Source organism: Urocitellus parryii, chromosome Y, assembly GCF_045843805.1.
Source record: "Urocitellus parryii isolate mUroPar1 chromosome Y, mUroPar1.hap1, whole genome shotgun sequence".
NCBI classification, from domain to species: domain Eukaryota; kingdom Metazoa; phylum Chordata; class Mammalia; order Rodentia; family Sciuridae; genus Urocitellus; species Urocitellus parryii.
The window spans coordinates 38747771-38819859 of record NC_135548.1 but is presented as its reverse complement, the minus strand read 5'-3'; positions in this window follow the sequence as shown (position 1 = coordinate 38819859).

The window sequence follows — 72089 nt, the reverse complement described above, 5'->3', positions numbered from 1 at the left end:
ATTGTCCTACTTACTCTCATCCTCAGACATCATATACAGCAGCTCAAAGTTGTCCACATCCTCATGCTGCAACAAATTTTGGTCCAAGGCCCTGCGGATGAGTCTTGTCACCGTCTCCTGAAAGGTCACCTGGATCAGGGTGGGACAAATGTCATCAGAGAATGGCTTTTAGAAGAGCTACCCAGAAGACTGTGGTCAAACATTCAGGAGAAATCTCAGCTACATATACAAGGGCACAATCTTGTTATCCTGCTACCTGAGTGTGTCCTCCATATACCACCTGGGTTCTTGCAATGTGCTACTAGAACAATCCTGGTACAAATATCTGCCTGTACCTGCCATCTCCCCTCCCCCTGGGGAGCCACATTCCACTCATGTCAAAGGACCAAACTGCCTATGCACAGACACACTCTCATCTCACTGAGATGAGAGCAATGGGCCAGGGATCTGCGCACCAAGTGTGATCTGGGATGCAGGCTGCCTTTGTGGGTGCAAGAGGCAGATGCACTGAAAATTTGGGTCCTGACTGCCACGACACAAAACAGACTCAGATACAAGAGTGTGCACTTGAGTGCTTCATGATAGCTTTGAGAGGCCCTGGCCTCTGGAAGCTCGGTGCGGGTCTGGTTGTAATGATTTACTTGACTCAGCACTGGCAGTCACTGAACATGTCTCCTCTGCAGCTGGACACCTGCAGCATTAGCGTGTCTACTGCACATCCATAGAAATTCTGCCAAGAACCCCTTTAGCTCCGTATTTACATACATGCAAAGCCTAACATTCCGAAGCTTTGGCATGACCCCCCAGGTGATCCCGACCCCAAATTCCTACACCTAGTCATGCTAAGGAGGTTCTCTTCCCTGCCACCAGGAACACATCCCCTCCTACACATGTGACAAGTCACTGCCACCTCCTCTGCTCCAACTTCACTCATTGAGAATACCAAGTTCTAGGCACTGCAGCCTGCACCCTGGACATATCTCTGCCTTCATCTGTCCACAGCACTTCCGTCTTCACTTCTGGCCTGCAAAACCCACAATACACAGGCCCACTCACCACTGAAGCTGGGCATGCTGATGCTCTCCCTCCTCAGGTCAAGCCCTTAAGACGGACCTCTCTCTTCTTTATTTCCCACCATAGCCCTGGGGTTGGCTGTGTCTCCTGCCTTCCACTGTGTGGACACCCAGGAGGCAGCCCTGCTGTCGGGCTTACCGGGATGCGCTTTGTCTCCCTCAGGCTCTGTCCCTCTAGGAGGACGTGAACAACGCGGCTGTCTTCCACCTGCTCGCTGGAGTGAAGCAGTGAGGAGCTGCTACTCACAGCTGCTGGGGTCCTGGATGCCACTGCCACAGAAGGTTCCAAGAACTGTGGGGGATGACAACATCAGCAAAGCCCAGCAACTGCACCCCACCCAGCCTGGCAGTTGGCTCTGTGGGCATTCTACAACATCCATCCAGAACCTGAGGTTCTTGTCCCCTTGGAGGATGTGGAGTGGCACCAGGAGTAAAGACTGAAGAAGGTGGCTGTTTTGGGAACAAGAGATCCAGCACCTGCTGGGTGGGGATGAAATCCCAGGAGATTAACCCCATGTTGCTGCTGAAATGTAGGTTCCTCCCACAAATGACAGGCAGGAGCTCATTCCTAAGCTGGTCCTGCCTGTAAGGTTCAAGGCTCTGAACCCTGAAGGGCTCCTCCGTGTTCTGATCATTTTCACCCTGGGTTGGGACCAAGAATGGTGGGTTCAAAATGGAAATGGTGACAAACAGAAAAATGACTTGTGCCAATACACTAGAGTCAAAGCACAATGGGACAGTTCCCATCAGTACAAACACACACACACGCACACACACACACACACACACACACACACACACACACAGAGTCAGAATAGGAGTCCTGGGCCATTCATCAGGGATCAGACTAGAGGGCCTGCTGGGCTCACCTGCCCTGTGCTACTCACTGTTACTCTTGAGCTCCTCTGCGACAATCGCCAGAGGCTCTGGCGTCTAAGATGAAGCCTCACCCAGTGTATCCACAAAAGGGCTAGTTGGCCCCCCTGAGATTCCTGGGAGCCTGAGGCTCGGCATTGTCTGCAACCACAGGAGAACATCCTTCTCCCTCCAGTGGCTCCAACCAAGTGAGCTCGGATGGCTTGGTCAGTGAAGTGGGTGCCTGGATACCAGGGTTCCATGTTCTGTTTGATCCATTGTCAAGGCAATGATGTCATTTCCTGTGCCCATACCTGAGCCTCTTTTCACATAAGACCACTTTCAACAGCCCTATGGGCTGCCGATTTCTCCTCCATGCCTACCCATCTCAGGTGCGCAGGTGTTCACCAACAACTACCCAAACATCCCCACCAGCATCTGCCCTGCTTGGTGCCACTAGAGTTCCAGCTTGGAGCCTTCAAAAATGCATTCACAACCAGTCCTTCCCTCTCAGCAGCTTTTGGACCCTGGTCCCATCATTGTGCAACTCATGGTGTGCCCAGTCTTTTCTGGAAAGTAGGGTAGCATCTAATCTCTAGGGTTTATTGTGTCTATTGGCCCATAACACCCTCTGTTCTCTCTGAAACCAGAGATGGGACTCACAGGTGGCTAAAGCACAAATGTAGAGATGGGATAATCACAAGAAAGGGAGAGACAAAGAATGCACCCTAACTCCATCAGGCCTGTGTCCCACACAGGGACATGGCCAATGTCCGTCCCATCGTGGCTGCAGTTCCCTCTCTACACCATGGCAAGTTGGAGGGGACTGAGATGCAGAGGCTGCTCCCCTCTGCCATACAACTTCCCAAGGCTTCTCCTAAGATTTCAAAAGGGCCAAGTGTGTCTAGTGTTGGGGTCTCACAGAGACTCCGAGGTACCACAGCATCCTGCTGCCCAGAACCGGTTCACCCCTCACCTCAAGGGGGGTCAGCCTCTGGATTCATGGGAATTGAAGTGGGTACAGGTGATGGGATATCACCTCCAAGACTGAGTTATGCCAAGTCCATGACCCCTGTCTGCATCCCTGTCTCCAGCACCACTCCCCCCTCTCTCTTTCCTCCTCAGAGCAAACAAATCCATTTAGCAAGTGTGTCCTGTGATAAAGACATGACGGTCACCCATCCTCTCATTACAAAAACACTGAGGCTCAGCCAACATGGATCCTACAGGGAACACAGGCATAAACTCAGACTCCGATCCTCCCAGCCGAGCCTCAGTGGAGCCTGGACTCCCAGCCTCCTGAGTCAAGGAAACAGAGGTTCCTAGCCGAGCCACCTTGGATGCAGCCGCACACAAACTGAACTCATCAATGCCCCTTGCTCTCAGTTGTGAGTAAGAGGGGAAGTGGTGTTTCACAACCCTGGACATCAAGTGCAGTCTCCAGGCTTTGGGGTGTGCCCTGGCCTCTGTCTATCTGCCCAGGCTCTCCAACCCACACTGGCCTCTTACCCAACCTCCTCCTAGGGCCAAACTCAATCCTGCCTCTCAATTTCTGCTGCCTTCCCCAACACACTGCTCCCCAAAATGAGCAGGGCTGGCTCTCGGTTATCATGCTGGTGCCAGCAGCAATGCCACCCCACTGACATAATTCTGAGTCCCAACCTAGGCACTCCAGCTGTCTTTGCCACACCTGGCCTGTTTGGGCTCTGGCTCTTGCTCTTTTCTTTCATGTGCATGTGTTTTGAGGTTTTGAGTTTCTCCCACTGCAGAACTGCAGCTGTGGCAGGGTAGAGCTCATGAGGGTGACATTCTGAGCCACATCCAATCCCATCAGGACTGTTCACTGGGGTGACTGCTGGAACACAGTGATGAGTGAACACATGGGAGGTGGTTGGACCCACCTTGCCTCTGGGTGGCTTCCTTTCAGGACAGGAATGTAAGCATGGGAGCCCCTGGCGTGGGATGCTTTGCACAAGGCGTGACCATGGGCTCTCTTTCCTGGCAAAAATGGCTCCACTCAGCATGGAGAGCACTGTCATTCCTGGTGGCTAACAACAGCCCTGGACCCCAGAAAGGAACCCACACTCAAGATTAACGTCTGAGTGTGCGTGTCCTCGAGGAAATGAGGTCTCCTGATCCCAGGTGCAAAGGGGTAAGTCCTCTAACTCCAGGGGCCATGAAGGGACATCTGAGTTTCCCTTGTCCTTCTTTGCCTCTCTAACTAACCACAGTTAGGACCCTGGCCTCATTCCCCAGTGAGGATCATTAGGCTCCATAAAGGACAGTCTCTAAGATGCTCAGTGGACCAACACCCTCTGCACAACCCATAACCCTATTCACCCAAGAGGCAAGAGGATTTCTATTCAGGAAAACCAGGAAAGGGAGAGCCTTTCTCAAGGACACAAGGACATTAGTGAGTGAGGGAGTGATTAATGGATGGAGAACTATTTCCAACACCAACTTCCAGGAGCATATATGGCCCCCTGGAGAATTCTGCAGTGTGTTGGTGATTAAGGAGAACGTGTGAATTCAGGGGTCACTAGGTCCTCTCAGCCATAAGGAGGGAAACTGCCATAAAGGAACTAGGACAAGGGTGCGAGGAATGCTCACTGGTGGGAGATCGGAAGGAAGGAATGTGTACTCATTAGAAAAGTGTCGCCTGAAAATTCTTAGCCAGCCAAAAGTCGTGCGAACTTGTGTGGGAAAAGAGTCTTTGCACAGTGATGAAGCTAAGAGCTCACATGATGGAACACAGCATCTACTGGGACCAAATCCAATATCTGATATTCTTGTAGGAAGAGTAGAGTCTGGACCCAGATACCAGGGAGACTGGGGGATACCGGATATGTGAGGTTGGAGCCAGGGCGGGATGCCCATATGGGAACCACAGATCGTGGGCAGCAATAGGAGAGTGGGCAAGGGCTGGGAGAGTTGGGGAGACAGTCCCCTTGAAACCTGGGAGGGATTATGGCACTGGGACAGCCCAACACCTACTGTGTTGAGCCTCTGGAGCTCAACGGAAGACACTTCCTCTGTTGTCGGCCACCCAGTTAACAGAGTTTGGTTGCAGCAGCCTAGGACCCAGCTGAAGGTCTGAGCATGTTGGCCATGCAGGTTGGATCTGGACCACAGACACCCTCATCAGAGATTGTAGGGTCTCAGCCCTGAGGCAAGACAGGCACTAAGTCAGGCCAGGTGGGGAAACGGATAGGCACACACTCTGGGGGCTGGTGCCTGTGTTACTGGGAGCACTTCTGATCGCAATTCCCTGATCTGCTGCCAACACAGGCTACAGAGGAGGGTACAGAAACACAGACCACGGATCTGCCCCACTCAGTGGGCCCAGGCCAACACCACACCCAGCAGCCTCGTGCCATACCCAATGAGTCTCGAAGCGGCCCCCTCTTCCCATCCTGAGAGCTCTTCCCTTCCTCATGTGCCAATAGCTCCCTACTGTCACTGGCAATATCTACTCTGTGAGATGTCAACATCCGTGGGTACTGTTCTCTCATCCCAGGACAGTGTGGTCCCACACACCCTGGTGAAATGGGCCACCTGGAGGCTGGACCTGGAGGTTGTTGAGGCTGAATGGCAGCGGTGGTCCTCTGGCACTTAATATTATTTAAGTTAAAAAAAAAACAAAAAACGGGTCTTGGTGCTCAAAAATGTTTGATTTGCATATTCTCATCCCCTAACCCCAATATTTTCATTATTTCCTCACATATGAAATCTTACTAGCATAAAGGTAATTTCGTATTAAACAAAGTGGATTGAAATAACATTGGTAAAAATAATCAATCACCATACTTTCAATTTTTGTTCTGCTTTCCTATTAGAAACCACTTGGATACAAGAGAACAGAGGACAGACTCATGGAAATGCTTGAAATGACAAGAAGCTCCCACTCAAGCTCAGCATTCAGTCCTGGACAGGGTAAGACCAGGCCACTTTGACATCTGTGCCAAAGAGTCTACCAGACAGAATCCTCTGACTGATCCCTGACTGAGCCATAGGAACTGGCTAGAAAAGCCTTCACATCCTCAATACATTCTTCACGTCAGAATACTTGACAACCATTGATATCCATCTCTCGTTAACTTGCTCCCCAGCCAACCATTCTTCAACAAATTCAAAGGAGTAACTCATGCAAGCACACAGAAAGGGGTGTTCACTACACACATCCATGTGCGAAAAAGACAACTGGTATTTCTTGTTTGGGCTATTTCAAATGAAATCCCTTCTGCATGACCTCCACAAACCAAAGGAAAATATTTGTGAAATTCCCACGTAGAAGACAAGATACACTTGCCAAGGAGGCAGTGGCAAGAATTTTGACACTCCAAATGTAGAGTGTGTGTTTAGGAAGCAGTCACAGTTTCCATGAGAGAGTCCCATGAAATCAATTAGGAAGATCCATGCTCTAGCCCTACCATGCAAGTGATGTGACTTGAAAGAGTCACTTAGTCTTAGTAACCATCATCACTAACAAGTAAGTCAATGAATAAAGGTCCTCAGGTGCCAAGCTACAAAATGTGGGATGAGCATGGATGAGGATGGGTGGGAGAAGTCTCCAACTCTAACACAATTAGGGAAGGATGTGCTGACCTCAATTGGCTGGGGGGGCTGGGATCCTGCCACAGAGGGGGATTCCAAACCTCACATCCCCTGACCCAGGCCAGAAGACCAGGTAGAGTCCAAGGACCCTGGGGTGGCCCAATGGCAATAAAGGTCAAAAGGAACTAGGGATCTGCCTGGTCCCTCAATCCCCTACTCTGAGCAGGGCTGCATGACGAGGCCAGAGGCCATCCACAGCAATCTGCCTTTACAGGAAAACAGGGACTGCAGGCTGCCTCTGGCTCACTGAATCAGGGTGGTGTTTTCATAAAGCAAGACCACTTCCTCACATTTGACCAGCAGCTCATGTGTTGACAGCACAATGACTGACTTGACTCAGGCCCTGATGAATGAAATAGAAAATTCATAGCAAACCCATCTTTAGCTCTTCCACATCATCAGGGGCTCTGATTCAATTCCGTCCAGAAAGGTGTCTGAAATGATTTCTAAACATGCTGGGGACTCACCTCTGTGTGGAACTTTTCAGGAAAAAGGGGATCAAATCTCATGAAGCAACTCTTCTCTCTTCTAGCCCATGGGCAATGCAAGGAACCTGCATGATACCAGAGGCTCACTTCTCTCTTCTCGTGTCTTCTGGAAAGGATTCGTTAATGCTTCCTGCAAGGTGAAGCAGAAGCCTGCATCCCCAGCTGCACAGAAGTGTTTTAGGGCAGTGTCTCCCTTAAAACCCAAAAAAAAAAAAACAGGTCATTCAACAGGCACATGGATTCGAGTACATGTTCAATGATCCCTCCTCCCTGGAGCCTTCCACATGCCCATCTTCCACATTCACAGAGCAATGCTTGGCCATTCTCAAGACCAGGAGACCATGATGCTCATCACCAGGAAGTCAATAAGGAACATGAAGAGAGCAGCATGGATTGCAGAAGGTGGCACATCAAGGATCTTCAGCTCTGCTGCTAGAACACAAGAGCTTAACTTCAGTATTGACTTTTTGCCAACTACCAAGTACGATAGCAGTGTCAAGCCCAATACGCAGATATGCAAGTAGTAGGTGACACCCCGCATCCATTCACAAAAGTGGGCAACATCTGCATCAGAACAAGGAAGTATCTTACCCTTACTCATAAAAATCATCAGAAACAAAATAAAATGGATGCAAGACTTCTCATTTCACTATTAGGTAGCTGTTGGAATTCCCTATTAAATAATACCTCCTCCAAAATAAAAAGTATCTCAGACATGTGTCAACTATTCAATGGATGACATTTTAAAAACTATGGACTTTACTTAATATTTATGTATGCTATATCCCTGCCTAAGGCTCTATGAGAAAGGAGCACATAGAATTGGATCTTTGAAAATCTCACATTTGCTGATAAATATTACTGCTGATCTCAGGCATGGCGAAGTGAAAAGTGGGACTTTGGATATTCCAAGAATGCTATGTTGTGGGATTGGTGTCCCTGATTCATACATAGCATATGGTTTCTATGAAATCCAGTGAGGGAGCAGGAGTAACGAAGCTGATTGCACAGATGACCTGAGGGAATACTGACAGATAGGCCAAATGAAAAATATGCTCCAGCTAACCATTGGTATTTGGGCTTCTGATCCCAGTCCTGTTTTTAAAAAAGGTGCAGACAGGCAGTGTTCATTAAAAACTGTCTACCATGTAAAAGTGGGTAATTTAAATGGCATCTAGTTACACATCTGATAGAATGGTCTGGCAACATATGAATTTCATTCTAACAACAACAACAACAACAAAACATAGAAAATGAGACATAAAGATAAAACCTTGTCTTCACCAGGATGCCTAAAAATAGGTTTTATTTGGCTCATGCAAAGAAATATCTTTCAATAGAATTTCTGATTTCTGAATGAATCCATTCAACTTCATACTGCACAGATCACAAGGTTTTCTTTACAGAATATTCTCTTCTTCTTCTTAAAGCCTCACATAGAAAATGTCTCACAGGACATAGGAGGGGAATGACCCAAAGGATGAGAGAATGGCTGGAACCGTTCTCAAATGTGCCCATGTAGCCTAAAGTTTGAAGGCATCTAATTGTACTCTAAAACAATTATGAACCTATTCGATCCATTATTAATAAATATCACCACTTTACCACTTGAACCAAATCACAGAAAATTGGAAACAGATGATCATTGGCTTTGATACCTTTACTTCTGTTTCATTACTCAGAGTCGATCAACTCTATACTTCAAGTGACACAGATTTATTACAGAATGCCTAAGATCCTAAGGATCTACTTTAGCTCAGCCCATGGTATTGCTTCATTATTTTATTATTTTGTAAGTAATAAAATATAACTTCATGTTGGATGATATATTCAAGCCATGAATATATCATCCAACATTGTTCTTCCCAAAATATTAGCCCAATTTCTGCGCGCGCTCACTTACTGTTCAGGAATTTTACTAATTGTTTGAAGGTTCTAGAGGACCTGTTAGACTCCTAATGGACAAACCATACAACATACTCCAGAGAACGGACGAGTGCCATAAGAAGAAAATAAGGTCAGCCTACAGCAATGGGCAGCTGCCTGCCCTCGGCTGGGAGGAGCCCTGGCCGTGGCACCAGGGCTGCTGGGCAGCAGAAGCCTCCACAGCCCTGCAGGGAGCCTGGAGCACAGCTCTGCCTAACCATGCTCAGCCCTGGACAGATGCACATGAGTTCCCATCACAGGCTCGAGTGTGACAGTCCCAGGTGCATGCCTGTCATGCCAGCCACCAGGGAGGCTGAGGCAAGAGGAACGTTTGAGGTCAGCCTTGGCAACTTAGACCCCGAGGCAAAGGGGAAATACTTTTACAGGGGTCTCTGAGGGTGTAGCTCAGGTAGGTCACTTGCCTCACAGGCTCAAGGCCCTGGGTTCAATCCCCAGAACCCACGTACACACAAAAAGTGAACTTGGAATATTGTTTAAAATGATGGGTCAGGTACACACAAGGACTTCAATATGACCTCTCAGAGGAGCTCAATTTGAGATCAGACTGAACAAAAGACCACCTGGACCATTGACTCCGTGTCTGAAACCCTCTGTGAGCATGGGAAGCACTGCTGGCAAGACACCAGAGGGCCAAAGCACTTGTGCGCCCTGCAGGGGCGTCTCTTGTCTACCGCCAAAGACTGTTCCCCTCCTGGGGCAGCTGAGAGCAAGCTGGGCCTTGGAGCAAGGACTAGTGCTTTAGATATAGACTATGCAAGCAAGGGGCAATGTCTTTAATAAAACTAAAATTAAAAAGTCACATTGAAAAAATTTTAAAAAGAAGAAAATAAGGTCAAGTAGAGGAAGCCCATTTTCACAGGAAAAAATCCCCCAGTGAAAAGCATCAGAATAGATACCAAGAAAAATACCAACAAACACAGTGTGCTCCCACTATGTATCTACTCAACATGCAAAAGTTAGAAAGCTAGATAATACAATCCTGGCCACAGGTAGAGCTATGCAGAAGAGCCACCTGGCAGTGCTTAGTCAAAGAAGTAAACATGCACACTTTGACCTAGAAATTCCACCTGTGTGTAAACCAGGCGGTGCTTAAGCAGTTTCACAAGGGGACATGCACAGGGAAATGTATCCTCAGGTTCTTATAGAGTTGTCTGTGCTTACAGGGAGTTGATGGTTGTCAAGATGCCCACAGCTGCGAAAGTCAAAAGCTAAAAAAATAATAGATGCCAACCTGGATATATTAATAATCCCGTATCTATGATCACCTTCATAAGGGAGCTTCCCAACTTCTGTGTGGAAGTGTGTTTCTCCTTGGCCCTTACACTGTTGTGGAGACCACTAGGAGTTCAGCTTTGTGCAGGATCATCTGACCTGGACTTTTGGCAAGACCTGTACAGCCCTCACACATGCTCAGATGCTACAGGACTTTTCAGACCAGTCCAGACAACAGTAGGCATCCATTCATTGTCTCCACTCTACAGATTCCTAGATGCACGACATTCATTACCATCAAATGCAGAATTTTCATCAAAAACTAATATATATATATCATTCCAATCTGAATCAAGAAAATCGGAAATATCCCCAAATCCAAAGAGTGGATCCCCATTGTGATGCTACAAGTTGAAAATTCCACAGCTGACCTCATGGGATGGTTCACAGTCAAAAGACAGCTGCATGAAAAATATTACATGACCTTCCTGCTATGTGAAAAGTGGCATGTGAAGTACACATGCATGTCTTCCTCAGACATGGGTTCATTTGCAAGACACCTTGTGCAATTGAAAATACTCCAAAAGGGGAGAAATCAGAACCATGTCTCCAAAGTATTTCAGCAGAGACCAACTCCATCTGTCTATCTATCTCTCAGTGAGTGTGTGTGCTCTTGTGTGTGTTTGTGTGTCTTTGTTTGTGTTTGTACCATCACAGCTGATACTTCATTGCCCCCATTGGAAAACTGACTCAGATAATGCCATCTGCCAAACTCCTAAAAACCAAAGTTCTTGCTGATAGAATGAAACATTCCTTCCTGTTGGTTTGGATGTGTCCTTTAGGAATGACTGCTACATTTAGTATACTCAAATCATCACAGTAGATCAGGTAACAAAAACATATATATTTTAAAATAATAATAATATATTAATGGAAACAACAAATACAGGATAGAGTAACAACTGTGTTACTAAACAAGGTCAAGGACAATGGCAAACTATAGATTCAAACTTTGAAGAAAATAGTAATCAATGTAAATATTCCTGGGCTGCCTCAGCCCCGCCCAGGCACACAGCAACAGAATGGTTTTGCAAGCATCCTCAGGAGGGCAGGAGCCTTCTTTGCAGGACAAGAGGGAGGTTGAGGCTCAATCCACCCATCATTCTTTTGGGAGAGGCTCCTTTTCCTCAGCACAAAGTTGGATTTTTTGTGAGGATTCTTGGCATCAAATACGTTGGCCTCTGCTGGAATCCTCAGCTCTGGGGAGAGAGGGGTGTACAAAAAGAAGGTGGCACTCAGGAGGTGCTCAATAGGACACGCCAACATCTCAGAGCCTGTGCCAGAAAAGGCCAGAGCCACACACCTGAGAGCTCTCCAATTCAGCACCAATACCAACAAAGACAGCCTCCACAGTCCTCCCTGAGGAAGAACTAGGCAGAGCACTTCAACAGACCTAATGTCTGTTCCTACCGAAGGCTTTGGACTCCAGAATATCTCAGGTCCTCTTGCATCTGCCAAAGCACACCACTAGGGTTTGCATCTGAAATCTCCCACAAAAGGCTCCTGTGCCGAAGATTCAGTCCCCACATGAGCCATCTTCATAGGTGGGTTTGGAGGGAAGCATTGGATGGTGAGTGCTCTGATGTCAACATGAAATTCTCATTCAAGATGAATACACTACTGGGGGGTGGGAGGGACTGGAAGAAAGGTTGAGCATGGTTGGAGTAAGACCTAAACAGGGTTGTGCCCTGGGCAACAGTACCTTGTTCCTGTTGGCTCCACTGAATCCTCATTCTCCAAGGAGAGGTCCTCCCTCTCCATCTTTCTCTCTCTCCCTCTCTGCCAGCCTCGTTCTCTCTCTCCCAGTCTATGCCTTTGTGGCAAGGGCTGAGGAGCTCTCCACTGCCACACACTAGAGCTTTATGGACAGCCTCAGTGCACAACCAAAGAGAAAGCTATGAAACCCAGAGAAAAAAGGCCTAGGATTCCTCCTCTGAGTTATTTTCCTCAAGTATGGCCACAGTGAGGACAGGCTGACCAGCACGGATACCACGTTAGAGCCATGCTTCTGCGTTGGTGGAGCCCGCCTCCATGTGAACCAGGCTTCTGAGAATGGAGGCCACATTCCAAATACTGCCCTACTGAGAACAATGGTTCCAAAGACCAGCAAAGGGACTGCTTCCCTCCAACATGGTGTATGGCCCAGTGGTGCCATGACCCCGAGTGGGGGAATACAACAGCCGCTTCTCCTTCCTCTGAACATGTGTTTCCTGTCGCCCTCCTCTAACCTAGAGCCTGTTCTCCATCCCTTCTGGGTTGGATGTGGAGATCTCTGCTATGAATTTCTTAGGCTACCAAGGCCCCAGACAGACTTCCTCTTCCATAGACTCTACTAACCTAACAGTAGGTTAAGATAGGAGACAAGTGATCCTAGAACTCATAGGGATGGTGGTCTTCAGGGTACATAGGCTGGGATAATGGCTGCTGTGGTGTTTGGCTCACAAAAACCAACCAACCAACCAACCAACGAAAAAGCGCTGGCATTATTATCAGATGAGCTCTGTGGCTACGTGCTCAGGAAGCCCTCATCTGACTTTAGTTAGGGATCACAACCTGGCTATTGTGATCACTCCTTGCCTAGTGGACTCAGGTGCGTAAGACCATGGAATTTATGCAAAAACAGATGATTCAGGCTGTCTCCCAGGCTGTGTTTTCTTCCCAATTTCATCCTGTTACTGCTTGCTAGAATCCTGGCAATGCTCTGCCCAGGCAGTGGTTTTTTGGTCACACAGAAGGCTTTCAATAGTACTGCTTCAGTCCACAAAATGCCAGTTCCCTCTTTAGCCCATGCATTCCCATGTTCCTTTGAAACCACTCCTATCCCAGACCATGAAAACATACTGCTCCTGGAGAGAGGCTTTCCTCCTCACTCCTCAAAGATGTCAGCTTTGGATGCCTGTTCATGTCCAGGGGAGGGCACCTGGTGGGGAGCCGCAATATCCACCGGGGTATACCATTGGACCTCAAGACCTTCCACCAGCAGAAGTGCAGTTGGCTTTGTGCACGAACCCAACACACCTGTTGGAGTGTTCTTGGGGGTCAGAGACTACTCTTTGTTGCTAAGAGTTGACCTGAGTCCACATCCTGACCCTTGCTCTCTGCTATCTGATTGTCTCACTTACTCTGACGGCGAGAGATGATTTGGCCCAGCTCATAATCCTCTGGATTCTCCTCAGTAAGGAAGTGTATGTCGAGGGCGCTGCGGATGACGACAGGAGCCCTATCGTGGCAGGTCACCTGGAGCAGCATGGGAGACAGGCCTTCAGGAAATGGGCCTTGAAGTGACTACTCAAGGACAGTGGGCAGGGGCATTCTGGAGGCACCTCCACTCTAAATACAAGGGCAACATCCATGACCCTACTACCCGAGGCTGACCTCCTGCTCATCGTGTGGGCTCTTCCCACAGGCTACTAGCCCAATCCTTGTACATAGGACTTCCTGGGCCTGCCATTGCTCTTTGTGGAGCTGCACTCCTCTCGGAGTGAAAGGACCCCACTACCTGCATACAGATGCAATCTCATCCCACAAGTTGGGAGGAATGGGACAATAGCCTCCAAGATCCCAGGTCTGCCCGAGGATGCAGGCGGCATTGGGAATGGCCTAGGCACAAAACCTAGAGGCTTTGGTCTGGATTGCCAGGGCCAAAAACAGACCCAGGAACATGACCACACACAGGAGAGCTGAAAGATAGCCACGAGAGCTCCTGGCCTCCAGAGGCTCAGTGCTGGCTGGGATGTAGGAGGGCACCTCATCCGGCAAGGGTGGTCATTGGGTTACCTGGACATTTAGTGTGCTTGCTCCACATCCATATCGACTCTGCAGAGAGACTCTCTCAGCTCCTTGTTCAAGGAACATGGAGAACCTCACACTGCTGTCCTCCTCCATAGACGTCAGCATCCCATACAAGGGAACCTGCAACCTAGTTCCTGTCCTATTCTCATCTGTCACCCATACCTTTCCCTGCCCTTCTGGACTGCATGCTGCCACCTGACACACAGACTCCCTCAGACATGGCAGTGGACAAGCTGCTGCACTCGCTCATCTCAGCTCCAGCCCTTCACACTCACCTCTCCCTTCTTGATTCCCATCTATCCTCCTGATCATCCAGAAGCTCCAAATTCAAGAGGGCATGAGTAGTCCATGGTATTGGACCAGTGTCTGCTCCCCACCCAGGTGTAAGCACCACGGGACACCCCTGCTCCCAGGCTTACCAGAACACTCTTGGCCATCTCTGGACTTTGTGTTTCTAAGTGGACACGAATTAAGCAGGTGTCTCCCACCTGCTTGTGGGAAAGCGGCCTGTAGGACTTGCAGGTTGATTCTGAGAACTGTGGGGGATGGAACATCAGCAAACCCAGAAACAGAAAGCCACCCCAGACTGTCAGTTGCCTCTATGGGCTTCCAGCAAATATGTCCAGGTGCTGAGGCTTCTTATTTCCTCAGGTCGGAGTGGAATGGCAGCACATGCACAGCTTGAATAAGGTAGGTGTTTACCTCCTTTCCCTTGACCTGGGGGCGTTTCCTCACGATGAAATATTGTATTCCCAGATTCATGGACAGACACACGAGTGAGTGGTCAGAGACCTTGATTTCTGCAGAGCGAAGTGGAGAGAATTGTTAGGTGGCACTCAAGGATTATACCACAAAACACCCACAACCCCTGAGAGTCTCCGCCAGGCCCATCACACTTTGGTATTTTGGGGCCAAGGCCCACTTTCTCTTGGCTGTCAGTTATCCTGAGCCCACTGTGGATCATGTCTCCCCACTGTCTGATTGTCCTACTTACTCTCATCCTCAGACATCATATACAGCAGCTCAAAGTTGTCCACATCCTCATGCTGCAACAAATTTTGGTCCAAGGCCCTGCGGATGAGGCTTGTCACCGTCTCCTGAAAGGTCACCTGGGTCAGGGTGGGACAAATGTCATCAGAGAATGGCTTTTAGAAGAGCTACCCAGAAGACTGTGGTCAAACATTCAGGAGAAATCTCAGCTACATATACAAGGGCACAATCTTGTTATCCTGCTACCTGAGTGTGTCCTCCATATACCACCTGGGTTCTTGCAATGTGCTACTAGAACAATCCTGGTACAAATATCTGCCTGTACCTGCCATCTCCCCTCCCCCTGGGGAGCCACATTCCACTCATGTCAAAGGACCAAACTGCCTATGCACAGACACACTCTCATCTCACTGAGATGAGAGCAATGGGCCAGGGATCTGCGCACCAAGTGTGATCTGGGATGCAGGCTGCCTTTGTGGGTGGAAGAGGCAGATGCACTGAAAACTTGGGTCCTGACTGCCACGACACAAAACAGACTCAGATACAAGAGTGTGCACTTGAGTGCTTCATGATAGCTTTGAGAGGCCCTGGCCTCTGGAAGCTCGGTGCGGGTCTGGTTGTCATGATGTACTTGACTCAGCACTGGCAGTCACTGAACATGTCTCCTCTGCAGCTGGACACCTGCAGCATTAGCGTGTCTACTGCACATCCATAGAAATTCTGCCAAGAACCCCTTTAGCTCCGTATTTACATACATGCAAAGCCTAACATTCCGAAGCTTTGGCATGACCCCCCAGGTGATCCCGACCCCAAATTCCTACACCTAGTCATGCTAAGGAGGTTCTCTTCCCTGCCACCAGGAACACATCCCCTCCTACACATGTGACAAGTCACTGCCACCTCCTCTGCTCCAACTTCACTCATTGAGAATACCAAGTTCTAGGCACTGCAGCCTGCACCCTGGACATATCTCTGCCTTCATCTGTCCACAGCACTTCCGTCTGCACTTCTGGCCTGCAAAACCCACAATACACAGGCCCACTCACCACTGAAGCTGGGCATGCTGATGCTCTCCCTCCTCAGGTCAAGCCCTTAAGACGGACCTCTCTCTTCTTTATTTCCCACCATAGCCCTGGGGTTGGCTGTGTCTCCTGCCTTCCACTGTGTGGACACCCAGGAGGCAGCCCTGCTGTCGGGCTTACCGGGATGCGCTTTGTCTCCCTCAGGCTCTGTCCCTCTAGGAGGACGTGAACAACGCGGCTGTCTTCCACCTGCTCGCTGGAGTGAAGCAGTGAGGAGCTGCTACTCACAGCTGCTGGGGTCCTGGATGCCACTGCCACAGAAGGTTCCAAGAACTGTGGGGGATGACAACATCAGCAAAGCCCAGCAACTGCACCCCACCCAGCCTGGCAGTTGGCTCTGTGGGCATTCTACAACATCCATCCAGAACCTGAGGTTCTTGTCCCCTTGGAGGATGTGGAGTGGCACCAGGAGTAAAGACTGAAGAAGGTGGCTGTTTTGGGAACAAGAGATCCAGCACCTGCTGGGTGGGGATGAAATCCCAGGAGATTAACCCCATGTTGCTGCTGAAATGTAGGTTCCTCCCACAAATGACAGGCAGGAGCTCATTCCTAAGCTGGTCTTGCCTGTAAGGTTCAAGGCTCTGAACCCTGAAGGGCTCCTCCGTGTTCTGATCATTTTCACCCTGGGTTGGGACCAAGAATGGTGGGTTCAAAATGGAAATGGTGACAAACAGAAAAATGACTTGTGCCAATACACTAGAGTCAAAGCACAATGGGACAGTTCCCATCAGTACAAACACACACACACACACACACACACACACACACACACACACACACACACAGAGTCAGAATAGGAGTCCTGGGCCATTCATCAGGGATCAGACTAGAGGGCCTGCTGGGCTCACCTGCCCTGTGCTACTCACTGTTACTCTTGAGCTCCTCTGCGACAATCGCCAGAGGCTCTGGCGTCTAAGATGAAGCCTCACCCAGTGTATCCACAAAAGGGCTAGTTGGCCCCCCTGAGATTCCTGGGAGCCTGAGGCTCGGCATTGTCTGCAACCACAGGAGAACATCCTTCTCCCTCCAGTGGCTCCAACCAAGTGAGCTCGGATGGCTTGGTCAGTGAAGTGGGTGCCTGGATACCAGGGTTCCATGTTCTGTTTGATCCATTTTCAAGGCAATGATGTCATTTCCTGTGCCCATACCTGAGCCTCTTTTCACATAAGACCACTTTCAACAGCCCTATGGGCTGCCGATTTCTCCTCCATGCCTACCCATCTCAGGTGCGCAGGTGTTCACCAACAACTACCCAAACATCCCCACCAGTATCTGCCCTGCTTGGTGCCACTAGAGTTCCAGCTTGGAGCCTTCAAAAATGCATTCACAACCAGTCCTTCCCTCTCAGCAGCTTTTGGACCCTGGTCCCATCATTGTGCAACTCATGGTGTGCCCAGTCTTTTCTGGAAAGTAGGGTAGCATCTAATCTCTAGGGTTTATTGTGTCTATTGGCCCATAACACCCTCTGTTCTCTCTGAAACCAGAGATGGGACTCACAGGTGGCTAAAGCACAAATGTAGAGATGGGATAATCACAAGAAAGGGAGAGACAAAGAATGCACCCTAACTCAATCAGGCCTGTGTCCCACACAGGGACATGGCCAATGTCCGTCCCATCGTGGCTGCAGTTCCCTCTCTACACCATGGCAAGTTGGAGGGGACTGAGATGCAGAGGCTGCTCCCCTCTGCCATACAACTTCCCAAGGCTTCTCCTAAGATTTCAAAAGGGCCAAGTGTGTCTAGTGTTGGGGTCTCACAGAGACTCCGAGGTACCACAGCATCCTGCTGCCCAGAACCGGTTCACCCCTCACCTCAAGGGGGCTCAGCCTCTGGATTCATGGGAATTGAAGTGGGTACAGGTGATGGGATATCACCTCCAAGACTGAGTTATGCCAAGTCCATGACCCCTGTCTGCATCCCTGTCTCCAGCACCACTCCCCCCTCTCTCTTTCCTCCTCAGAGCAAACAAATCCATTTAGCAAGTGTGTCCTGTGATAAAGACATGACGGTCACCCATCCTCTCATTACAAAAACACTGAGGCTCAGCCAACATGGATCCTACAGGGAACACAGGCATAAACTCAGACTCCGATCCTCCCAGCCGAGCCTCAGTGGAGCCTGGACTCCCAGCCTCCTGAGTCAAGGAAACAGAGGTTCCTAGCCGAGCCACCTTGGATGCAGCCGCACACAAACTGAACTCATCAATGCTCTCAGTTGTGAGTAAGAGGGGAAGTGGTGTTTCACAACCCTGGACATCAAGGGCAGTCTCCAGGCTTTGGGGTGTGCCCTGGCCTCTGTCTATCTGCCCAGGCTCTCCTACCCACACTGGCCTCTTACCCAACCTCCTCCTAGGGCCAAACTCAATCCTGCCTCTCAATTTCTGCTGCCTTCCCCAACACACTGCTCCCCAAAATGAGCAGGGCTGGCTCTCGGTTATCATGCTGGTGCCAGCAGCAATGCCACCCCACTGACATAATTCTGAGTCCCAACCTAGGCACTCCAGCTGTCTTTGCCACACCTGGCCTGTTTGGGCTCTGGCTCTTGCTCTTTTCTTTCATGTGCATGTGTTTTGAGGTTTTGAGTTTCTCCCACTGCAGAACTGCAGCTGTGGCAGGGTAGAGCTCATGAGGGTGACATTCTGAGCCACATCCAATCCCATCAGGACTGTTCACTGGGGTGACTGCTGGAACACAGTGATGAGTGAACACATGGGAGGTGGTTGGACCCACCTTGCCTCTGGGTGGCTTCCTTTCAGGACAGGAATGTAGGCATGGGAGCCCCTGGCGTGGGATGCTTTGCACAAGGCGTGACCATGGGCTCTCTTTCCTGGCAAAAATGGCTCCACTCAGCATGGAGAGCACTGTCATTCCTGGTGGCTAACAACAGCCCTGGACCCCAGAAAGGAACCCACACTCAAGATTAACGTCTGAGTGTGTGTGTCCTCGAGGAAATGAGGTCTCCTGATCCCAGGTGCAAAGGGGTAAGTCCTCTAACTCCAGGGGCCATGAAGGGACATCTGAGTTTCCCTTGTCCTTCTTTGCCTCTCTAACTAACCACAGTTAGGACCCTGGCCTCATTCCCCAGTGAGGATCATTAGGCTCCATAAAGGACAGTCTCTAAGATGCTCAGTGGACCAACACCCTCTGCACAACCCATAACCCATTCACCCAAGAGGCAAGAGGATTTCTATTCAGGAAAACCAGGAAAGGGAGAGCCTTTCTCAAGGACACAAGGACATTAGTGAGTGAGGGAGTGATTAATGGATGGAGAACTATTTCCAACACCAACTTCCAGGAGCATATATGGCCCCCTGGAGAATTCTGCAGTGTGTTGGTGATTAAGGAGAACGTGTGAATTCAGGGGTCACTAGGTCCTCTCAGCCATAAGGAGGGAAACTGCCATAAAGGAACTAGGACAAGGGTGCGAGGAATGCTCACTGGTGGGAGATCAGAAGGAAGGAAAGTGTACTCATTAGAAAAGTGTCGCCTGAAAATTCTTAGCCAGCCAAAAGTCGTGCGAACTTGTGTGGGAAAAGAGTCTTTGCACAGTGATGAAGCTAAGAGCTCACATGATGGAACACAGCATCAACTGGGACCAAATCCAATATCTGATATTCTTGTAGGAAGAGGAGAGTCTGGACCCAGATACCAGGGAGACTGGGGGATACCGGATATGTGAGGTTGGAGCCAGGGCGGGATGCCCATATGGGAACCACAGATCGTGGGCAGCAATAGGAGAGTGGGCAAGGGCTGGGAGAGTTGGGGAGACAGTCCCCTTGAAACCTGGGAGGGATTATGGCACTGGGACAGCCCAACACCTACTGTGTTGAGCCTCTGGAGCTCAACGGAAGACACTTCCTCTGTTGTCGGCCACCCAGTTAACAGAGTTTGGTTGCAGCAGCCTAGGACCCAGCTGAAGGTCTGAGCATGTTGGCCATGCAGGTTGGATCTGGACCACAGACACCCTCATCAGAGATTGTAGGGTCTCAGCCCTGAGGCAAGACAGGCACTAAGTCAGGCCAGGTGGGGAAACGGATAGGCACACACTCTGGGGGCTGGTGCCTGTGTTACTGGGAGCACTTCTGATCGCAATTCCCTGATCTGCTGCCAACACAGGCTACAGAGGAGGGTACAGAAACACAGACCACGGATCTGCCCCACTCAGTGGGCCCAGGCCAACACCACACCCAGCAGCCTCGTGCCATACCCAATGAGTCTCGAAGCGGCCCCCTCTTCCCATCCTGAGAGCTCTTCCCTTCCTCATGTGCCAATAGCTCCCTACTGTCACTGGCAATATCTACTCTGTGAGATGTCAACATCCGTGGGTACTGTTCTCTCATCCCAGGACAGTGTGGTCCCACACACCCTAGTGAAATGGGCCACCTGGAGGCTGGACCTGGAGGTTGTTGAGGCTGAATGGCAGCGGTGGTCCTCTGGCACTTAATATTATTTAAGTTAAAAAAAAACAAAAACAAAAACAAAAAACGGGTCTTGGTGCTCAAAAATGTTTGATTTGCATATTCTCATCCCCTAACCCCAATATTTTCATTATTTCCTCACATATGAAATCTTACTAGCATAAAGGTAATTTCGTATTAAACAAAGTGGATTGAAATAACATTGGTAAAAATAATCAATCACCATACTTTCAATTTTTGTTCTGCTTTCCTATTAGAAACCACTTGGATACAAGAGAACAGAGGACAGACTCATGGAAATGCTTGAAATGACAAGAAGCTCCCACTCAAGCTCAGCATTCAGTCCTGGACAGGGTAAGACCAGGCCACTTTGACATCTGTGCCAAAGAGTCTACCAGACAGAATCCTCTGACTGATCCCTGACTGAGCCATAGGAACTGGCTAGAAAAGCCTTCACATCCTCAATACATTCTTCACGTCAGAATACTTGACAACCATTGATATCCATCTCTCGTTAACTTGCTCCCCAGCCAACCATTCTTCAACAAATTCAAAGGAGTAACTCATGCAAGCACACAGAAAGGGGTGTTCACTACACACATCCATGTGCGAAAAAGACAACTGGTATTTCTTGTTTGGGCTATTTCAAATGAAATCCCTTCTGCATGACCTCCACAAACCAAAGGAAAATATTTGTGAAATTCCCACGTAGAAGACAAGATACACTTGCCAAGGAGGCAGTGGCAAGAATTTTGACACTCCAAATGTAGAGTGTGTGTTTAGGAAGCAGTCACAGTTTCCATGAGAGAGTCCCATGAAATCAATTAGGAAGATCCATGCTCTAGCCCTACCATGCAAGTGATGTGACTTGAAAGAGTCACTTAGTCTTAGTAACCATCATCACTAACAACTAAGTCAATGAATAAAGGTCCTCAGGTGCCAAGCTACAAAATGTGGGATGAGCATGGATGAGGATGGGTGGGAGAAGTCTCCAACTCTAACACAATTAGGGAAGGATGTGCTGACCTCAAGTGGCTGGGGGGGCTGGGATCCTGCCACAGAGGGGGATTCCAAACCTCACATCCCCTGACCCAGGCCAGAAGACCAGGTAGAGTCCAAGGACCCTGGGGTGGCCCAATGGCAATAAAGGTCAAAAGGAACTAGGGATCTGCCTGGTCCCTCAATCCCCTACTCTGAGCAGGGCTGCATGACGAGGCCAGAGGCCATCCACAGCAATCTGCCTTTACAGGAAAACAGGGACTGCAGGCTGCCTCTGGCTCACTGAATCAGGGTGGTGTTTTCATAAAGCAAGACCACTTCCTCACATTTGACCAGCAGCTCATGTGTTGACAGCACAATGACTGACTTGACTCAGGCCCTGATGAATGAAATAGAAAATTCATAGCAAACCCATCTTTAGCTCTTCCACATCATCAGGGGCTCTGATTCAATTCCGTCCAGAAAGGTGTCTGAAATGATTTCTAAACATGCTGGGGACTCACCTCTGTGTGGAACTTTTCAGGAAAAAGGGGATCAAATCTCATGAAGCAACTCTTCTCTCTTCTAGCCCATGGGCAATGCAAGGAACCTGCATGATACCAGAGGCTCACTTCTCTCTTCTCATGTCTTCTGGAAAGGATTCGTTAATGCTTCCTGCAAGGTGAAGCAGAAGCCTGCATCCCCAGCTGCACAGAAGTGTTTTAGGGCAGTGTCTCCCTTAAAACCCAAAAATAAAAAAAAACAGGTCATTCAACAGGCACATGGATTCGAGTACATGTTCAATGATCCCTCCTCCCTGGAGCCTTCCACATGCCCATCTTCCACATTCACAGAGCAATGCTTGGCCATTCTCAAGACCAGGAGACCATGATGCTCATCACCAGGAAGTCAATAAGGAACATGAAGAGAGCAGCATGGATTGCAGAAGGTGGCACATCAAGGATCTTCAGCTCTGCTGCTAGAACACAAGAGCTTAACTTCAGTATTGACTTTTTGCCAACTACCAAGTACGATAGCAGTGTCAAGCCCAATATGCAGATATGCAAGTAGTAGGTGACACCCCGCATCCATTCACAAAAGTGGGCAACATCTGCATCAGAACAAGGAAGTATCTTACCCTTACTCATAAAAATCATCAGAAACAAAATAAAATGGATGCAAGACTTCTCATTTCACTATTAGGTAGCTGTTGGAATTCCCTATTAAATAATACCTCCTCCAAAATAAAAAGTATCTCAGACATGTGTCAACTATTCAATGGATGACATTTTAAAAACTATGGACTTTACTTAATATTTATGTATGCTATATCCCTGCCTAAGGCTCTATGAGAAAGGAGCACATAGAATTGGATCTTTGAAAATCTCACATTTGCTGATAAATATTACTGCTGATCTCAGGCATGGCAAAGTGAAAAGTGGGACTTTGGATATTCCAAGAATGCTATGTTGTGGGATTGGTGTCCCTGATTCATACATAGCATATGGTTTCTATGAAATCCAGTGAGGGAGCAGGAGTAACGAAGCTGATTGCACAGATGACCTCAGGGAATACTGACAGATAGGCCAAATGAAAAATATGCTCCAGCTAACCATTGGTATTTGGGCTTCTGATCCCAGACCTGTTTTTAAAAAAGGTGCAGACAGGCAGTGTTCATTAAAAACTGTCTACCATGTAAAAGTGGGTAATTTAAATGGCATCTAGTTACACATCTGATAGAATGGTCTGGCAACATATGAATTTCATTCTAACAACAACAACAACAACAAAACATAGAAAATGAGACATAAAGATAAAACCTTGTCTTCACCAAAATGCCTAAAAATAGGTTTTATTTGGCTCATGCAAATAAATATCTTTCAATAGAATTTCTGATTTCTGAATGAATCCATTCAACTTCATACTGCACAGATCACAAGGTTTTCTTTACAGAATATTCTCTTCTTCTTCTTAAAGCCTCACATAGAAAATGTCTCACAGGACATAGGAGGGGAATGACCCAAAGGATGAGAGAATAGCTGGAACCGTTCTCAAATGTGCCCATGTAGCCTAAAGTTTGAAGGCATCTAATTGTACTCTAAAACAATTATGAACCTATTCGATCCATTATTAATAAATATCACCACTTTACCACTTGAACCAAATCACAGAAAATTGGAAACAGATGATCATTGGCTTTGATACCTTTACTTCTGTTTCATTACTCAGAGTCGATCAACTCTATACTTCAAGTGACACAGATTTATTACAGAATGCCTAAGATCCTAAGGATCTATTTTAGCTCAGCCCATAGTATTGCTTCATTATTTTATTATTTTGTAAGTAATAAAATATAACTTCATGTTGGATGATATATTCAAGCCATGAATATATCATCCAACATTGTTCTTCCCAAAATATTAGCCCAATTTCTGCGCGCGCTCACTTACTGTTCAGGAATTTTACTAATTGTTTGAAGGTTCTAGAGGACCTGTTAGACTCCTAATGGACAAACCATACAACATACTCCAGAGAACGGACGAGTGCCATAAGAAGAAAATAAGGTCAGCCTACAGCAATGGGCAGCTGCCTGCCCTCGGCTGGGAGGAGCCCTGGCCATGGCACCAGGGCTGCTGGGCAGCAGAAGCCTCCACAGCCCTGCAGGGAGCCTGGAGCACAGCTCTGCCTAACCATGCTCAGCCCTGGACAGATGCACATGAGTTCCCATCACAGGCTCGAGTGTGACAGTCCCAGGTGCATGCCTGTCATGCCAGCCACCAGGGAGGCTGAGGCAAGAGGAACGTTTGAGGTCAGCCTTGGCAACTTAGACCCCGAGGCAAAGGGGAAATACTTTTACAGGGGTCTCTGAGGGTTTAGCTCAGGTAGGTCACTTGCCTCACAGGCTCAAGGCCCTGGGTTCAATCCCCAGAACCCACGTACACACAAAAAGTGAACTTGGAATATTGTTTAAAATGATGGGTCAGGAACACACAAGGACTTCAATATGACCTCTCAGAGGAGCTCAATTTGAGATCAGACTGAACAAAAGACCACCTGGACCATTGACTCAGTGTCTGAAACCCTCTGTGAGCATGGGAAGCACTGCTGGCAAGACACCAGAGGGCCAAAGCACTTGTGCCCCCTGCAGGGGCGTCTCTTGTCTACTGCCAAAGACTGTTCCCCTCCTGGGGCAGCTGAGAGCAAGCTGGGCCTTGGAGCAAGGACTAGTGCTTTAGATATAGACTATGCAAGCAAGGGGCAATGTCTTTAATAAAACTAAAATTAAAAAGTCACATTGAAAAAATTTTAAAAAGAAGAAAATAAGGTCAAGTAGAGGAAGCCCATTTTCACAGGAAAAAATCCCCCAGTGAAAAGCATCAGAATAGATACCAAGAAAAATACCAACAAAAACAGTGTGCTCCCACTATGTATCTACTCAACCTGCAAAAGTTAGAAAGCTAGATAATACAATCCTGGCCACAGGTAGAGCTATGCAGAAGAGCCACCTGGGAGTGCTTAGTCAAAGAAGTAAAAATGCACACTTTGACCTAGAAATTCCACCTGTGTGTAAACCAGGCGGTGCTTAAGCAGTTTCACAAGGGGACATGCACAGGGAAATGTATCCTCAGGTTCTTATAGAGTTGTCTGTGCTTACAGGGAGTTGATGGTTGTCAAGATGCCCACAGCTGCGAAAGTCAAAAGCTAAAAAATAATAGATGCCAACCTGGATATATTAATAATCCCGTATCTATGATCACCTTCATAAGGTAGCTTCCCAACTTCTGTGTGGAAGTGTGTTTCTCCTTGGCCCTTACACTGTTGTGGAGACCACTAGGAGTTCAGCTTTGTGCAGGATCATCTGACCTGGACTTTTGGCAAGACCTGTACAGCCCTCACACATGCTCAGATGCTACAGGACTTTTCAGACCAGTCCAGACAACAGTAGGCATCCATTCATTGTCTGCACTCTACAGATTCCTAGATGCACGACATTCATTACCATCAAATGCAGAATTTTCATCAAAAACTAATATATATATCATTCCAATCTGAATCAAGAAAATCGGAAATATCCCCAAATCCAAAGAGTGGATCCCCATTGTGATGCTACAAGTTGAAAATTCCACAGCTGACCTCATGGGATGGTTCACAGTCAAAAGACAGCTGCATGAAAAATATTACATGACCTTCCTGCTATGTGAAAAGTGGCATGTGAAGTACACATGCATGTCTTCCTCAGACATGGGTTCATTTGCAAGACACCTTGTGCAATTGAAAATACTCCAAAAGGGGAGAAATCAGAACCATGTCTCCAAAGTATTTCAGCAGAGACCAACTCCATCTGTCTATCTATCTCTCAGTGAGTGTGTGTGCTCTTGTGTGTGTTTGTGTGTCTTTGTTTGTGTTTGTACCATCATAGCTGATACTTCATTGCCCCCATTGGAAAACTGACTCAGATAATGCCATCTGCCAAACTCCTAAAAACCAAAGTTCTTGCTGATAGAATGAAACATTCCTTCCTGTTGGTTTGGATGTGTCCTTTAGGAATCACTGCTACATTTAGTATACTCAAATCATCACAGTAGATCAGGTAACAAAAACATATATATTTTAAAATAATAATATATTAATGGAAACAACAAATACAGGATAGAGTAACAACTGTGTTACTAAACAAGGTCAAGGACAATGGCAAACTATAGATTCAAACTTTGAAGAAAATAGTAATCAATGTAAATATTCCTGGGCTGCCTCAGCCCCGCCCAGGCACACAGCCACAGAATGGTTTTGCAAGCATCCTCAGGAGGGCTGGAGCCTTCTTTCCAGGACGAGAGGAAGGTTGAGGCTGGATCCACCCATCATTCTTTTGGGAGAGGCTCCTTTTCCTCAGCACAAAGTTGGATTTTTTGTAAGGATTCTTGGCATCAAATACGTTGGCCTCTGCTGGAATCCTCAGCTCTGGGGAGAGAGGGGTGTACAAAAAGAAGGTGGCACTCAGGAGGTGCTCCCTAGGACACGCCAACATCTCAGAGCCTGTGCCAGAAAAGGCCAGAGCCACACACCTGAGAGCTCTCCAATTCAGCACCAATACCAACAAAGACAGCCTCCACAGTCCTCCCTGAGGAAGAACTAGGCAGAGCACTTCAACAGACCTAATGTCTGTTCCTACCGAAGGCTTTGGACTCCAGAATATCTCAGGTCCTCTTGCATCTGCCAAAGCGCACCACTAGGGTTTGCATCTGAAATCTCCCACAAAAGGTTCCTGTGCCGAAGATTCAGTCCCCACATGAGCCATCTTCATAGGTGGGTTTGGAGGGAAGCACTGGATGGTGAGTGCTCTGATGTCAACATGAAATTCTCATTCAAGATGAATACACTACTGGGGGGTGGGAGGGACTGGAAGAAAGGTTGAGCATGGTTGGAGTAAGACCTAAACAGGGTTGTGCCCTGGGCAACAGTACCTTGTTCCTGTTGGCTCCACTGAATCCTCATTCTCCAAGGAGAGGTCCTCCCTCTCCATCTTTCTCTCTCTCCCTCTCTGCCAGCCTCGTTCTCTCTCTCCCAGTCTATGCCTTTGTGGCAAGGGCTGAGGAGCTCTCCACTGCCACACACTAGAGCTTTATGGACAGCCTCAGTGCACAACCAAAGAGAAAGCTATGAAACCCAGAGAAAAAAGGCCTAGGATTCCTCCTCTGAGTTATTTTCCTCAAGTATGGCCACAGTGAGGACAGGCTGACCAGCACGGATACCACGTTAGAGCCATGCTTCTGCGTTGGTGGAGCCCGCCTCCATGTGAACCAGGCTTCTGAGAATGGAGGCCACATTCCAAATACTGCCCTACTGAGAACAATGGTTCCAAAGACCAGCAAAGGGACTGCTTCCCTCCAACATGGTGTATGGCCCAGTGGTGCCATGACCCCGAGTGGGGGAATACAACAGCCGCTTCTCCTTCCTCTGAACATGTGTTTCCTGTCGCCCTCCTCTAACCTAGAGCCTGTTCTCCATCCCTTCTGGGTTGGATGTGGAGATCTCTGCTATGAATTTCTTAGGCTACCAAGGCCCCAGACAGACTTCCTCTTCCATAGACTCTACTAACCTAACAGTAGGTTAAGATAGGAGACAAGTGATCCTAGAACTCATAGGGATGGTGGTCTTCAGGGTACATAGGCTGGGATAATGGCTGCTGTGGTGTTTGGCTCACAAAAACCAACCAACCAACCAACGAAAAAGCGCTGGCATTATTATCAGATGAGCTCTGTGGCTACGTGCTCAGGAAGCCCTCATCTGACTTTAGTTAGGGATCACAACCTGGCTATTGTGATCACTCCTTGCCTAGTGGACTCAGGTGCGTAAGACCATGGAATTTATGCAAAAACAGATGATTCAGGCTGTCTCCCAGGCTGTGTTTTCTTCCCAATTTCATCCTGTTACTGCTTGCTAGAATCCTGGCAATGCTCTGCCCAGGCAGTGGTTTTTTGGTCACACAGAAGGCTTTCAATAGTACTGCTTCAGTCCACAAAATGCCAGTTCCCTCTTTAGCCCATGCATTCCCATGTTCCTTTGAAACCACTCCTATCCCAGACCATGAAAACATACTGCTCCTGGAGAGAGGCTTTCCTCCTCACTCCTCAAAGATGTCAGCTTTGGATGCCTGTTCATGTCCAGGGGAGGGCACCTGGTGGGGAGCCGCAATATCCACCGGGGTATACCATTGGACCTCAAGACCTTCCACCAGCAGAAGTGCAGTTGGCTTTGTGCACGAACACAACACACCTGTTGGAGTGTTCTTGGGGGTCAGAGACTACTCTTTGTTGCTAAGAGTTGACCTGAGTCCACATCCTGACCCTTGCTCTCTGCTATCTGATTGTCTCACTTACTCTGACGGCGAGAGATGATTTGGCCCAGCTCACAATCCTCTGGATTCTCCTCAGTAAGGAAGTGTAGGTCGAGGGCGCTGCGGATGATGACAGGAGCCCTATCGTGGCAGGTCACCTGGAGCAGCATGGGAGACAGGCCTTCAGGAAATGGGCCTTGAAGTGACTACTCAAGGACAGTGGGCAGGGGCATTCTGGAGGCACCTCCACTCTAAATACAAGGGCAACATCCATGACCCTACTACCCGAGGCTGACCTCCTGCTCATCGTGTGGGCTCTTCCCACAGGCTACTAGCCCAATCCTTGTACATAGGACTTCCTGGGCCTGCCATTGCTCTTTGTGGAGCTGCACTCCTCTCGGAGTGAAAGGACCCCACTACCTGCATACAGATGCAATCTCATCCCACAAGTTGGGAGGAATGGGACAATAGCCTCCAAGATCCCAGGTCTGCCCGAGGATGCAGGCGGCATTGGGAATGGCCTAGGCACAAAACCTAGAGGCTTTGGTCTGGATTGCCAGGGCCAAAAACAGACCCAGGAACATGACCACACACAGGAGAGCTGAAAGATAGCCACGAGAGCTCCTGGCCTCCAGAGGCTCAGTGCTGGCTGGGATGTAGGAGGGCACCTCATCCGGCAAGGGTGGTCATTGGGTTACCTGGACATTTAGTGTGCTTGCTCCACATCCATATCGACTCTGCAGAGAGACTCTCTCAGCTCCTTGTTCAAGGAACATGGAGAACCTCACACTGCTGTCCTCCTCCATAGACGTCAGCATCCCATACAAGGGAACCTGCAACCTAGTTCCTGTCCTATTCTCATCTGTCACCCATATCTGTCCCTGCCCTTCTGGACTGCATGCTGCCACCTGACACACAGACTCCCTCAGACATGGCAGTGGACAAGCTGCTGCACTCGCTCATCTCAGCTCCAGCCCTTAACACTGACCTCTCCCTTCTTGATTCCCATCTATCCTCCTGATCATCCAGAAGCTCCAAATTCAAGAGGGCATGAGTAGTCCATGGTATTGGACCAGTGTCTGCTCCCCACCCAGGTGTAAGCACCACGGGACACCCCTGCTCCCAGGCTTACCAGAACACTCTTGGCCATCTCTGGACTTTGTGTTTCTAAGTGGACACGAATTAAGCAGGTGTCTCCCACCTGCTTGTGGGAAAGCGGCCTGGAGGACTTGCAGGTTGATTCTGAGAACTGTGGGGGATGGAACATCAGCAAACCCAGAAACAGAAAGCCACCCCAGACTGTCAGTTGGCTCTATGGGCTTCCAGCAAATATGTCCAGGTGCTGAGGCTTCTTATTTCCTCAGGTCGGAGTGGAATGGCAGCACATGCACAGCTTGAATAAGGTAGGTGTTTACCTCCTTTCCCTTGACCTGGGGGCGTTTCCTCACCATGAAATATTGTATTCCCAGATTCATGGACAGACACACGAGTGAGTGGTCAGAGACCTTGATTTCTGCAGATCGAAGTGGAGAGAATTGTTAGGTGGCACTCAAGGATTATACCACAAAACACCCACAACCCCTGAGAGTCTCCGCCAGGCCCATCACACTTTGGTATTTTGGGGCCAAGGCCCACTTTCTCTTGGCTGTCAGTTATCCTGAGCCCACTGTGGATCATGTCTCCCCAGTGTCTGATTGTCCTACTTACTCTCATCCTCAGACATCATATACAGCAGCTCAAAGTTGTCCACATCCTCATGCTGCAACAAATTTTGGTCCAAGGCCCTGCGGATGAGGCTTGTCACCGTCTCCTGAAAGGTCACCTGGATCAGGGTGGGACAAATGTCATCAGAGAATGGCTTTTAGAAGAGCTACCCAGAAGACTGTGGTCAAACATTCAGGAGAAATCTCAGCTACATATACAAGGGCACAATCTTGTTATCCTGCTACCTGAGTGTGTCCTCCATATACCACCTGGGTTCTTGCAATGTGCTACTAGAACAATCCTGGTACAAATATCTGCCTGTACCTGCCATCTCCCCTCCCCCTGGGGAGCCACATTCCACTCATGTCAAAGGACCAAACTGCCTATGCACAGACACACTCTCATCTCACTGAGATGAGAGCAATGGGCCAGGGATCTGCGCACCAAGTGTGATCTGGGATGCAGGCTGCCTTTGTGGGTGGAAGAGGCAGATGCACTGAAAATTTGGGTCCTGACTGCCACGACACAAAACAGACTCAGATACAAGAGTGTGCACTTGAGTGCTTCATGATAGCTTTGAGAGGCCCTGGCCTCTGGAAGCTCGGTGCGGGTCTGGTTGTCATGATGTACTTGACTCAGCACTGGCAGTCACTGAACATGTCTCCTCTGCAGCTGGACACCTGCAGCATTAGCGTGTCTACTGCACATCCATAGAAATTCTGCCAAGAACCCCTTTAGCTCCGTATTTACATACATGCAAAGCCTAACATTCCGAAGCTTTGGCATGACCCCCCAGGTGATCCCGACCCCAAATTCCTACACCTAGTCATGCTAAGGAGGTTCTCTTCCCTGCCACCAGGAACACATCCCCTCCTACACATGTGACAAGTCACTGCCACCTCCTCTGCTCCAACTTCACTCATTGAGAATACCAAGTTCTAGGCACTGCAGCCTGCACCCTGGACATATCTCTGCCTTCATCTGTCCACAGCACTTCCGTCTGCACTTCTGGCCTGCAAAACCCACAATACACAGGCCCACTCACCACTGAAGCTGGGCATGCTGATGCTCTCCCTCCTCAGGTCAAGCCCTTAAGACGGACCTCTCTCTTCTTTATTTCCCACCATAGCCCTGGGGTTGGCTGTGTCTCCTGCCTTCCACTGTGTGGACACCCAGGAGGCAGCCCTGCTGTCGGGCTTACCGGGATGCGCTTTGTCTCCCTCAGGCTCTGTCCCTCTAGGAGGACGTGAACAACGCGGCTGTCTTCCACCTGCTCGCTGGAGTGAAGCAGTGAGGAGCTGCTACTCACAGCTGCTGGTGTCCTGGATGCCACTGCCACAGAAGGTTCCAAGAACTGTGGGGGATGACAACATCAGCAAAGCCCAGCAACTGCACCCCACCCAGCCTGGCAGTTGGCTCTGTGGGCATTCTACAACATCCATCCAGAACCTGAGGTTCTTGTCCCCTTGGAGGATGTGGAGTGGCACCAGGAGTAAAGACTGAAGAAGGTGGCTGTTTTGGGAACAAGAGATCCAGCACCTGCTGGGTGGGGATGAAATCCCAGGAGATTAACCCCATGTTGCTGCTGAAATGTAGGTTCCTCCCACAAATGACAGGCAGGAGCTCATTCCTAAGCTGGTCCTGCCTGTAAGGTTCAAGGCTCTGAACCCTGAAGGGCTCCTCCGTGTTCTGATCATTTTCACCCTGGGTTGGGACCAAGAATGGTGGGTTCAAAATGGAAATGGTGACAAACAGAAAAATGACTTGTGCCAATACACTAGAGTCAAAGCACAATGGGACAGTTCCCATCAGTACAAACACACACACACGCACACACACACACACACACACACACACACACACAGAGTCAGAATAGGAGTCCTGGGCCATTCATCAGGGATCAGACTAGAGGGCCTGCTGGGCTCACCTGCCCTGTGCTACTCACTGTTACTCTTGAGCTCCTCTGCGACAATCGCCAGAGGCTCTGGCGTCTAAGATGAAGCCTCACCCAGTGTATCCACAAAAGGGCTAGTTGGCCCCCCTGAGATTCCTGGGAGCCTGAGGCTCGGCATTGTCTGCAACCACAGGAGAACATCCTTCTCCCTCCAGTGGCTCCAACCAAGTGAGCTCGGATGGCTTGGTCAGTGAAGTGGGTGCCTGGATACCAGGGTTCCATGTTCTGTTTGATCCATTGTCAAGGCAATGATGTCATTTCCTGTGCCCATACCTGAGCCTCTTTTCACATAAGACCACTTTCAACAGCCCTATGGGCTGCCGATTTCTCCTCCATGCCTACCCATCTCAGGTGCGCAGGTGTTCACCAACAACTACCCAAACATCCCCACCAGCATCTGCCCTGCTTGGTGCCACTAGAGTTCCAGCTTGGAGCCTTCAAAAATGCATTCACAACCAGTCCTTCCCTCTCAGCAGCTTTTGGACCCTGGTCCCATCATTGTGCAACTCATGGTGTGCCCAGTCTTTTCTGGAAAGTAGGGTAGCATCTAATCTCTAGGGTTTATTGTGTCTATTGGCCCATAACACCCTCTGTTCTCTCTGAAACCAGAGATGGGACTCACAGGTGGCTAAAGCACAAATGTAGAGATGGGATAATCACAAGAAAGGGAGAGACAAAGAATGCACCCTAACTCAATCAGGCCTGTGTCCCACACAGGGACATGGCCAATGTCCGTCCCATCGTGGCTGCAGTTCCCTCTCTACACCATGGCAAGTTGGAGGGGACTGAGATGCAGAGGCTGCTCCCCTCTGCCATACAACTTCCCAAGGCTTCTCCTAAGATTTCAAAAGGGCCAAGTGTGTCTAGTGTTGGGGTCTCACAGAGACTCCGAGGTACCACAGCATCCTGCTGCCCAGAACCGGTTCACCCCTCACCTCAAGGGGGCTCAGCCTCTGGATTCATGGGAATTGAAGTGGGTACAGGTGATGGGATATCACCTCCAAGACTGAGTTATGCCAAGTCCATGACCCCTGTCTGCATCCCTGTCTCCAGCACCACTCCCCCCTCTCTCTTTCCTCCTCAGAGCAAACAAATCCATTTAGCAAGTGTGTCCTGTGATAAAGACATGACGGTCACCCATCCTCTCATTACAAAAACACTGAGGCTCAGCCAACATGGATCCTACAGGGAACACAGGCATAAACTCAGACTCCGATCCTCCCAGCCGAGCCTCAGTGGAGCCTGGACTCCCAGCCTCCTGAGTCAAGGAAACAGAGGTTCCTAGCCGAGCCACCTTGGATGCAGCCGCACACAAACTGAACTCATCAATGCCCCTTGCTCTCAGTTGTGAGTAAGAGGGGAAGTGGTGTTTCACAACCCTGGACATCAAGTGCAGTCTCCAGGCTTTGGGGTGTGCCCTGGCCTCTGTCTATCTGCCCAGGCTCTCCTACCCACACTGGCCTCTTACCCAACCTCCTCCTAGGGCCAAACTCAATCCTGCCTCTCAATTTCTGCTGCCTTCCCCAACACACTGCTCCCCAAAATGAGCAGGGCTGGCTCTCGGTTATCATGCTGGTGCCAGCAGCAATGCCACCCCACTGACATAATTCTGAGTCCCAACCTAGGCACTCCAGCTGTCTTTGCCACACCTGGCCTGTTTGGGCTCTGGCTCTTGCTCTTTTCTTTCATGTGCATGTGTTTTGAGGTTTTGAGTTTCTCCCACTGCAGAACTGCAGCTGTGGCAGGGTAGAGCTCATGAGGGTGACATTCTGAGCCACATCCAATCCCATCAGGACTGTTCACTGGGGTGACTGCTGGAACACAGTGATGAGTGAACACATGGGAGGTGGTTGGACCCACCTTGCCTCTGAGTGGCTTCCTTTCAGGACAGGAATGTAGGCATGGGAGTCCCTGGCGTGGGATGCTTTGCACAAGGCGTGACCATGGGCTCTCTTTCCTGGCAAAAATGGCTCCACTCAGCATGGAGAGCACTGTCATTCCTGGTGGCTAACAACAGCCCTGGACCCCAGAAAGGAACCCACACTCAAGATTAACGTCTGAGTGTGCGTGTCCTCGAGGAAATGAGGTCTCCTGATCCCAGGTGCAAAGGGGTAAGTCCTCTAACTCCAGGGGCCATGAAGGGACATCTGAGTTTCCCTTGTCCTTCTTTCCCTCTCTAACTAACCACAGTTAGGACCCTGGCCTCATTCCCCAGTGAGGATCATTAGGCTCCATAAAGGACAGTCTCTAAGATGCTTAGTGGACCAACACCCTCTGCACAACCCATAACCCTATTCACCCAAGAGGCAAGAGGATTTCTATTCAGGAAAACCAGGAAAGGGAGAGCCTTTCTCAAGGACACAAGGACATTAGTGAGTGAGGGAGTGATTAATGGATGGAGAACTATTTCCAACACCAACTTCCAGGAGCATATATGGCCCCCTGGAGAATTCTGCAGTGTGTTGGTGATTAAGGAGAACGTGTGAATTCAGGGGTCACTAGGTCCTCTCAGCCATAAGGAGGGAAACTGCCATAAAGGAACTAGGACAAGGGTGCGAGGAATGCTCACTGGTGGGAGATCGGAAGGAAGGAAAGTGTACTCATTAGAAAAGTGTCGCCTGAAAATTCTTAGCCAGCCAAAAGCCGTGCGAACTTGTGTGGGAAAAGAGTCTTTGCACAGTGATGAAGCTAAGAGCTCACATGATGGAACACAGCATCAACTGGGACCAAATCCAATATCTGATATTCTTGTAGGAAGAGGAGAGTCTGGACCCAGATACCAGGGAGACTGGGGGATACGGGATATGTGAGGTTGGAGCCAGGGCGGGATGCCCATATGGGAACCACAGATCGTGGGCAGCAATAGGAGAGTGGGCAAGGGCTGGGAGAGTTGGGGAGACAGTCCCCTTGAAACCTGGGAGGGGTTATGGCACTGGGACAGCCCAACACCTACTGTGTTGAGCCTCTGGAGCTCAACGGAAGACACTTCCTCTGTTGTCGGCCACCCAGTTAACAGAGTTTGGTTGCAGCAGCCTAGGACCCAGCTGAAGGTCTGAGCATGTTGGCCATGCAGGTTGGATCTGGACCACAGACACCCTCATCAGAGATTGTAGGGTCTCAGCCCTGAGGCAAGACAGGCACTAAGTCAGGCCAGGTGGGGAAACGGATAGGCACACACTCTGGGGGCTGGTGCCTGTGTTACTGGGAGCACTTCTGATCGCAATTCCCTGATCTGCTGCCAACACAGGCTACAGAGGAGGGTACAGAAACACAGACCACGGATCTGCCCCACTCAGTGGGCCCAGGCCAACACCACACCCAGCAGCCTCGTGCCATACCCAATGAGTCTCGAAGCGGCCCCCTCTTCCCATCCTGAGAGCTCTTCCCTTCCTCATGTGCCAATAGCTCCCTACTGTCACTGGCAATATCTACTCTGTGAGATGTCAACATCCGTGGGTACTGTTCTCTCATCCCAGGACAGTGTGGTCCCACACACCCTGGTGAAATGGGCCACCTGGAGGCTGGACCTGGAGGTTGTTGAGGCTGAATGGCAGCGGTGGTCCTCTGGCACTTAATATTGTTTAAGTTAAAAAAAAACAAAAACAAAAACAAAAAACGGGTCTTGGTGCTCAAAAATGTTTGATTTGCATATTCTCATCCCCTAACCCCAATATTTTCATTATTTCCTCACATATGAAATCTTACTAGCATAAAGGTAATTTCGTATTAAACAAAGTGGATTGAAATAACATTGGTAAAAATAATCAATCACCATACTTTCAATTTTTGTTCTGCTTTCCTATTAGAAACCACTTGGATACAAGAGAACAGAGGACAGACTCATGGAAATGCTTGAAATGACAAGAAGCTCCCACTCAAGCTCAGCATTCAGTCCTGGACAGGGTAAGACCAGGCCACTTTGACATCTGTGCCAAAGAGTCTACCAGACAGAATCCTCTGACTGATCCCTGACTGAGCCATAGGAACTGGCTAGAAAAGCCTTCACATCCTCAATACATTCTTCACGTCAGAATACTTGACAACCATTGATATCCATCTCTCGTTAACTTGCTCCCCAGCCAACCATTCTTCAACAAATTCAAAGGAGTAACTCATGCAAGCACACAGAAAGGGGTGTTCACTACACACATCCATGTGCGAAAAAGACAACTGGTATTTCTTGTTTGGGCTATTTCAAATGAAATCCCTTCTGCATGACCTCCACAAACCAAAGGAAACTATTTGTGAAATTCCCACGTAGAAGACAAGATACACTTGCCAAGGAGGCAGTGGCAAGAATTTTGACACTCCAAATGTAGAGTGTGTGTTTAGGAAGCAGTCACAGTTTCCATGAGAGAGTCCCATGAAATCAATTAGGAAGATCCATGCTCTAGCCCTACCATGCAAGTGATGTGACTTGAAAGAGTCACTTAGTCTTAGTAACCATCATCACTAACAACTAAGTCAATGAATAAAGGTCCTCAGGTGCCAAGCTACAAAATGTGGGATGAGCATGGATGAGGATGGGTGGGAGAAGTCTCCAACTCTAACACAATTAGGGAAGGATGTGCTGACCTCAAGTGGCTGGGGGGCTGGGATCCTGCCACAGAGGGCGATTCCAAACCTCACATCCCCTGACCCAGGCCAGAAGACCAGGTAGAGTCCAAGGACCCTGGGGTGGCCCAATGGCAATAAAGATCAAAAGGAACTAGGGATCTGCCTGGTCCCTCAATCCCCTACTCTGAGCAGGGCTGCATGACGAGGCCAGAGGCCATCCACAGCAATTTGCCTTTACAGGAAAACAGGGACTGCAGGCTGCCTCTGGCTCACTGAATCAGGGTGGTGTTTTCATAAAGCAAGACCACTTCCTCACATTTGACCAGCAGCTCATGTGTTGACAGCACAATGACTGACTTGACTCAGGCCCTGATGAATGAAATAGAAAATTCATAGCAAACCCATCTTTAGCTCTTCCACATCATCAGGGGCTCTGATTCAATTCCGTCCAGAAAGGTGTCTGAAATGATTTCTAAACATGCTGGGGACTCACCTCTGTGTGGAACTTTTCAGGAAAAAGGGGATCAAATCTCATGAAGCAACTCTTCTCTCTTCTAGCCCATGGGCAATGCAAGGAACCTGCATGATACCAGAGGCTCACTTCTCTCTTCTCATGTCTTCTGGAAAGGATTCGTTAATGCTTCCTGCAAGGTGAAGCAGAAGCCTGCATCCCCAGCTGCACAGAAGTGTTTTAGGGCAGTGTCTCCCTTAAAACCCAAAAATAAAAAAACAGGTCATTCAACAGGCACATGGATTCGAGTACATGTTCAATGATCCCTCCTCCCTGGAGCCTTCCACATGCCCATCTTCCACATTCACAGAGCAATGCTTGGCCATTCTCAAGACCAGGAGACCATGATGCTCCTCACCAGGAAGTCAATAAGGAACATGAAGAGAGCAGCATGGATTGCAGAAGGTGGCACATCAAGGATCTTCAGCTCTGCTGCTAGAACACAAGAGCTTAACTTCAGTATTGCCTTTTTGCCAACTACCAAGTACGATAGCAGTGTCAAGCCCAATATGCAGATATGCAAGTAGTAGGTGACACCCCGCATCCATTCACAAAAGTGGGCAACATCTGCATCAGAACAAGGAAGTATCTTACCCTTACTCATAAAAATCATCAGAAACAAAATAAAATGGATGCAAGACTTCTCATTTCACTATTAGGTAGCTGTTGGAATTCCCTATTAAATAATACCTCCTCCAAAATAAAAAGTATCTCAGACATGTGTCAACTATTCAATGGATGACATTTTAAAAACTATGGACTTTACTTAATATTTATGTATGCTATATCCCTGCCTAAGGCTCTATGAGAAAGGAGCACATAGAATTGGATCTTTGAAAATCTCACATTTGCTGATAAATATTACTGCTGATCTCAGGCATGGCGAAGTGAAAAGTGGGACTTTGGAAATTCCAAGAATGCTATGTTGTGGGATTGGTGTCCCTGATTCATACATAGCATATGGTTTCTATGAAATCCAGTGAGGGAGCAGGAGTAACGAAGCTGATTGCACAGATGACCTCAGGGAATACTGACAGATAGGCCAAATGAAAAATATGCTCCAGCTAACCATTGGTATTTGGGCTTCTGATCCCAGTCCTGTTTTTAAAAAAGGTGCAGACAGGCAGTGTTCATTAAAAACTGTCTACCATGTAAAAGTGGGTAATTTAAATGGCATCTAGTTACACATCTGATAGAATGGTCTGGCAACATATGAATTTCATTCTAACAACAACAACAACAACAACAAAACATAGAAAATGAGACATAAAGATAAAACCTTGTCTTCACCAGGATGCCTAAAAATAGGTTTTATTTGGCTCATGCAAATAAATATCTTTCAATAGAATTTCTGATTTCAGAATGAATCCATTCAACTTCATACTGCACAGATCACAAGGTTTTCTTTACAGAATATTCTCTTCTTCTTCTTAAAGCCTCACATAGAAAATGTCTCACAGGACATAGGAGGGGAATGACCCAAAGGATGAGAGAATGGCTGGAACCGTTCTCAAATGTGCCCATGTAGCCTAAAGTTTGAAGGCATCTAATTGTACTCTAAAACAATTATGAACCTATTCGATCCATTATTAATAAATATCACCACTTTACCACTTGAACCAAATCACAGAAAATTGGAAACAGATGATCATTGGCTTTGATACCTTTACTTCTGTTTCATTACTCATAGTCGATCAACTCTATACTTCAAGTGACACAGATTTATTACAGAATGCCTAAGATCCTAAGGATCTATTTTAGCTCAGCCCATGGTATTGCTTCATTATTTTATTATTTTGTAAGTAATAAAAAATAACTTCATGTTGGATGATATATTCAAGCCATGAATATATCATCCAACATTGTTCTTCCCAAAATATTAGCCCAATTTCTGCGAGCGCTCACTTACTGTTCAGGAATTTTACTAATTGTTTGAAGGTTCTAGAGGACCTGTTAGACTCCTAATGGACAAACCATACAACATACTCCAGAGAACGGACGAGTGCCATAAGAAGAAAATAAGGTCAGCCTACAGCAATGGGCAGCTGCCTGCCCTCGGCTGGGAGGAGCCCTGGCCATGGCACCAGGGCTGCTGGGCAGCAGAAGCCTCCACAGCCCTGCAGGGAGCCTGGAGCACAGCTCTGCCTAACCATGCTCAGCCCTGGACAGATGCACATGAGTTCCCATCACAGGCTCGAGTGTGACAGTCCCAGGTGCATGCCTGTCATGCCAGCCACCAGGGAGGCTGAGGCAAGAGGAACGTTTGAGGTCAGCCTTGGCAACTTAGACCCCGAGGCAAAGGGGAAATACTTTTACAGGGGTCTCTGAGGGTGTAGCTCAGGTAGGTCACTTGCCTCACAGGCTCAAGGCCCTGGGTTCAATCCCCAGAACCCACGTACACACAAAAAGTGAACTTGGAATATTGTTTAAAATGATGGGTCAGGTACACACAAGGACTTCAATATGACCTCTCAGAGGAGCTCAATTTGAGATCAGACTGAACAAAAGACCACCTGGACCATTGACTCAGTGTCTGAAACCCTCTGTGAGCATGGGAAGCACTGCTGGCAAGACACCAGAGGGCCAAAGCACTTGTGCCCCCTGCAGGGGCGTCTCTTGTCTACCGCCAAAGACTGTTCCCCTCCTGGGGCAGCTGAGAGCAAGCTGGGCCTTGGAGCAAGGACTAGTGCTTTAGATATAGACTATGCAAGCAAGGGGCAATGTCTTTAATAAAACTAAAATTAAAAAGTCACATTGAAAAAATTTTAAAAAGAAGAAAATAAGGTCAAGTAGAGGAAGCCCATTTTCACAGGAAAAAATCCCCCAGTGAAAAGCATCAGAATAGATACCAAGAAAAATACCAACAAAAACAGTGTGCTCCCACTATGTATCTACTCAACATGCAAAAGTTAGAAAGCTAGATAATACAAACCTGGCCACAGGTAGAGCTATGCAGAAGAACCACCTGGCAGTGCTTAGTCAAAGAAGTAAACATGCACACTTTGACCTAGAAATTCCACCTCTGTGTAAACCAGGCGGTGCTTAAGCAGTTTCACAAGGGGACATGCACAGGGAAATTAATCCTCAGGTTCTTATAGAGTTGTCTGTGCTTACAGGGAGTTGATGGTTGTCAAGATGCCCACAGCTGCGAAAGTCAAAAGCTAAAAAAATAATAGATGCCAACCTGGATATATTAATAATCCCGTATCTATGATCACCTTCATAAGGTAGCTTCCCAACTTCTGTGTGGAAGTGAGTTTCTCCTTGGCCCTTACACTGTTGTGGAGACCACTAGGAGTTCAGCTTTGTGCAGGATCATCTGACCTGGACTTTTGGCAAGACCTGTACAGCCCTCACACATGCTCAGATGCTACAAGAATTTTCAGACCAGTCCAGACAACAGTAGGCATCCATTCATTGTCTGCACTCTACAGATTCCTAGATGCACGACATTCATTACCATCAAATGCAGAATTTTCATCAAAAACTAATATATATATATCATTCCAATCTGAATCAAGAAAATCGGAAATATCCCCAAATCCAAAGAGTGGATCCCCATTGTGATGCTACAAGTTGAAAATTCCACAGCTGACCTCATGGGATGGTTCACAGTCAAAAGACAGCTGCATGAAAAATATTACATGACCTTCCTGCTATGTGAAAAGTGGCATGTGAAGTACACATGCATGTCTTCCTCAGACATGGGTTCATTTGCAAGACACCTTGTGCAATTGAAAATACTCCAAAAGGGGAGAAATCAGAACCATGTCTCCAAAGTATTTCAGCAGAGACCAACTCCATCTGTCTATCTATCTCTCAGTGAGTGTGTGTGCTCTTGTGTGTGTTTGTGTGTCTTTGTTTGTGTTTGTACCATCATAGCTGATACTTCATTGCCCCCATTGGAAAACTGACTCAGATAATGCCATCTGCCAAACTCCTAAAAACCAAAGTTCTTGCTGATAGAATGAAACATTCCTTCCTGTTGGTTTGGATGTGTCCTTTAGGAATGACTGCTACATTTAGTATACTCAAATCATCACAGTAGATCAGGTAACAAAAACATATATATTTTAAAATAATAATAATATATTAATGGAAACAACAAATACAGGATAGAGTAACAACTGTGTTACTAAACAAGGTCAAGGACAATGGCAAACTATAGATTCAAACTTTGAAGAAAATAGTAATCAATGTAAATATTCCTGGGCTGCCTCAGCCCCGCCCAGGCACACAGCAACAGAATGGTTTTGCAAGCATCCTCAGGAGGGCAGGAGCCTTCTTTGCAGGACGAGAGGGAGGTTGAGGCTCGATCCACCCATCATTCTTTTGGGAGAGGCTCCTTTTCCTCAGCACAAAGTTGGATTTTTTGTGAGGATTCTTGGCATCAAATACGTTGGCCTCTGCTGGAATCCTCAGCTCTGGGGAGAGAGGGGTGTACAAAAAGAAGGTGGCACTCAGGAGGTGCTCCCTAGGACACGCCAACATCTCAGAGCCTGTGCCAGAAAAGGCCAGAGCCACACACCTGAGAGCTCTCCAATTCAGCACCAATACCAACAAAGACAGCCTCCACAGTCCTCCCTGAGGAAGAACTAGGCAGAGCACTTCAACAGACCTAATGTCTGTTCCTACCGAAGGCTTTGGACTCCAGAATATCTCAGGTCCTCTTGCATCTGCCAAAGCACACCACTAGGGTTTGCATCTGAAATCTCCCACAAAAGGCTCCTGTGCCGAAGATTCAGTCCCCACATGAGCCATCTTCATAGGTGGGTTTGGAGGGAAGCATTGGATGGTGAGTGCTCTGATGTCAACATGAAATTCTCATTCAAGATGAATACACTACTGGGGGGTGGGAGGGACTGGAAGAAAGGTTGAGCATGGTTGGAGTAAGACCTAAACAGGGTTGTGCCCTGGGCAACAGTACCTTGTTCCTGTTGGCTCCACTGAATCCTCATTCTCCAAGGAGAGGTCCTCCCTCTCCATCTTTCTCTCTCTCCCTCTCTGCCAGCCTCGTTCTCTCTCTCCCAGTCTATGCCTTTGTGGCAAGGGCTGAGGAGCTCTCCACTGCCACACACTAGAGCTTTATGGACAGCCTCAGTGCACAACCAAAGAGAAAGCTATGAAACCCAGAGAAAAAAGGCCTAGGATTCCTCCTCTGAGTTATTTTCCTCAAGTATGGCCACAGTGAGGACAGGCTGACCAGCACGGATACCACGTTAGAGCCATGCTTCTGCGTTGGTGGAGCCCGCCTCCATGTGAACCAGGCTTCTGAGAATGGAGGCCACATTCCAAATACTGCCCTACTGAGAACAATGGTTCCAAAGACCAGCAAAGGGACTGCTTCCCTCCAACATGGTGTATGGCCCAGTGGTGCCATGACCCCGAGTGAGGGAATACAACAGCCGCTTCTCCTTCCTCTGAACATTTGTTTCCTGTCGCCCTCCTCTAACCTAGAGCCTGTTCTCCATCCCTTCTGGGTTGGATGTGGAGATCTCTGCTATGAATTTCTTAGGCTACCAAGGCCCCAGACAGACTTCCTCTTCCATAGACTCTACTAACCTAACAGTAGGTTAAGATAGGAGACAAGTGATCCTAGAACTCATAGGGATGGTGGTCTTCAGGGTACATAGGCTGGGATAATGGCTGCTGTGGTGTTTGGCTCACAAAAACCAACCAACCAACCAACGAAAAAGTGCTGGCATTATTATCAGATGAGCTCTGTGGCTACGTGCTCAGGAAGCCCTCATCTGACTTTAGTTAGGGATCACAACCTGGCTATTGTGATCACTCCTTGCCTAGTGGACTCAGGTGCGTAAGACCATGGAATTTATGCAAAAACAGATGATTCAGGCTGTCTCCCAGGCTGTGTTTTCTTCCCAATTTCATCCTGTTACTGCTTGCTAGAATCCTGGCAATGCTCTGCCCAGGCAGTGGTTTTTTGGTCACACAGAAGGCTTTCAATAGTACTGCTTCAGTCCACAAAATGCCAGTTCCCTCTTTAGCCCATGCATTCCCATGTTCCTTTGAAACCACTCCTATCCCAGACCATGAAAACATACTGCTCCTGGAGAGAGGCTTTCCTCCTCACTCCTCAAAGATGTCAGCTTTGGATGCCTGTTCATGTCCAGGGGAGGGCACCTGGTGGGGAGCCGCAATATCCACCGGGGTATACCATTGGACCTCAAGACCTTCCACCAGCAGAAGTGCAGTTGGCTTTGTGCACGAACCCAACACACCTGTTGGAGTGTTCTTGGGGGTCAGAGACTACCCTTTGTTGCTAAGAGTTGACCTGAGTCCACATCCTGACCCTTGCTCTCTGCTATCTGATTGTCTCACTTACTCTGACGGCGAGAGATGATTTGGCCCAGCTCATAAACCTCTGGATTCTCCTCAGTAAGGAAGTGTAGGTCGAGGGCGCTGCGGATGACGACAGGAGCCCTATCGTGGCAGGTCACCTGGAGCAGCATGGGAGACAGGCCTTCAGGAAATGGGCCTTGAAGTGACTACTCAAGGACAGTGTGCAGGGGCATTCTGGAGGCACCTCCACTCTAAATACAAGGGCAACATCCATGACCCTACTACCCGAGACTGACCTCCTGCTCATCGTGTGGGCTCTTCCCACAGGCTACTAGCCCAATCCTTGTACATAGGACTTCCTGGGCCTGCCATTGCTCTTTGTGGAGCTGCACTCCTCTCGGAGTGAAAGGACCCCACTACCTGCATACAGATGCAATCTCATCCCACAAGTTGGGAGGAATGGGACAATAGCCTCCAAGATCCCAGGTCTGCCCGAGGATGCAGGCGGCATTGGGAATGGCCTAGGCACAAAACCTAGAGGCTTTGGTCTGGATTGCCAGGGCCAAAAACAGACCCAGGAACATGACCACACACAGGAGAGCTGAAAGATAGCCACGAGAGCTCCTGGCCTCCAGAGGCTCAGTGCTGGCTGGGATGTAGGAGGGCACCTCATCCGGCAAGGGTGGTCATTGGGTTACCTGGACATTTAGTGTGCTTGCTCCACATCCATATCAACTCTGCAGAGAGACTCTCTCAGCTCCTTGTTCAAGGAACATGGAGAACCTCACACTGCTGTCCTCCTCCATAGACGTCAGCATCTCATACAAGGGAACCTGCAACCTAGTTCCTGTCCTATTCTCATCTGTCACCCATACCTGTCCCTGCCCTTCTGGACTGCATGCTGCCACCTGACACACAGACTCCCTCAGACATGGCAGTGGACAAGCTGCTGCACTCGCTCATCTCAGCTCCAGCCCTTCACACTGACCTCTCCCTTCTTGATTCCCATCTATCCTCCTGATCATCCAGAAGCTCCAAATTCAAGAGGGCATGAGTAGTCCATGGTATTGGACCAGTGTCTGCTCCCCACCCAGGTGTAAGCACCACGGGACACCCCTGCTCCCAGGCTTACCAGAACACTCTTGGCCATCTCTGGGCTTTGTGTTTCTAAGTGGACACGAATTAAGCAGGTGTCTCCCACCTGCTTGTGGGAAAGCGGCCTGGAGGACTTGCAGGTTGATTCTGAGAACTGTGGGGGATGGAACATCAGCAAACCCAGAAACAGAAAGCCACCCCAGACTGTCAGTTGGCTCTATGGGCTTCCAGCAAATATGTCCAGGTGCTGAGGCTTCTTATTTCCTCAGGTCGGAGTGGAATGGCAGCACATGCACAGCTTGAATAAGGTAGGTGTTTACCTCCTTTCCCTTGACCTGGGGGCGTTTCCTCACGATGAAATATTGTATTCCCAGATTCATGGACAGACACACGAGTGAGTGGTCAGAGACCTTGATTTCTGCAGAGCGAAGTGGAGAGAATTGTTAGGTGGCACTCAAGGATTATACCACAAAACACCCACAACCCCTGAGAGTCTCCGCCAGGCCCATCACACTTTGGTATTTTGGGGCCAAGGCCCACTTTCTCTTGGCTGTCAGTTATCCTGAGCCCACTGTGGATCATGTCTCCCCACTGTCTGATTGTCCTACTTACTCTCATCCTCAGACATCATATACAGCAGCTCAAAGTTGTCCACATCCTCATGCTGCAACAAATTTTGGTCCAAGGCCCTGTGGATGAGTCTTGTCACCGTCTCCTGAAAGGTCACCTGGATCAGGGTGGGACAAATGTCATCAGAGAATGGCTTTTAGAAGAGCTACCCAGAAGACTGTGGTCAAACATTCAGGAGAAATCTCAGCTACATATACAAGGGCACAATCTTGTTATCCTGCTACCTGAGTGTGTCCTCCATATACCACCTGGGTTCTTGCAATGTGCTACTAGAACAATCCTGGTACAAATATCTGCCTGTACCTGCCATCTCCCCTCCCCCTGGGGAGCCACATTCCACTCATGTCAAAGGACCAAACTGCCTATGCACAGACACACTCTCATCTCACTGAGATGAGAGCAATGGGCCAGGGATCTGCGCACCAAGTGTGATCTGGGATGCAGGCTGCCTTTGTGGGTGGAAGAGGCAGATGCACTGAAAATTTGGGTCCTGACTGCCACGACACAAAACAGACTCAGATACAAGAGTGTGCACTTGAGTGCTTCATGATAGCTTTGAGAGGCCCTGGCCTCTGGAAGCTCGGTGCGGGTCTGGTTGTCATGATGTACTTGACTCAGCACTGGCAGTCACTGAACATGTCTCCTCTGCAGCTGGACACCTGCAGCATTAGCGTGTCTACTGCACATCCATAGAAATTCTGCCAAGAACCCCTTTAGCTCCGTATTTACATACATGCAAAGCCTAACATTCCGAAGCTTTGGCATGACCCCCCAGGTGATCCCGACCCCAAATTCCTACACCTAGTCATGCTAAGGAGGTTCTCTTCCCTGCCACCAGGAACACATCCCCTCCTACACATGTGAAAAGTCACTGCCACCTCCTCTGCTCCAACTTCACTCATTGAGAATACCAAGTTCTAGGCACTGCAGCCTGCACCCTGGACATATCTCTGCCTTCATCTGTCCACAGCACTTCCGTCTGCATTCTGGCCTGCAAAACCCACAATACACAGGCCCACTCACCACTGAAGCTGGGCATGCTGATGCTCTCCCTCCTCAGGTCAAGCCCTTAAGACGGACCTCTCTCTTCTTTATTTCCCACCATAGCCCTGGGGTTGGCTGTGTCTCCTGCCTTCCACTGTGTGGACACCCAGGAGGCAGCCCTGCTGTCGGGCTTACCGGGATGCGCTTTGTCTCCCTCAGGCTCTGTCCCTCTAGGAGGACGTGAACAACGCAGCTGTCTTCCACCTGCTCACTGGAGTGAAGCAGTGAGGAGCTGCTACTCACAGCTGCTGGGGTCCTGGATGCCACTGCCACAGAAGGTTCCAAGAACTGTGGGGGATGACAACATCAGCAAAGCCCAGCAACTGCACCCCACCCAGCCTGGCAGTTGGCTCTGTGGGCATTCTACAACATCCATCCAGAACCTGAAGTTCTTGTCCCCTTGGAGGATGTGGAGTGGCACCAGGAGTAAAGACTGAAGAAGGTGGCTGTTTTGGGAACAAGAGATCCAGCACCTGCTGGGTGGGGATGAAATCCCAGGAGATTAACCCCATGTTGCTGCTGAAATGTAGGTTCCTCCCACAAATGACAGGCAGGAGCTCATTCCTAAGCTGGTCCTGCCTGTAAGGTTCAAGGCTCTGAACCCTGAAGGGCTCCTCCGTGTTCTGATCATTTTCACCCTGGGTTGGGACCAAGAATGGTGGGTTCAAAATGGAAATGGTGACAAACAGAAAAATGACTTGTGCCAATACACTAGAGTCAAAGCACAATGGGACAGTTCCCATCAGTACAAACACACACACACACACACACACACACACACACACACACACACAGAGTCAGAATAGGAGTCCTGGGCCATTCATCAGGGATCAGACTAGAGGGCCTGCTGGGCTCACCTGCCCTGTGCTACTCACTGTTACTCTTGAGCTCCTCTGCGACAATCGCCAGAGGCTCTGGCGTCTAAGATGAAGCCTCACCCAGTGTATCCACAAAAGGGCTAGTTGGCCCCCCTGAGATTCCTGGGAGCCTGAGGCTCGGCATTGTCTGCAACCACAGGAGAACATCCTTCTCCCTCCAGTGGCTCCAACCAAGTGAGCTCGGATGGCTTGGTCAGTGAAGTGGGTGCCTGGATACCAGGGTTCCATGTTCTGTTTGATCCATTTTCAAGGCAATGATGTCATTTCCTGTGCCCATACCTGAGCCTCTTTTCACATAAGACCACTTTCAACAGCCCTATGGGCTGCCGATTTCTCCTCCATGCCTACCCATCTCAGGTGCGCAGGTGTTCACCAACAACTACCCAAACATCCCCACCAGCATCTGCCCTGCTTGGTGCCACTAGAGTTCCAGCTTGGAGCCTTCAAAAATGCATTCACAACCAGTCCTTCCCTCTCAGCAGCTTTTGGACCCTGGTCCCATCATTGTGCAACTCATGGTGTGCCCAGTCTTTTCTGGAAAGTAGGGTAGCATCTAATCTCTAGGGTTTATTGTGTCTATTGGCCCATAACACCCTCTGTTCTCTCTGAAACCAGAGATGGGACTCACAGGTGGCTAAAGCACAAATGTAGAGATGGGATAATCACAAGAAAGGGAGAGACAAAGAATGCACCCTAACTCAATCAGGCCTGTGTCCCACACAGGGACATGGCCAATGTCCGTCCCATCGTGGCTGCAGTTCCCTCTCTACACCATGGCAAGTTGGAGGGGACTGAGATGCAGAGGCTGCTCCCCTCTGCCATACAACTTCCCAAGGCTTCTCCTAAGATTTCAAAAGGGCCAAGTGTGTCTAGTGTTGGGGTCTCACAGAGACTCCGAGGTACCACAGCATCCTGCTGCCCAGAACCGGTTCACCCCTCACCTCAAGGGGGCTCAGCCTCTGGATTCATGGGAATTGAAGTGGGTACAGGTGATGGGATATCACCTCCAAGACTGAGTTATGCCAAGTCCATGACCCCTGTCTGCATCCCTGTCTCCAGCACCACTCCCCCCTCTCTCTTTCCTCCTCAGAGCAAACAAATCCATTTAGCAAGTGTGTCCTGTGATAAAGACATGACGGTCACCCATCCTCTCATTACAAAAACACTGAGGCTCAGCCAACATGGATCCTACAGGGAACACAGGCATAAACTCAGACTCCGATCCTCCCAGCCGAGCCTCAGTGGAGCCTGGACTCCCAGCCTCCTGAGTCAAGGAAACAGAGGTTCCTAGCCGAGCCACCTTGGATGCAGCCGCACACAAACTGAACTCATCAATGCCCCTTGCTCTCAGTTGTGAGTAAGAGGGGAAGTGGTGTTTCACAACCCTGGACATCAAGTGCAGTCTCCAGGCTTTGGGGTGTGCCCTGGCCTCTGTCTATCTGCCCAGGCTCTCCAACCCACACTGGCCTCTTACCCAACCTCCTCCTAGGGCCAAACTCAATCCTGCCTCTCAATTTCTGCTGCCTTCCCCAACACACTGCTCCCCAAAATGAGCAGGGCTGGCTCTCGGTTATCATGCTGGTGCCAGCAGCAATGCCACCCCACTGACATAATTCTGAGTCCCAACCTAGGCACTCCAGCTGTCTTTGCCACACCTGGCCTGTTTGGGCTCTGGCTCTTGCTCTTTTCTTTCATGTGCATGTGTTTTGAGGTTTTGAGTTTCTCCCACTGCAGAACTGCAGCTGTGGCAGGGTAGAGCTCATGAGGGTGACATTCTGAGCCACATCCAATCCCATCAGGACTGTTCACTGGGGTGACTGCTGGAACACAGTGATGAGTGAACACATGGGAGGTGGTTGGACCCACCTTGCCTCTGAGTGGCTTCCTTTCAGGACAGGAATGTAGGCATGGGAGCCCCTGGCGTGGGATGCTTTGCACAAGGCGTGACCATGGGCTCTCTTTCCTGGCAAAAATGGCTCCACTCAGCATGGAGAGCACTGTCATTCCTGGTGGCTAACAACAGCCCTGGACCCCAGAAAGGAACCCACACTGAAGATTAACGTCTGAGTGTGCGTGTCCTCGAGGAAATGAGGTCTCCTGATCCCAGGTGCAAAGGGGTAAGTCCTCTAACTCCAGGGGCCATGAAGGGACATCTGAGTTTCCCTCGTCCTTCTTTCCCTCTCTAACTAACCACAGTTAGGGCCCTGGCCTCATTCCCCAGTGAGGATCATTAGGCTCCATAAAGGACAGTCTCTAAGATGCTCAGTGGACCAACACCCTCTGCACAACCCATAACCCTATTCACCCAAGAGGCAAGAGTATTTCTATTCAGGAAAACCAGGAAAGGGAGAGCCTTTCTCAAGGACACAAGGACATTAGTGAGTGAGGGAGTGATTAATGGATGGAGAACTATTTCCAACACCAACTTCCAGGAGCATATATGGCCCCCTGGAGAATTCTGCAGTGTGTTGGTGATTAAGGAGAACGTGTGAATTCAGGGGTCACTAGGTCCTGTCAGCCATAAGGAGGGAAACTGCCATAAAGGAACTAGGACAAGGGTGCGAGGAATGCTCACTGGTGGGAGATCGGAAGGAAGGAAAGTGTACTCATTAGAAAAGTGTCGCCTGAAAATTCTTAGCCAGCCAAAAGCCGTGCGAACTTGTGTGGGAAAAGAGTCTTTGCACAGTGATGAAGCTAAGAGCTCACATGATGGAACACAGCATCAACTGGGACCAAATCCAATATCTGATATTCTTGTAGGAAGAGGAGAGTCTGGACCCAGATACCAGGGAGACTGGGGGATACCGGATATGTGAGGTTGGAGCCAGGGCGGGATGCCCATATGGGAACCACAGATCGTGGGCAGCAATAGGAGAGTGGGCAAGGGCTGGGAGAGTTGGGGAGACAGTCCCCTTGAAACCTGGGAGGGGTTATGGCACTGGGACAGCCCAACACCTACTGTGTTGAGCCTCTGGAGCTCAACGGAAGACACTTCCTCTGTTGTCGGCCACCCAGTTAACAGAGTTTGGTTGCAGCAGCCTAGGACCCAGCTGAAGGTCTGAGCATGTTGGCCATGCAGGTTGGATCTGGACCACAGACACCCTCATCAGAGATTGTAGGGTCTCAGCCCTGAGGCAAGACAGGCACTAAGTCAGGCCAGGTGGGGAACGGATAGGCACACACTCTGGGGGCTGGTGCCTGTGTTACTGGGAGCACTTCTGATCGCAATTCCCTGATCTGCTGCCAACACAGGCTACAGAGGAGGGTACAGAAACACAGACCACGGATCTGCCCCACTCAGTGGGCCCAGGCCAACACCACACCCAGCAGCCTCGTGCCATACCCAATGAGTCTCGAAGCGGCCCCCTCTTCCCATCCTGAGAGCTCTTCCCTTCCTCATGTGCCAATAGCTCCCTACTGTCACTGGCAATATCTACTCTGTGAGATGTCAACATCCGTGGGTACTGTTCTCTCATCCCAGGACAGTGTGGTCCCACACACCCTGGTGAAATGGGCCACCTGGAGGCTGGACCTGGAGGTTGTTGAGGCTGAATGGCAGCGGTGGTCCTCTGGCACTTAATATTATTTAAGTTAAAAAAAAAACAAAAACAAAAACAAAAACAAAAAACGGGTCTTGGTGCTCAAAAATGTTTGATTTGCATATTCTCATCCCCTAACCCCAATATTTTCATTATTTCCTCACATATGAAATCTTACTAGCATAAAGGTAATTTCGTATTAAACAAAGTGGATTGAAATAACATTGGTAAAAATAATCAATCACCATACTTTCAATTTTTGCTCTGCTTTCCTATTAGAAACCACTTGGATACAAGAGAACAGAGGACAGACTCATGGAAATGCTTGAAATGACAAGAAGCTCCCACTCAAGCTCAGCATTCAGTCCTGGACAGGGTAAGACCAGGCCACTTTGACATCTGTGCCAAAGAGTCTACCAGACAGAATCCTCTGACTGATCCCTGACTGAGCCATAGGAACTGGCTAGAAAAGCCTTCACATCCTCAATACATTCTTCACGTCAGAATACTTGACAACCATTGATATCCATCTCTCGTTAACTTGCTCCCCAGCCAACCATTCTTCAACAAATTCAAAGGAGTAACTCATGCAAGCACACAGAAAGGGGTGTTCACTACACACATCCATGTGCGAAAAAGACAACTGGTATTTCTTGTTTGGGCTATTTCAAATGAAATCCCTTCTGCATGACCTCCACAAACCAAAGGAAAATATTTGTGAAATTCCCACGTAGAAGACAAGATACACTTGCCAAGGAGGCAGTGGCAAGAATTTTGACACTCCAAATGTAGAGTGTGTGTTTAGGAAGCAGTCACAGTTTCCATGAGAGAGTCCCATGAAATCAATTAGGAAGATCCATGCTCTAGCCCAACCATGCAAGTGATGTGACTTGAAAGAGTCACTTAGTCTTAGTAACCATCATCACTAACAACTAAGTCAATGAATAAAGGTCCTCAGGTGCCAAGCTACAAAATGTGGGATGAGCATGGATGAGGATGGGTGGGAGAAGTCTCCAACTCTAACACAATTAGGGAAGGATGTGCTGACCTCAAGTGGCTGGGGGGCTGGGATCCTGCCACAGAGGGCGATTCCAAACCTCACATCCCCTGACCCAGGCCAGAAGACCAGGTAGAGTCCAAGGACCCTGGGGTGGCCCAATGGCAATAAAGGTCAAAAGGAACTAGGGATCTGCCTGGTCCCTCAATCCCCTACTCTGAGCAGGGCTGCATGACGAGGCCAGAGGCCATCCACAGCAATCTGCCTTTACAGGAAAACAGGGACTGCAGGCTGCCTCTGGCTCACTGAATCAGGGTGGTGTTTTCATAAAGCAAGACCACTTCCTCACATTTGACCAGCAGCTCATGTGTTGACAGCACAATGACTGACTTGACTCAGGCCCTGATGAATGAAATAGAAAATTCATAGCAAACCCATCTTTAGCTCTTCCACATCATCAGGGGCTCTGATTCAATTCCGTCCAGAAAGGTGTCTGAAATGATTTCTAAACATGCTGGGGACTCACCTCTGTGTGGAACTTTTCAGGAAAAAGGGGATCAAATCTCATGAAGCAACTCTTCTCTCTTCTAGCCCATGGGCAATGCAAGGAACCTGCATGATACCAGAGGCTCACTTCTCTCTTCTCATGTCTTCTGGAAAGGATTCGTTAATGCTTCCTGCAAGGTGAAGCAGAAGCCTGCATCCCCAGCTGCACAGAAGTGTTTTAGGGCAGTGTCTCCCTTAAAACCCAAAAATAAAAAAAAACAGGTCATTCAACAGGCACATGGATTCGAGTACATGTTCAATGATCCCTCCTCCCTGGAGCCTTCCACATGCCCATCTTCCACATTCACAGAGCAATGCTTGGCCATTCTCAAGACCAGGAGACCATGATGCTCATCACCAGGAAGTCAATAAGGAACATGAAGAGAGCAGCATGGATTGCAGAAGGTGGCACATCAAGGATCTTCAGCTCTGCTGCTAGAACACAAGAGCTTAACTTCAGTATTGACTTTTTGCCAACTACCAAGTACGATAGCAGTGTCAAGCCCAATATGCAGATATGCAAGTAGTAGGTGACACCCCGCATCCATTCACAAAAGTGGGCAACATCTGCATCAGAACAAGGAAGTATCTTACCCTTACTCATAAAAATCATCAGAAACAAAATAAAATGGATGCAAGACTTCTCATTTCACTATTAGGTAGCTGTTGGAATTCCCTATTAAATAATACCTCCTCCAAAATAAAAAGTATCTCAGACATGTGTCAACTATTCAATGGATGACATTTTAAAAACTATGGACTTTACTTAATATTTATGTATGCTATATCCCTGCCTAAGGCTCTATGAGAAAGGAGCACATAGAATTGGATCTTTGAAAATCTCACATTTGCTGATAAATATTACTGCTGATCTCAGGCATGGCGAAGTGAAAAGTGGGACTTTGGATATTCCAAGAATGCTATGTTGTGGGATTGGTGTCCCTGATTCATACATAGCATATGGTTTCTATGAAATCCAGTGAGGGAGCAGGAGTAACGAAGCTGATTGCACAGATGACCTCAGGGAATACTGACAGATAGGCCAAATGAAAAATATGCTCCAGCTAACCATTGGTATTTGGGCTTCTGATCCCAGTCCTGTTTTTAAAAAAGGTGCAGACAGGCAGTGTTCATTAAAAACTGTCTACCATGTAAAAGTGGGTAATTTAAATGGCATCTAGTTACACATCTGATAGAATGGTCTGGCAACATATGAATTTCATTCTAACAACAACAACAACAACAAAACATAGAAAATGAGACATAAAGATAAAACCTTGTCTTCACCAGGATGCCTAAAAATAGGTTTTATTTGGCTCATGCAAATAAATATCTTTCAATAGAATTTCTGATTTCTGAATGAATCCATTCAACTTCATACTGCACAGATCACAAGGTTTTCTTTACAGAATATTCTCTTCTTCTTCTTAAAGCCTCACATAGAAAATGTCTCACAGGACATAGGAGGGGAATGACCCAAAGGATGAGAGAATGGCTGGAACCGTTCTCAAATGTGCCCATGTAGCCTAAAGTTTGAAGGCATCTAATTGTACTCTAAAACAATTATGAACCTATTCGATCCATTATTAATAAATATCACCACTTTACCACTTGAACCAAATCACAGAAAATTGGAAACAGATGATCATTGGCTTTGATACCTTTACTACTGTTTCATTACTCAGAGTCGATCAACTCTATACTTCAAGTGACACAGATTTATTACAGAATGCCTAAGATCCTAAGGATCTATTTTAGCTCAGCCCATGGTATTGCTTCATTATTTTATTATTTTGTAAGTAATAAAATATAACTTCATGTTGGATGACATATTCAAGCCATGAATATATCATCCAACATTGTTCTTCCCAAAATATTAGCCCAATTTCTGCGTGCGCTCACTTACTGTTCAGGAATTTTACTAATTGTTTGAAGGTTCTAGAGGACCTGTTAGACTCCTAATGGACAAACCATACAACATACTCCAGAGAACGGACGAGTGCCATAAGAAGAAAATAAGGTCAGCCTACAGCAATGGGCAGCTGCCTGCCCTCGGCTGGGAGGAGCCCTGGCCATGGCACCAGGGCTGCTGGGCAGCAGAAGCCTCCACAGCCCTGCAGGGAGCCTGGAGCACAGCTCTGCCTAACCATGCTCAGCCCTGGACAGATGCACATGAGTTCCCATCACAGGCTCGAGTGTGACAGTCCCAGGTGCATGCCTGTCATGCCAGCCACCAGGGAGGCTGAGGCAAGAGGAACGTTTGAGGTCAGCCTTGGCAACTTAGACCCCGAGGCAAGGGGAAATACTTTTACAGGGGTCTCTGAGGGTGTAGCTCAGGTAGGTCACTTGCCTCACAGGCTCAAGGCCCTGGGTTCAATCCCCAGAACCCACGTACACACAAAAAGTGAACTTGGAATATTGTTTAAAATGATGGATCAGGTACACACAAGGACTTCAATATGACCTCTCAGAGGAGCTCAATTTGAGATCAGACTGAACAAAAGACCACCTGGACCATTGACTCAGTGTCTGAAACCCTCTGTGAGCATGGGAAGCACTGCTGGCAAGACACCAGAGGGCCAAAGCACTTGTGCCCCCTGCAGGGGCGTCTCTTGTCTACCGCCAAAGACTGTTCCCCTCCTGGGGCAGCTGAGAGCAAGCTGGGCCTTGGAGCAAGGACTAGTGCTTTAGATATAGACTATGCAAGCAAGGGGCAATGTCTTTAATAAAACTAAAATTAAAAAGTCACATTGAAAAAATTTTAAAAAGAAGAAAATAAGGTCAAGTAGAGGAAGCCCATTTTCACAGGAAAAAATCCCCCAGTGAAAAGCATCAGAATAGATACCAAGAAAAATACCAACAAAAACAGTGTGCTCCCACTATGTATCTACTCAACCTGCAAAAGTTAGAAAGCTAGATAATACAATCCTGGCCACAGGTAGAGCTATGCAGAAGAGCCACCTGGCAGTGCTTAGTCAAAGAAGTAAACATGCACACTTTGACCTAGAAATTCCACCTGTGTGTAAACCAGGCGGTGCTTAAGCAGTTTCACAAGGGGACATGCACAGGGAAATTTATCCTCAGGTTCTTATAGAGTTGTCTGTGCTTACAGGGAGTTGATGGTTGTCAAGATGCCCACAGCTGCGAAAGTCAAAAGCTAAAAAAATAATAGATGCCAACCTGGATATATTAATAATCCCGTATCTATGATCACCTTCATAAGGTATCTTCCCAACTTCTGTGTGGAAGTGTGTTTCTCCTTGGCCCTTACACTGTTGTGGAGACCACTAGGAGTTCAGCTTTGTGCAGGATCATCTGACCTGGACTTTTGGCAAGACCTGTACAGCCCTCACACATGCTCAGATGCTACAGGACTTTTCAGACCAGTCCAGACAACAGTAGGCATCCATTCATTGTCTGCACTCTACAGATTCCTAGATGCACGACATTCATTACCATCAAATGCAGAATTTTCATCAAAAACTAATATATATATCATTCCAATCTGAATCAAGAAAATCGGAAATATCCCCAAATCCAAAGAGTGGATCCCCATTGTGATGCTACAAGTTGAAAATTCCACAGCTGACCTCATGGGATGGTTCACAGTCAAAAGACAGCTGCATGAAAAATATTACATGACCTTCCTGCTATGTGAAAAGTGGCATGTGAAGTACACATGCATGTCTTCCTCAGACATGGGTTCATTTGCAAGACACCTTGTGCAATTGAAAATACTCCAAAAGGGGAGAAATCAGAACCATGTCTCCAAAGTATTTCAGCAGAGACCAACTCCATCTGTCTATCTATCTCTCAGTGAGTGTGTGTGCTCTTGTGTGTGTTTGTGTGTCTTTGTTTGTATTTGAACCATCATAGCTGATACTTCATTGCCCCCATTGGAAAACTGACTCAGATAATGCCATCTGCCAAACTCCTAAAAACCAAAGTTCTTGCTGATAGAATGAAACATTCCTTCCTGTTGGTTTGGATGTGTCCTTTAGGAATCACTGCTACATTTAGTATACTCAAATCATCACAGTAGATCAGGTAACAAAAACATATATATTTTAAAATAATAATAATATATTAATGGAAACAACAAATACAGGATAGAGTAACAACTGTGTTACTAAACAAGGTCAAGGACAATGGCAAACTATAGATTCAAACTTTGAAGAAAATAGTAATCAATGTAAATATTCCTGGGCTGCCTCAGCCCCGCCCAGGCACACAGCAACAGAATGGTTTTGCAAGCATCCTCAGGAGGGCAGGAGCCTTCTTTGCAGGACGAGAGGGAGGTTGAGGCTCGATCCACCCATCATTCTTTTGGGAGAGGCTCCTTTTCCTCAGCACAAAGTTGGATTTTTTGTGAGGATTCTTGGCATCAAATACGTTGGCCTCTGCTGGAATCCTCAGCTCTGGGGAGAGAGGGGTGTACAAAAAGAAGGTGGCACTCAGGAGGTGCTCCCTAGGACACGCCAACATCTGAGAGCCTGTGCCAGAAAAGGCCAGAGCCACACACCTGAGAGCTCTCCAATTCAGCACCAATACCAACAAAGACAGCCTCCACAGTCCTCCCTGAGGAAGAACTAGGCAGAGCACTTCAACAGACCTAATGTCTGTTCCTACCGAAGGCTTTGGACTCCAGAATATCTCAGGTCCTCTTGCATCTGCCAAAGCACACCACTAGGGTTTGCATCTGAAATCTCCCACAAAAGGCTCCTGTGCCGAAGATTCAGTCCCCACATGAGCCATCTTAATAGGTGGGTTTGGAGGGAAGCATTGGATGGTGAGTGCTCTGATGTCAACATGAAATTCTCATTCAAGATGAATACACTACTGGGGGGTGGGAGGGACTGGGAGAAAGGTTGAGCATGGTTGGAGTAAGACCTAAACAGGGTTGTGCCCTGGGCAACAGTACCTTGTTCCTGTTGGCTCCACTGAATCCTCCTTCTCCAAGGAGAGGTCCTCCCTCTCCATCTTTCTCTCTCTCCCTCTCTGCCAGCCTCGTTCTCTCTCTCCCAGTCTATGCCTTTGTGGCAAGGGCTGAGGAGCTCTCCACTGCCACACACTAGAGCTTTATGGACAGCCTCAGTGCACAACCAAAGAGAAAGCTATGAAACCCAGAGAAAAAAGGCCTAGGATTCCTCCTCTGAGTTATTTTCCTCAAGTATGGCCACAGTGAGGACAGGCTGACCAGCGCGGATACCACGTTAGAGCCATGCTTCTGCGTTGGTGGAGCCCGCCTCCATGTGAACCAGGCTTCTGAGAATGGAGGCCACATTCCAAATACTGCCCTACTGAGAACAATGGTTCCAAAGACCAGCAAAGGGACTGCTTCCCTCCAACATGGTGTATGGCCCAGTGGTGCCATGACCCCGAGTGGGGCAATACAACAGCCGCTTCTCCTTCCTCTGAACATGTGTTTCCTGTCGCCCTCCTCTAACCTAGAGCCTGTTCTCCATCCCTTCTGGGTTGGATGTGGAGATCTCTGCTATGAATTTCTTAGGCTACCAAGGCCCCAGACAGACTTCCTCTTCCATAGACTCTACTAACCTAACAGTAGGTTAAGATAGGAGACAAGTGATCCTAGAACTCATAGGGATGGTGGTCTTCAGGGTACATAGGCTGGGATAATGGCTGCTGTGGTGTTTGGCTCACAAAAACCAACCAACCAACCAACGAAAAAGCGCTGGCATTATTATCAGATGAGCTCTGTGGCTACGTGCTCAGGAAGCCCTCATCTGACTTTAGTTAGGGATCACAACCTGGCTATTGTGATCACTCCTTGCCTAGTGGACTCAGGTGCGTAAGACCATGGAATTTATGCAAAAACAGATGATTCAGGCTGTCTCCCAGGCTGTGTTTTCTTCCCAATTTCATCCTGTTACTGCTTGCTAGAATCCTGGCAATGCTCTGCCCAGGCAGTGGTTTTTTGGTCACACAGAAGGCTTTCAATAGTACTGCTTCAGTCCACAAAATGCCAGTTCCCTCTTTAGCCCATGCATTCCCATGTTCCTTTGAAACCACTCCTATCCCAGACCATGAAAACATACTGCTCCTGGAGAGAGGCTTTCCTCCTCACTCCTCAAAGATGTCAGCTTTGGATGCCTGTTCATGTCCAGGGGAGGGCACCTGGTGGGGAGCCGCAATATCCACCGGGGTATACCATTGGACCTCAAGACCTTCCACCAGCAGAAGTGCAGTTGGCTTTGTGCACGAACCCAACACACCTGTTGGAGTGTTCTTGGGGGTCAGAGACTACCCTTTGTTGCTAAGAGTTGACCTGAGTCCACATCCTGACCCTTGCTCTCTGCTATCTGATTGTCTCACTTACTCTGACGGCGAGAGATGATTTGGCCCAGCTCATAATCCTCTGGATTCTCCTCAGTAAGGAAGTGTAGGTCGAGGGCGCTGCGGATGAAGACAGGAGCCCTATCGTGGCAGGTCACCTGGAGCAGCATGGGAGACAGGCCTTCAGGAAATGGGCCTTGAAGTGACTACTCAAGGACAGTGGGCAGGGGCATTCTGGAGGCACCTCCACTCTAAATACAAGGGCAACATCCATGCCCCTACTACCCGAGGCTGACCTCCTGCTCATCGTGTGGGCTCTTCCCACAGGCTACTAGCCCAATCCTTGTACATAGGACTTCCTGGGCCTGCCATTGCTCTTTGTGGAGCTGCACTCCTCTCGGAGTGAAAGGACCCCACTACCTGCATAGAGATGCAATCTCATCCCACAAGTTGGGAGGAATGGGACAATAGCCTCCAAGATCCCAGGTCTGCCCGAGGATGCAGGCGGCATTGGGAATGGCCTAGGCACAAAACCTAGAGGCTTTGGTCTGGATTGCCAGGGCCAAAAACAGACCCAGGAACATGACCACACACAGGAGAGCTGAAAGATAGCCACGAGAGCTCCTGGCCTCCAGAGGCTCAGTGCTGGCTGGGATGTAGGAGGGCACCTCATCCGGCAAGGGTGGTCATTGGGTTACCTGGACATTTAGTGTGCTTGCTCCACATCCATATCGACTCTGCAGAGAGACTCTCTCAGCTCCTTGTTCAAGGAACATGGAGAACCTCACACTGCTGTCCTCCTCCATAGACGTCAGCATCCCATACAAGGGAACCTGCAACCTAGTTCCTGTCCTATTCTCATCTGTCACCCATACCTGTCCCTGCCCTTCTGGACTGCATGCTGCCACCTGACACACAGACTCCCTCAGACATGGCAGTGGACAAGCTGCTGCACTCGCTCATCTCAGCTCCAGCCCTTCACACTGACCTCTCCCTTCTTGATTCCCATCTATCCTCCTGATCATCCAGAAGCTCCAAATTCAAGAGGGCATGAGTAGTCCATGGTATTGGACCAGTGTCTGCTCCCCACCCAGGTGTAAGCACCACGGGACACCCCTGCTCCCAGGCTTACCAGAACACTCTTGGCCATCTCTGGACTTTGTGTTTCTAAGTGGACACGAATTAAGCAGGTGTCTCCCACCTGCTTGTGGGAAAGCGGCCTGGAGGACTTGCAGGTTGATTCTGAGAACTGTGGGGGATGGAACATCAGCAAACCCAGAAACAGAAAGCCACCCCAGACTGTCAGTTGGCTCTATGGGCTTCCAGCAAATATGTCCAGGTGCTGAGGCTTCTTATTTCCTCAGGTCGGAGTGGAACGGCAGCACATGCACAGCTTGAATAAGGTAGGTGTTTACCTCCTTTCCCTTGACCTGGGGGCGTTTCCTCACGATGAAATATTGTATTCCCAGATTCATGGACAGACACACGAGTGAGTGGTCAGAGACCTTGATTTCTGCAGAGCGAAGTGGAGAGAATTGTTAGGTGGCACTCAAGGATTATACCACAAAACACCCACAACCCCTGAGAGTCTCCGCCAGGCCCATCACACTTTGGTATTTTGGGGCCAAGGCCCACTTTCTCTTGGCTGTCAGTTATCCTGAGCCCACTGTGGATCATGTCTCCCCACTGTCTGATTGTCCTACTTACTCTCATCCTCAGACATCATATACAGCAGCTCAAAGTTGTCCACATCCTCATGCTGCAACAAATTTTGGTCCAAGGCCCTGCGGATGAGGCTTGTCACCGTCTCCTGAAAGGTCACCTGGATCAGGGTGGGACAAATGTCATCAGAGAATGGCTTTTAGAAGAGCTACCCAGAAGACTGTGGTCAAACATTCAGGAGAAATCTCAGCTACATATACAAGGGCACAATCTTGTTATCCTGCTACCTGAGTGTGTCCTCCATATACCACCTGGGTTCTTGCAATGTGCTACTAGAACAATCCTGGTACAAATATCTGCCTGTACCTGCCATCTCCCCTCCCCCTGGGGAGCCACATTCCACTCATGTCAAAGGACCAAACTGCCTATGCACAGACACACTCTCATCTCACTGAGATGAGAGCAATGGGCCAGGGATCTGCGCACCAAGTGTGATCTGGGATGCAGGCTGCCTTTGTGGGTGGAAGAGGCAGATGCACTGAAAATTTGGGTCCTGACTGCCACGACACAAAACAGACTCAGATACAAGAGTGTGCACTTGAGTGCTTCATGATAGCGTTGAGAGGCCCTGGCCTCTGGAAGCTCGGTGCGGGTCTGGTTGTCATGATGTACTTGACTCAGCACTGGCAGTCACTGAACATGTCTCCTCTGCAGCTGGACACCTGCAGCATTAGCGTGTCTACTGCACATCCATAGAAATTCTGCCAAGAACCCCTTTAGCTCCGTATTTACATACATGCAAAGCCTAACATTCCGAAGCTTTGGCATGACCCCCCAGGTGATCCCGACCCCAAATTCCTACACCTAGTCATGCTAAGGAGGTTCTCTTCCCTGCCACCAGGAACACATCCCCTCCTACACATGTGACAAGTCACTGCCACCTCCTCTGCTCCAACTTCACTCATTGAGAATACCAAGTTCTAGGCACTGCAGCCTGCACCCTGGACATATCTCTGCCTTCATCTGTCCACAGCACTTCCGTCTGCACTTCTGGCCTGCAAAACCCACAATACACAGGCCCACTCACCACTGAAGCTGGGCATGCTGATGCTCTCCCTCCTCAGGTCAAGCCCTTAAGACGGACCTCTCTCTTCTTTATTTCCCACCATAGCCCTGGGGTTGGCTGTGTCTCCTGCCTTCCACTGTGTGGACACCCAGGAGGCAGCCCTGCTGTCGGGCTTACCGGGATGCGCTTTGTCTCCCTCAGGCTCTGTCCCTCTAGGAGGACGTGAACAACGCGGCTGTCTTCCACCTGCTCGCTGGAGTGAAGCAGTGAGGAGCTGCTACTCACAGCTGCTGGGGTCCTGGATGCCACTGCCACAGAAGGTTCCAAGAACTGTGGGGGATGACAACATCAGCAAAGCCCAGCAACTGCACCCCACCCAGCCTGGCAGTTGCCTCTGTGGGCATTCTACAACATCCATCCAGAACCTGAGGTTCTTGTCCCCTTGGAGGATGTGGAGTGGCACCAGGAGTAAAGACTGAAGAAGGTGGCTGTTTTGGGAACAAGAGATCCAGCACCTGCTGGGTGGGGATGAAATCCCAGGAGATTAACCCCATGTTGCTGCTGAAATGTAGGTTCCTCCCACAAATGACAGGCAGGAGCTCATTCCTAAGCTGGTCCTGCCTGTAAGGTTCAAGGCTCTGAACCCTGAAGGGCTCCTCCGTGTTCTGATCATTTTCACCCTGGGTTGGGACCAAGAATGGTGGGTTCAAAATGGAAATGGTGACAAACAGAAAAATGACTTGTGCCAATACACTAGAGTCAAAGCACAATGGGACAGTTCCCATCAGTACAAACACACACACACACACACACACACACACACACACACACACACACACACAGAGTCAGAATAGGAGTCCTGGGCCATTCATCAGGGATCAGACTAGAGGGCCTGCTGGGCTCACCTGCCCTGTGCTACTCACTGTTACTCTTGAGCTCCTCTGCGACAATCGCCAGAGGCTCTGGCGTCTAAGATGAAGCCTCACCCAGTGTATCCACAAAAGGGCTAGTTGGCCCCCCTGAGATTCCTGGGAGCCTGAGGCTCGGCATTGTCTGCAACCACAGGAGAACATCCTTCTCCCTCCAGTGGCTCCAACCAAGTGAGCTCGGATGGCTTGGTCAGTGAAGTGGGTGCCTGGATACCAGGGTTCCATGTTCTGTTTGATCCATTGTCAAGGCAATGATGTCATTTCCTGTGCCCATACCTGAGCCTCTTTTCACATAAGACCACTTTCAACAGCCCTATGGGCTGCCGATTTCTCCTCCATGCCTACCCATCTCAGGTGCGCAGGTGTTCACCAACAACTACCCAAACATCCCCACCAGCATCTGCCCTGCTTGGTGCCACTAGAGTTCCAGCTTGGAGCCTTCAAAAATGCATTCACAACCAGTCCTTCCCTCTCAGCAGCTTTTGGACCCTGGTCCCATCATTGTGCAACTCATGGTGTGCCCAGTCTTTTCTGGAAAGTAGGGTAGCATCTAATCTCTAGGGTTTATTGTGTCTATTGGCCCATAACACCCTCTGTTCTCTCTGAAACCAGAGATGGGACTCACAGGTGGCTAAAGCACAAATGTAGAGATGGGATAATCACAAGAAAGGGAGAGACAAAGAATGCACCCTAACTCAATCAGGCCTGTGTCCCACACAGGGACATGGCCAATGTCCGTCCCATCGTGGCTGCAGTTCCCTCTCTACACCATGGCAAGTTGGAGGGGACTGAGATGCAGAGGCTGCTCCCCTCTGCCATACAACTTCCCAAGGCTTCTCCTAAGATTTCAAAAGGGCCAAGTGTGTCTAGTGTTGGGGTCTCACAGAGACTCCGAGGTACCACAGCATCCTGCTGCCCAGAACCGGTTCACCCCTCACCTCAAGGGGGCTCAGCCTCTGGATTCATGGGAATTGAAGTGGGTACAGGTGATGGGATATCACCTCCAAGACTGAGTTATGCCAAGTCCATGACCCCTGTCTGCATCCCTGTCTCCAGCACCACTCCCCCCTCTCTCTTTCCTCCTCAGAGCAAACAAATCCATTTAGCAAGTGTGTCCTGTGATAAAGACATGACGGTCACCCATCCTCTCATTACAAAAACACTGAGGCTCAGCCAACATGGATCCTACAGGGAACACAGGCATAAACTCAGACTCCGATCCTCCCAGCCGAGCCTCAGTGGAGCCTGGACTCCCAGCCTCCTGAGTCAAGGAAACAGAGGTTCCTAGCCGAGCCACCTTGGATGCAGCCGCACACAAACTGAACTCATCAATGCCCCTTGCTCTCAGTTGTGAGTAAGAGGGGAAGTGGTGTTTCACAACCCTGGACATCAAGTGCAGTCTCCAGGCTTTGGGGTGTGCCCTGGCCTCTGTCTATCTGCCCAGGCTCTCCTACCCACACTGGCCTCTTACCCAACCTCCTCCTAGGGCCAAACTCAATCCTGCCTCTCAATTTCTTCTGCCTTCCCCAACACACTGCTCCCCAAAATGAGCAGGGCTGGCTCTCGGTTATCATGCTGGTGCCAGCAGCAATGCCACCCCACTGACATAATTCTGAGTCCCAACCTAGGCACTCCAGCTGTCTTTGCCACACCTGGCCTGTTTGGGCTCTGGCTCTTGCTCTTTTCTTTCATGTGCATGTGTTTTGAGGTTTTGAGTTTCTCCCACTGCAGAACTGCAGCTGTGGCAGGGTAGAGCTCATGAGGGTGACATTCTGAGCCACATCCAATCCCATCAGGACTGTTCACTGGGGTGACTGCTGGAACACAGTGATGAGTGAACACATGGGAGGTGGTTGGACCCACCTTGCCTCTGAGTGGCTTCCTTTCAGGACAGGAATGTAGGCATGGGAGCCCCTGGCGTGGGATGCTTTGCACAAGGCGTGACCATGGGCTCTCTTTCCTGGCAAAAATGGCTCCACTCAGCATGGAGAGCACTGTCATTCCTGGTGGCTAACAACAGCCCTGGACCCCAGAAAGGAACCCACACTGAAGATTAACGTCTGAGTGTGCGTGTCCTCGAGGAAATGAGGTCTCCTGATCCCAGGTGCAAAGGGGTAAGTCCTCTAACTCCAGGGGCCATGAAGGGACATCTGAGTTTCCCTCGTCCTTCTTTCCCTCTCTAACTAACCACAGTTAGGGCCCTGGCCTCATTCCCCAGTGAGGATCATTAGGCTCCATAAAGGACAGTCTCTAAGATGCTCAGTGGACCAACACCCTCTGCACAACCCATAACCCTATTCACCCAAGAGGCAAGAGTATTTCTATTCAGGAAAACCAGGAAAGGGAGAGCCTTTCTCAAGGACACAAGGACATTAGTGAGTGAGGGAGTGATTAATGGATGGAGAACTATTTCCAACACCAACTTCCAGGAGCATATATGGCCCCCTGGAGAATTCTGCAGTGTGTTGGTGATTAAGGAGAACGTGTGAATTCAGGGGTCACTAGGTCCTCTCAGCCATAAGGAGGGAAACTGCCATAAAGGAACTAGGACAAGGGTGCGAGGAATGCTCACTGGTGGGAGATCGGAAGGAAGGAAAGTGTACTCATTAGAAAAGTGTCGCCTGAAAATTCTTAGCCAGCCAAAAGTCGTGCGAACTTGTGTGGGAAAAGAGTCTTTGCACAGTGATGAAGCTAAGAGCTCACATGATGGAACACAGCATCAACTGGGACCAAATCCAATATCTGATATTCTTGTAGGAAGAGGAGAGTCTGGACCCAGATACCAGGGAGACTGGGGGATACCGGATATGTGAGGTTGGAGCCAGGGCGGTATGCCCATATGGGAACCACAGATCGTGGGCAGCAATAGGAGAGTGGGCAAGGGCTGGGAGAGTTGGGGAGACAGTCCCCTTGAAACCTGGGAGGGGTTATGGCACTGGGACAGCCCAACACCTACTGTGTTGAGCCTCTGGAGCTCAACGGAAGACACTTCCTCTGTTGTCGGCCACCCAGTTAACAGAGTTTGGTTGCAGCAGCCTAGGACCCAGCTGAAGGTCTGAGCATGTTGGCCATGCAGGTTGGATCTGGACCACAGACACCCTCATCAGAGATTGTAGGGTCTCAGCCCTGAGGCAAGACAGGCACTAAGTCAGGCCAGGTGGGGAAACGGATAGGCACACACTCTGGGGGCTGGTGCCTGTGTTACTGGGAGCACTTCTGATCGCAATTCCCTGATCTGCTGCCAACACAGGCTACAGAGGAGGGTACAGAAACACAGACCACGGATCTGCCCCACTCAGTGGGCCCAGGCCAACACCACACCCAGCAGCCTCGTGCCATACCCAATGAGTCTCGAAGCGGCCCCCTCTTCCCATCCTGAGAGCTCTTCCCTTCCTCATGTGCCAATAGCTCCCTACTGTCACTGGCAATATCTACTCTGTGAGATGTCAACATCCGTGGGTACTGTTCTCTCATCCCAGGACAGTGTGGTCCCACACACCCTGGTGAAATGGGCCACCTGGAGGCTGGACCTGGAGGTTGTTGAGGCTGAATGGCAGCGGTGGTCCTCTGGCACTTAATATTATTTAAGTTAAAAAAAAAACAAAAACAAAAACAAAAACAAAAAACGGGTCTTGGTGCTCAAAAATGTTTGATTTGCATATTCTCATCCCCTAACCCCAATATTTTCATTATTTCCTCACATATGAAATCTTACTAGCATAAAGGTAATTTCGTATTAAACAAAGTGGATTGAAATAACATTGGTAAAAATAATCAATCACCATACTTTCAATTTTTGCTCTGCTTTCCTATTAGAAACCACTTGGATACAAGAGAACAGAGGACAGACTCATGGAAATGCTTGAAATGACAAGAAGCTCCCACTCAAGCTCAGCATTCAGTCCTGGACAGGGTAAGACCAGGCCACTTTGACATCTGTGCCAAAGAGTCTACCAGACAGAATCCTCTGACTGATCCCTGACTGAGCCATAGGAACTGGCTAGAAAAGCCTTCACATCCTCAATACATTCTTCACGTCAGAATACTTGACAACCATTGATATCCATCTCTCGTTAACTTGCTCCCCAGCCAACCATTCTTCAACAAATTCAAAGGAGTAACTCATGCAAGCACACAGAAAGGGGTGTTCACTACACACATCCATGTGCGAAAAAGACAACTGGTATTTCTTGTTTGGGCTATTTCAAATGAAATCCCTTCTGCATGACCTCCACAAACCAAAGGAAAATATTTGTGAAATTCCCACGTAGAAGACAAGATACACTTGCCAAGGAGGCAGTGGCAAGAATTTTGACACTCCAAATGTAGAGTGTGTGTTTAGGAAGCAGTCACAGTTTCCATGAGAGAGTCCCATGAAATCAATTAGGAAGATCCATGCTCTAGCCCAACCATGCAAGTGATGTGACTTGAAAGAGTCACTTAGTCTTAGTAACCATCATCACTAACAACTAAGTCAATGAATAAAGGTCCTCAGGTGCCAAGCTACAAAATGTGGGATGAGCATGGATGAGGATGGGTGGGAGAAGTCTCCAACTCTAACACAATTAGGGAAGGATGTGCTGACCTCAAGTGGCTGGGGGGCTGGGATCCTGCCACAGAGGGCGATTCCAAACCTCACATCCCCTGACCCAGGCCAGAAGACCAGGTAGAGTCCAAGGACCCTGGGGTGGCCCAATGGCAATAAAGGTCAAAAGGAACTAGGGATCTGCCTGGTCCCTCAATCCCCTACTCTGAGCAGGGCTGCATGACGAGGCCAGAGGCCATCCACAGCAATCTGCCTTTACAGGAAAACAGGGACTGCAGGCTGCCTCTGGCTCACTGAATCAGGGTGGTGTTTTCATAAAGCAAGACCACTTCCTCACATTTGACCAGCAGCTCATGTGTTGACAGCACAATGACTGACTTGACTCAGGCCCTGATGAATGAAATAGAAAATTCATAGCAAACCCATCTTTAGCTCTTCCACATCATCAGGGGCTCTGATTCAATTCCGTCCAGAAAGGTGTCTGAAATGATTTCTAAACATGCTGGGGACTCACCTCTGTGTGGAACTTTTCAGGAAAAAGGGGATCAAATCTCATGAAGCAACTCTTCTCTCTTCTAGCCCATGGGCAATGCAAGGAACCTGCATGATACCAGAGGCTCACTTCTCTCTTCTCATGTCTTCTGGAAAGGATTCGTTAATGCTTCCTGCAAGGTGAAGCAGAAGCCTGCATCCCCAGCTGCACAGAAGTGTTTTAGGGCAGTGTCTCCCTTAAAACCCAAAAATAAAAAAAACAGGTCATTCAACAGGCACATGGATTCGAGTACATGTTCAATGATCCCTCCTCCCTGGAGCCTTCCACATGCCCATCTTCCACATTCACAGAGCAATGCTTGGCCATTCTCAAGACCAGGAGACCATGATGCTCATCACCAGGAAGTCAATAAGGAACATGAAGAGAGCAGCATGGATTGCAGAAGGTGGCACATCAAGGATCTTCAGCTCTGCTGCTAGAACACAAGAGCTTAACTTCAGTATTGACTTTTTGCCAACTACCAAGTACGATAGCAGTGTCAAGCCCAATATGCAGATATGCAAGTAGTAGGTGACACCCCGCATCCATTCACAAAAGTGGGCAACATCTGCATCAGAACAAGGAAGTATCTTACCCTTACTCATAAAAATCATCAGAAACAAAATAAAATGGATGCAAGACTTCTCATTTCACTATTAGGTAGCTGTTGGAATTCCCTATTAAATAATACCTCCTCCAAAATAAAAAGTATCTCAGACATGTGTCAACTATTCAATGGATGACATTTTAAAAACTATGGACTTTACTTAATATTTATGTATGCTATATCCCTGCCTAAGGCTCTATGAGAAAGGAGCACATAGAATTGGATCTTTGAAAATCTCACATTTGCTGATAAATATTACTGCTGATCTCAGGCATGGCGAAGTGAAAAGTGGGACTTTGGATATTCCAAGAATGCTATGTTGTGGGATTGGTGTCCCTGATTCATACATAGCATATGGTTTCTATGAAATCCAGTGAGGGAGCAGGAGTAACGAAGCTGATTGCACAGATGACCTCAGGGAATACTGACAGATAGGCCAAATGAAAAATATGCTCCAGCTAACCATTGGTATTTGGGCTTCTGATCCCAGTCCTGTTTTTAAAAAAGGTGCAGACAGGCAGTGTTCATTAAAAACTGTCTACCATGTAAAAGTGGGTAATTTAAATGGCATCTAGTTACACATCTGATAGAATGGTCTGGCAACATATGAATTTCATTCTAACAACAACAACAACAACAAAACATAGAAAATGAGACATAAAGATAAAACCTTGTCTTCACCAGGATGCCTAAAAATAGGTTTTATTTGGCTCATGCAAATAAATATCTTTCAATAGAATTTCTGATTTCTGAATGAATCCATTCAACTTCATACTGCACAGATCACAAGGTTTTCTTTACAGAATATTCTCTTCTTCTTCTTAAAGCCTCACATAGAAAATGTCTCACAGGACATAGGAGGGGAATGACCCAAAGGATGAGAGAATGGCTGGAACCGTTCTCAAATGTGCCCATGTAGCCTAAAGTTTGAAGGCATCTAATTGTACTCTAAAACAATTATGAACCTATTCGATCCATTATTAATAAATATCACCACTTTACCACTTGAACCAAATCACAGAAAATTGGAAACAGATGATCATTGGCTTTGATACCTTTACTACTGTTTCATTACTCAGAGTCGATCAACTCTATACTTCAAGTGACACAGATTTATTACAGAATGCCTAAGATCCTAAGGATCTATTTTAGCTCAGCCCATGGTATTGCTTCATTATTTTATTATTTTGTAAGTAATAAAATATAACTTCATGTTGGATGACATATTCAAGCCATGAATATATCATCCAACATTGTTCTTCCCAAAATATTAGCCCAATTTCTGCGTGCGCTCACTTACTGTTCAGGAATTTTACTAATTGTTTGAAGGTTCTAGAGGACCTGTTAGACTCCTAATGGACAAACCATACAACATACTCCAGAGAACGGACGAGTGCCATAAGAAGAAAATAAGGTCAGCCTACAGCAATGGGCAGCTGCCTGCCCTCGGCTGGGAGGAGCCCTGGCCATGGCACCAGGGCTGCTGGGCAGCAGAAGCCTCCACAGCCCTGCAGGGAGCCTGGAGCACAGCTCTGCCTAACCATGCTCAGCCCTGGACAGATGCACATGAGTTCCCATCACAGGCTCGAGTGTGACAGTCCCAGGTGCATGCCTGTCATGCCAGCCACCAGGGAGGCTGAGGCAAGAGGAACGTTTGAGGTCAGCCTTGGCAACTTAGACCCCGAGGCAAGGGGAAATACTTTTACAGGGGTCTCTGAGGGTGTAGCTCAGGTAGGTCACTTGCCTCACAGGCTCAAGGCCCTGGGTTCAATCCCCAGAACCCACGTACACACAAAAAGTGAACTTGGAATATTGTTTAAAATGATGGATCAGGTACACACAAGGACTTCAATATGACCTCTCAGAGGAGCTCAATTTGAGATCAGACTGAACAAAAGACCACCTGGACCATTGACTCAGTGTCTGAAACCCTCTGTGAGCATGGGAAGCACTGCTGGCAAGACACCAGAGGGCCAAAGCACTTGTGCCCCCTGCAGGGGCGTCTCTTGTCTACCGCCAAAGACTGTTCCCCTCCTGGGGCAGCTGAGAGCAAGCTGGGCCTTGGAGCAAGGACTAGTGCTTTAGATATAGACTATGCAAGCAAGGGGCAATGTCTTTAATAAAACTAAAATTAAAAAGTCACATTGAAAAAATTTTAAAAAGAAGAAAATAAGGTCAAGTAGAGGAAGCCCATTTTCACAGGAAAAAATCCCCCAGTGAAAAGCATCAGAATAGATACCAAGAAAAATACCAACAAAAACAGTGTGCTCCCACTATGTATCTACTCAACCTGCAAAAGTTAGAAAGCTAGATAATACAATCCTGGCCACAGGTAGAGCTATGCAGAAGAGCCACCTGGCAGTGCTTAGTCAAAGAAGTAAACATGCACACTTTGACCTAGAAATTCCACCTGTGTGTAAACCAGGCGGTGCTTAAGCAGTTTCACAAGGGGACATGCACAGGGAAATTTATCCTCAGGTTCTTATAGAGTTGTCTGTGCTTACAGGGAGTTGATGGTTGTCAAGATGCCCACAGCTGCGAAAGTCAAAAGCTAAAAAAATAATAGATGCCAACCTGGATATATTAATAATCCCGTATCTATGATCACCTTCATAAGGTAGCTTCCCAACTTCTGTGTGGAAGTGTGTTTCTCCTTGGCCCTTACACTGTTGTGGAGACCACTAGGAGTTCAGCTTTGTGCAGGATCATCTGACCTGGACTTTTGGCAAGACCTGTACAGCCCTCACACATGCTCAGATGCTACAGGACTTTTCAGACCAGTCCAGACAACAGTAGGCATCCATTCATTGTCTGCACTCTACAGATTCCTAGATGCACGACATTCATTACCATCAAATGCAGAATTTTCATCAAAAACTAATATATATATCATTCCAATCTGAATCAAGAAAATCGGAAATATCCCCAAATCCAAAGAGTGGATCCCCATTGTGATGCTACAAGTTGAAAATTCCACAGCTGACCTCATGGGATGGTTCACAGTCAAAAGACAGCTGCATGAAAAATATTACATGACCTTCCTGCTATGTGAAAAGTGGCATGTGAAGTACACATGCATGTCTTCCTCAGACATGGGTTCATTTGCAAGACACCTTGTGCAATTGAAAATACTCCAAAAGGGGAGAAATCAGAACCATGTCTCCAAAGTATTTCAGCAGAGACCAACTCCATCTGTCTATCTATCTCTCAGTGAGTGTGTGTGCTCTTGTGTGTGTTTGTGTGTCTTTGTTTGTGTTTGTACCAACATAGCTGATACTTCATTGCCCCCATTGGAAAACTGACTCAGATAATGCCATCTGCCAAACTCCTAAAAACCAAAGTTCTTGCTGATAGAATGAAACATTCCTTCCTGTTGGTTTGGATGTGTCCTTTAGGAATCACTGCTACATTTAGTATACTCAAATCATCACAGTAGATCAGGTAACAAAAACATATATATTTTAAAATAATAATAATATATTAATGGAAACAACAAATACAGGATAGAGTAACAACTGTGTTACTAAACAAGGTCAAGGACAATGGCAAACTATAGATTCAAACTTTGAAGAAAATAGTAATCAATGTAAATATTCCTGGGCTGCCTCAGCCCCGCCCAGGCACACAGCAACAGAATGGTTTTGCAAGCATCCTCAGGAGGGCAGGAGCCTTCTTTGCAGGACGAGAGGGAGGTTGAGGCTCGATCCACCCATCATTCTTTTGGGAGAGGCTCCTTTTCCTCAGCACAAAGTTGGATTTTTTGTGAGGATTCTTGGCATCAAATACGTTGGCCTCTGCTGGAATCCTCAGCTCTGGGGAGAGAGGGGTGTACAAAAAGAAGGTGGCACTCAGGAGGTGCTCCCTAGGACATGCCAACATCTGAGAGCCTGTGCCAGAAAAGGCCAGAGCTACACACCTGAGAGCTCTCCAATTCAGCACCAATACCTACAAAGACAGCCTCCACAGTCCTCCCTGAGGAAGAACTAGGCAGAGCACTTCAACAGACCTAATGTCTGTTCCTACCGAAGGCTTTGGACTCCAGAATATCTCAGGTCCTCTTGCATCTGCCAAAGCACACCACTAGGGTTTGCATCTGAAATCTCCTACAAAAGGCTCCTGTGCCGAAGATTCAGTCCCCACATGAGCCATCTTCATAGGTGGGTTTGGAGGGAAGCACTGGATGGTGAGTGCTCTGATGTCAACATGAAATTCTCATTCAAGATGAATACACTACTGGGGGGTGGGAGGGACTGGAAGAAAGGTTGAGCATGGTTGGAGTAAGACCTAAATAGGGTTGTGCCCTGGGCAACCGTACCTTGTTCCTGTTGGCTCCACTGAATCCTCATTCTCCAAGGA